This window comes from Hemicordylus capensis, chromosome 1, assembly GCF_027244095.1.
Source record: "Hemicordylus capensis ecotype Gifberg chromosome 1, rHemCap1.1.pri, whole genome shotgun sequence".
Taxonomy (NCBI): domain Eukaryota; kingdom Metazoa; phylum Chordata; class Lepidosauria; order Squamata; family Cordylidae; genus Hemicordylus; species Hemicordylus capensis.
In genome coordinates, this window is record NC_069657.1 from 83,049,881 (window position 1) to 83,121,969 (window position 72,089).

The 72,089-nt window shown below is 43.7% G+C and overlaps 1 protein-coding gene across 4 annotated transcripts; it reads left to right on the forward strand.

Annotated features, from left to right (window-relative positions):
- The first annotated feature begins 4,297 nt into the window (after positions 1–4,297).
- SPI1 (Spi-1 proto-oncogene) lies at positions 4,298–49,080 on the forward strand. 4 transcript variants are annotated; one of them, XM_053287992.1, is made up of 5 exons: positions 4,298–4,600; positions 27,152–27,248; positions 33,157–33,368; positions 47,367–47,520; positions 48,257–49,080. In XM_053287992.1, the coding sequence occupies exons 1-5, from the start codon at positions 4,556–4,558 to the stop codon at positions 48,571–48,573; spliced, it is 825 nt and encodes a 274-aa protein (XP_053143967.1). In that variant the 5' UTR covers positions 4,298–4,555; the 3' UTR covers positions 48,574–49,080. The 4 variants fall into 4 exon arrangements, with proteins under 4 accessions (XP_053143967.1, XP_053143984.1, XP_053143993.1 ...); XM_053288009.1 differs by having other exon boundaries at positions 33,160–33,368; XM_053288018.1 differs by having other exon boundaries at positions 33,184–33,368.
- Positions 49,081–72,089: the final 23,009 nt, after the last annotated feature.

Below are 72,089 nucleotides of genomic sequence, written 5' to 3' on the forward strand. Positions count from 1 at the left end.
TGCTGGTGGTATCTGCCTTGTTTCTTCTTAGATTGCGAGCCCTTTGGGGACAGGGGACCATCTTATTTATGTCTTATTTATTTTTCTATGTATACTGCTTTGAGAACTTTGGTTGGAAAGTGGTATAATATCAGTACTACAACTACTAGTACTAGTACTACTAGTAGTAGTAGTAGTTCATTGCAAGGCCCAGGCGCCAGTGGCGGCTCCCATTGACCCTGTGGCTCCCTGACTATTTGTTTATTAAGGTTATGCAAAGTTTCAGGCAAGACTTGTCAGGGTTCAGCTTTTCTTGAAGCCCCTCTCTCACTGGGTGCTGGGGAAAGTGTGGTACCACAGGCAGAGGCAGAAGTCACCATAATGGGAAATGGATCTCACACTTAAAGGTCGTCTCTCACTGAAGGTGCTCTTGCACTGAAAGATAGTGACAATCACTGCCTTAATGAGCTGCCATAAATAGCTGATGGTTGCATTTGGCTCGATGGGTCACAACTAACCTAGAGGAAGAAGAGTTTCATTATGATAAAGTATTTGCAGGCATTAAGTAAGAGGAAAATTTGGTTTTATTCTTCTCCAGCTGTGTTCCTAAAAGTCTGTGCTCAGCAAATTACAGTAAGGGTGTGGCTTCTTCTTGAGAGTTCCTGCCCAAGGCTTTCTGGTCCATTTCCCAACTGCTCCCAGGCCGGGAACCTGAGTCTACAACCACAAACAACTACAAATATTTATATACTTCTTTTCAACAAAAGCCTAAGCGATTTACATAGGAAAATGAAATCTTCCCACTTGGTTCCATGGCTCATGATACATCTTTCCTCATTTTCTAACAATATCTAGCAACAATAACTTATAAACATTTATAGCCCTCATTCTCTTATAGCCCAGATTCCAGATCTTTGTTTTTCAGGCAAGTGACATTTGTTATCTCTGAAGGCATCCTGTTTCCCCACTTCCTCCATTCAAAGGGGGGGGGGGGTAATAGAAGCTTTGTCTGTCCATTCCCTGGATCTCTTCCAACCCTTGGGGCTTATTTTTACAGGGAGATTCAGATGGAAGCTGCTGTGACATATCGAGGCACGTCAGATGACACGTGAGAAGTGCCAGGAGGGTTTGTGCAGGGAGAGCGGGCTTAGCCCGCTCTCCCCACACATAAGCAGCCTCCAAGCCTTGGGAAGCTGGATTGGCCACCCACACAACTGCCGTCTCCATCACGAAGCTGGTGGGACTGCGGGGATCGGGGGCCACCTGGCCCCCAGAATTTCCAGGATGTCCCACATGAGCGCACAGGGTATTCTGGAGAGATCCCTGATGCTGGGAGGCTGGCTGCAGCCTCCCAGTCGGGGGTCTACTCATGTGTCGCCGTGTATTGTGGCAGCACACAAACAAAAAACCGAGGCTAATGGAGCGCTCGATCTGTTTACCTCATTTAAGAGGAGGGGGAATTAGGTGGGCTAGCCACCTTGGAACCACCGGGCTAGCCCGCAAGCCCAGTGGTTCCCACAATCAGTAGAACGTGGGCTAGGTTCCCTTAGCCCACGTTCTACTGATCGTGGGAATAGCTTCATCATGTTCTACCAGGGGCGTAGCTAGGGGAGAGGGGGGCTCGTGTTCACCCCTCTCTCTGGTAGCCCCTTGGAGAAAGAGAGATAATTAAGAAGATAGGGAAGGGTGGAGCTGGGGGACCCTCAGGACCTCAGGGGCCTGGGTTCTTTGAACCCATCCACTCAATTATAGCTACTCCCCTGTGTTCTACCCCTTCTTTTTGTTTGTAAGAGTACAGATTTCTGTGATGGTGGCATAGCTCCATGTTTTCCTGGTGTAGTCACCTTGAGGATTTGGAATCCACTGCTTTTGCCATAGCTCCTGGTGACTACATTTTACTGTGTCTTTCCACAGGCTGGATCCACACTGGCAGTGGTGTAACTATAATATGGCAAGGGGAGAAAGTTGTCTGGAGGCCCACTGCCTTGAGGGAGGTCACAGAGGCAAGTCACATGACTGACTCCCCCAGCCACGCACCCGCCTGGGCTTCCTTCAGTTGTATTCATCCTCCGAAATTGATGTGAATGTTAAGACCTGGAGCTACCAGAACAGCATGTCTTTCTCTAGTACCATTAAATGACTTGCATCATCCACAATTTACAAAACCTTAAAAAAATAATTTAGGATGATTTTCTATTGTGGCACATAGAAGATGTAGTGTGTGTGTGTGTGTGTGTGTGTGTGTGTGTGTGTGTGTGTGTTTACTATGCTTTTTGTTACTACTATTCAGCCTTATTGAAGATTTCTTTACTTCATATGCTGAGCTTCAGTGAGGGGGTGGCATTTTAAACTCTTGTCTCTGGGCCCACTACAACCTTGCTACGCCCATGAACACTGGACAGTGTTTCTCTAGGGCTGGGAAGTTTCTTAACAGTTGTAGTACCGTACTCCCCTCTGCAATGTCCTGTTAATTCTGACTGTTGGATATGTGAAAATAGCACACTCCAGACCTCTTCTAATAGCATAACTATTTATTGCTTACAGCTCACTGGAAAAGCCCAGTGCATAAAACTGAGACTGGATAAAAACCAAGCACAACTTATCTGAGGACTGTCTCTAGTTATTAATCCATCTGGACATAGGAATTTTTAGGCTTGTGAAGAGGTCATACAGGTCTAAAAACTCATACAGGTTTCTGCTGCAAAAGTGAAACTCTTCTCACACTTTTGTCACACAATCTTTCTCATCCCAAGGCCATTTGGCTTTGGCTCTTAAAGAAGCAGCACACATACGGTAGGAACATAGGAAGCTGCCATATACTGAGTCAGAACACAACACAGATATCTGGGTGGAGCCTGAATTATGTGGTCAAGGTTCAACGGGCAACACAGCAGTCAAATCATTTTTGCTACAGAAGTCAAATTCTTCCCAAAACGTTGATAACAAAATGGCAGTTTCCTATGTTGTAAAGAAAAGTAGAATAAAACAAACATGGCCAACATCAAGCAATATCTTCTCAAATATTCTAGCAACAAAAATTATAACTTCACTACGGACTTAAACAATTTAATGGTCATTCTGATTTTCCAGGGAAGCCCAGAAATTGTAGTTCTGGGAGGGCTAGGATTTCTAATAGAAAATTCTCAGCATCTTGTCAAGCATCATATTTCAGATTTTGGCAGAGGTGACTCTTCCATGAGGGTGCGAGGTTGCCTCAGGTATAGGCACAAGTAGAGATGCAGAGGGAGCAAGCTCCAGCCCACTGCCACATTGAGTTCCACTGCATGGGTCTCCCCACATCTGCTGCCACCACCCCATTGAAACATGCTGTTCATTTTCTCCTCCTTGACCCAATGAAGCATGCCTCTTCTCCCCCCACCTGCCACTCTGAAGCAAGCTAGAAATTGGCTGCCACCATTGACTGGTTTGGAGGTATGGTTTGAGAGTACTTGTGTGCTGCTGCCAGTGCCTCAACAGTATGACCAGAAATTGTTCAGCATGTGCCCATGGTCCTTCATCTCAGGCAGCAAAATATCTTGAGCCACTCCTGGTTTGGGGGGAACACATCACAGTTGGCATAAAAACAACGTATGTAATATAAATAGGGTTGCAAACACATGGTTGCCCATTAAATGGCCTCTCCATTCAAGCACATCATTCTAGTGATAGCTAATTGATGTCTAGCTGTTCCTATGCTTTTCCTTCCCAAGGCCATAATATAATATAATATAATATAATATAATATAATATAATATAATATAATATAATATAATATAATATAATATAATGAAAATGAATAACTTATCCATTGAGTTTCTTTCTATTCTCTTACAAAAATTCAGACTACATTCTTGTATCACCCTGGAAGAACTCAGTCTGCCTGAGATGGAGCTTATGTTCCAAAATAACTCCTGTAGATGGCAGCCACAAATGTAGGCCTGCATGGCTTCTTTCTTCCACAGAGAAGTGGTAACATCACACGGCCCTCAGATGTTTTTGGACTACAACTCCCATAATCCCCAGCCACACTGGCCAGTAACCAGGGATTATGGGAATTGTAGGCCAACATCTGCAGGAGGGCCAAAGTTGAGCAGCCCTGCAGTAGACGAAAGCTCAGAATTCCCTTGAAGCCGAGAAATGTTGTCTATCTTCACCAATTTGCTCGTACTAGGCTATGCTGCGTATGCTGTTGGTTATGTAGCAAGCACCTGCCCATGGCTGATCAGACTGGCGACAGACTTCCTGTTAGCAACGCCACAACTCCTTGAAATGAGATTTATGCAAACTGGGTTTGAGGCTGTTCTGATGTCAGAGCAGGGTGAAACAGCTCAAGGGCTATCTGCGTTCTACAGATACTTGGTGAAATCAGGAACTTCAGAAACGTCTAAGGAAAGGCTCACCTTTAGAACTCTTGAGGGAAAGTATGAAAATGAATTAGAGACCTTCTTGTACTGGGGTGAATCACTGAGAAAGGTCTTCAAGGAATCCCAGGATTTCTTTTATTTTATTTTTCCTTTTGTTTGATGCCTTTTCAAAAGCTGGATAATTGAACTTAGTTCACATAGAAGTTGGCTGAATGTTGCAAGCTTGCAAAATGGAAGGATTTCCCCTCATCTCCCCTGTGAGTATGTGGGATTTATTCCAGATTTGGATCTTTGGTATTACCAACAGAATGCAAAGCAAAACATGATTTTTTGTTGTTGTTGAAGACTATCACACTCTTTATATGCATAATGCTTGAAAGTTGTGTGGTGATGATTGGTATATACAATCAGTGGCATGTTATTTAATGAATGGGAGGTTAGCATTTCCTCTCTGCTTCTTTGGTTTGTTTTTCATCTCTATCTGCTTTCACTGATATGGCAACACATTGTTTTATGGGTATAATAAGTTAGTAGCATTTTCAAAAAGCTGGCTTTGTGGTTGAAAAGGTTGGTTTTCTGTGATACTGTAAAAATGTTGTAATCTACAGCCAAAAATAGATTAATATATTAATACAATATAGCTATATGTAGGGCAGAAAATATGACTAAGAACAGCATGTTACGATGTATAAAAATGATTGCAATTTATTCTGATAAGGAACTAGATTTTGTTTGATTTTCTTGATGAATTCCAGATATTTGTTAAGTTAAACAAGTGACATTTGCTATCTCTGAAGTTGTCCAGTTTTATGACCTCCTTCATCTTAAATAGGGTGTGGGGGGGGTGGCAGGGGGTTGGGGGGGGACAGCAGCTTTTTCCTGCTCAGGTTGACTCCGGATAAAATCCTGTCCCCATTTTTCCCCCTTGAGACATAAGGGTCTTTATCCAGAGGTTTTTTCCCTATCACCATTCCAGAGTTAGTGATCCTGTCTCTTTAAAAAGTTTTATTCTATTTACTGCACTTACTAATTTTGTTAGAATTCATGATTTTCTAAGGCTTATCTCATATAAATGTTGTTTAGAAACTTGAGTCTGGTATATTTGGATATGTAGGTTTGAGACTTGAAGAAAGCAATCAAGAAAAACTAGGCAGGCCTAAAGCTCATTTTTATCAATGAAATCAATTCAGTGGGATTTAATTCCTTGAAATATATAGGTGTAGCTATAATTGAGCGGATGGATTCAAAGAACCCGAGCTCTCCCACTCCTCCTTATTTTCTTCATTATCTCCCTCACTCCAAGGGGCCGCCGGAGAGAGAGGTGAACACGGACCCCCTCTCTCCTAGCTACGCCCCTGGCTCTTGTCTTTTCACTTGATAGATGGCTGTATGGTGGTTGGTTGCGACTGGAATTGCAGAAAAAACTGCACTGTGTTTTGGTTTTCTGCCTTAAGATGTAGTTATTAAGAACTACAAATATTTGCATACTTCAAAAAAAGACAATGAGGTTGTTCACACAAGCCACCCTACCTGGGCAGGGATGCTCGTGTGAATAGCCAGGATCGAGGCCAATCCTGGAGTTGCCTCCCGCTGGATAGCCCAGGATTTTTATGCGGCCTTTTACCTGGGTCAAAGGGCACAAGCACACCCTTTTACCCAAGCCCCCAGTCATGTGTCTCCTCGGGCAAACTGCTTAGCTGCAGCCCGAGCAGACACAGAGCTGGGTGCCTAGAGCACCTGGCTTGAAGGGAGATCCCTCAATGGACCGTGCTCCTTGTGTGGTCCATTTAGGGATATCTGGAGGCCGGGCTTCATTTCCCCAGCCTCCAGAACTCTGCGCTGCCGGGAGCAGCATGGATCGTTTGAGTGCGAGATCCACACATTCCACACATGGATTGTAATCGTCTGGGGGAAAGGTAAGCTCAATCTTGCCTTCCCCACATGCCCTCCCCACCCACCAAAAGTGATCGTGAGAATGAACTTAATATGAACTACCATCCATTATCTAAATGACTTTGATGGGAGCAGATGCTACCTATTAGTATATATAGGTGCAATTTGTGTGTGGTACATAGTATTCCATGTATACTTGCCCAGCAGGTATTCTTCCTCCAAGTATTTTAATAAGTGATGCTAGGGCTCACTCATACATGCGTGCCCGTACCTGGGAGTATGCCCTATTCAACTCAGTTGATCTTACTCAAGTAAATATGAGTAGGATCAGACGGCACAAATGCTTTTTTAATCTATCATTAAAAGAGTGGCATTTGCAAATAAAATATACATTGCCAGTGTAGGTATCTCATTACTTTTACAAATGCAGGAAACATAAAACATAATTTAACCATCACTTATATAAATGGCCTTTGAAACTAAACAGGATAACACAGTTTCCAAATTATTCTGCAGTTTCCCCTGTCATTTTTCTAGAATTCTCAACTAGCAGTAAGGTAATCACCCAATCATAATATTATACCTTTCTTGCCAACCTCTTCAAACTGGATTGTCCTATTGAGGGTGTTTTCACACATCTCTGTGCACTTCTGAGTAAATTTTGCTTTGTTATGGGGTGGCTATATAAATAAAGTTGCTTTTTTATTTTGTCAGTATACATAAACATAGAGTAGTGCATGTTGGCCAAGACAGGTTTATGTATTCTTTTCAGCCTCCCTATAAAAATCAAGCAGGACTGTTCAAGCCTCTTTTTAAAAGGGTCACCATAACTTATTTTGGATGGATACATCAAGACCCTAAATATTTGTTGAATCCTGTTCACAGATTGCATTCTAGAAATATTATTTGGATCACCAGTTCCTATGTAATGTCTCTGCATGAATGTCTTTAAGGCAGGGGTGAGCAATATCGGCCCTCCAGATGTTGTTGGACTATAACTCCCATCATCCCTGGCCATAAAATTGTGGCTGGGGATGATGGAAGTTGTAGTCCAATAGCATCTGGAGGGCCGATATTGCCCACCCCTGCTTAGAGGGATCTCTTGAAAAGGTAAGACTCTGAGCTTTCTTCTGATCGGATTCAGCTCTGTTTGGGTGCTAGTTGAATTGGTTGAAAATTCATAACTCAGTCCTTTGCATGTGGAAAAGCAGAATTTATCAGAGAGTGCAGGAGGAAATTCTGTACATTGGACAGATTTTGTCTCCGCATCTCAAAAAGAATACCAGAGAACTAAAAAAGGAAATTAGAGACCTATAGCATTTCATTTCTATTTTAAAAAATAATTTTTTAACCAAGCAAGGGACATGGTTGAGGTTTATAAAATTGTGTAGATAGAGAAATTGTTTACTTTGTAGCATTAGAACTCAAGACCATCCAATGAAATTGATTGGCAATAGTATGTTCTCATGTCTGGGTCTCCTTTACCAGTTTGTAAAAGCAGTTTTTAAAACCCTAATTTCAAGGGTTTTTTAATATGAAAAATCACCATGTTCCCACACACTCTAATGTGTTTTCATAAGCTTGGATGACCAAGCTACTTTGGAGTGAACAACCTCTCCCTGGGATACCTTGGTAAATGTATTGGATCTATCATTTTATCATAAGACAAAAGATATATGTTACCAAATGCTACATCATCTGAATTCAGGGCCAACTCACATGATCATGTTGATCAAGCAAACAATTGATAGTTTGGTTGTATAAAATGGTTCTCACAGATCATCTTGTATACATAAGTCTTCTCTAACTAACAGCTGTCTAACAGATGAAATTTATCACATCCTGTTTTTCCTGGCATTGAGATATAGTGATTACCATATCTCTGATATAGAGATGTACATATGAGGTGGTATAAAAACAAACAAACAAACAAACAATTGAGAAAGCTTCAGTAGCTGAATTTTTCCTGTTATATTATTTTGTCTATTAAATATATAGTGCTATAGAGGTGTTAAAGGTACAGGAACCCTGACAGAAAAACAGCTGGCAACCCTAAGTAGAACCAAATGTATACAGTTATCAGTTGGATCCCTGAATAACTGCTATATTAAATGGCTGTATGAAGTAGCACCCTAAATTAATAATAGCTGATAACTTCTGCAGTACTTTTCTTTTTTAATCCAAGGCTTGGTCAATAATCAAGGCAAACAGGAGGCAGGGGCGTAACTATAATAGGGCAAGGGGAGACAGTTGTCTGCGGGCCCACTGCCTTGGGGGGCCCCCCACAGGCAAGTCAAATGACTGACTCCCCCAGCTTCGCACCCGCCCGGGCTTCCTTCAGTTGTTTTCATCCTCCGAAATTGATGTGAGTGTTAAGACCTGGAGCTACCAGAACAGCATGTCTTTCTCTAGTACCATGAAATGACTTGCATCATCCACAGTTTATAAAACTTTAAAAAAAAAAATTAGGATGATGTTCTATTGTGGCACATCGGAGACATACATATATGCTTTTTGTTACCACTATTCAGCCTCATTTAAGATTTCTTTACTTCATGAGCTGAGCTTCAGTGGGGGGCGGGGTTAAATCTTGTCTCTGGGCCCACTCCAACCTTGCTACGCCCCTGACAGGAGGTGCTAGTATCTTGTCGGCGCAAACTGTGTCTTGCTGAGTTGTCGCTTTTCCAGTCCCGACAAATGACAAGCCTTGAACCTTCTGCCACACAGCCCTAGTACAGAAGATTCCACAGCATCTGTAGGCAGCTTGCTTCAGCTTATGCAGTTCCCTGCTAATCTATATGACTGACAGAAACCTTTGTTAGTCTAGCACAGACTGTACTGTTGACGGTGGTTTCTCAGGGAAAGGAAGCTATCCTTTCCAGAGAGGCTTTCTGTATTCCTCCATTCAGGACTTGAGCCTCTGTCTCTCCTCAGTCCATCTGTGGAGACATGATTCCACATCTCAGCCTCCACACCTCAGCCTGAACCTACTCGGGTTGGCCTACCATTAGACTGGGTGAGGTGACCAGCTTCAGTCAGCATATTTGGGGGTACCATTAAAAGGCAGCAAGTTGTTAATGATTCAATTTCTTTATTATTCTTAGTCCACCTCTGTATAGGGCACAGACAGAGCTTTTCCCATATTGGCTCCATATTTTATGAAACAGTCTATCCAGAGAAACTTTCCAAGGCTACTTTTCTTTTGGCCTTTCACTGCAGAATTCAGCAAGGCGTTTTGCTAATGGGTAGTTGATTCCCCTCTGTTCTATAATTATTTATGTTAGTTACAATATATTATATCATATCATATCATATCATATCATATCATATCATATCATATCATATCATATCATATCATATCGTATTCTTCTGTTGTTGAATTTTTGCAGATTGTAATTACTGGATATCTGTTGCCATGAGCAACATCTTGGAAAGGCAGCACATATATAATGTAAACAAAACAAAATAAAGTCAGTATTTTGGCTGTGTGATTTAGCATTGAACCAGGAGCCCAGAAGTCTGCCTTGTGGGCATGCCCTGAGAAAACATTTGGTGTTGCTCATATACCCAACAACAAAAGGCATAACGTATAAGACTTGTCAAAGGAGAAAATAAGCAAGATGAAGATGGGATACACATGCAACAAATAAATATATAGGTTTATTGAGTCCAGAAGTTAGTAAGGTTGATATGGTCTGAAGAGGGATGTTTGACATGTTCTTCCTACCCTTTCTAAAAACCATACAGTTATTTTGTAATTCTTTCCAAGGAAATGAGGTTAGGCCTGTCCGTTAAACCAGCCTCAGCTGCGCATCACGGGGAGTCATGTTGGGTGTTTCTGAATCATCTGCCAGACAATATTTATACCATAATTAAAAATAACTGGATTTGAATGTGGTGCATTTATGAAAGACTCTGTATCCACTCTTTCATACGCAACACAAATCATATGTTGTGGATAACCCCTTTGCCCCTGAGAGCAATTATCTTGAAAAATCTTCTGATTGTGCCCCAAAATGATCTTCCAAACTGTATTTCTTCTTGACATGCAAGAACTACCTCACAGATCAATGCCCCATTCACTGTAATGGATGATAACTTCATTTTCCTACTTGTAAAATATTGATTGCCAACTTTATACTATCATGAATATCACTATATCCAGATAAGAAATAAAACAGGTATTAGGGTCCATGGAAAAACTAAAGCAAGGATGTTCTGTATAAAATTATTTAAAATTATTTGTGCTGTATGTTATACAGTTAATTCTACATTTTTAGGCTTCATATGATGCGATTAGGAGGGGATCTCCTGAAAGACAGGAGCATCAGCAGGAGGACAGCAAGAGCTGCAGACTTAAGTTCTATCCTCTGATACAGTATATGAACTGGGCAGTGTGTTTACTCAGAGAGACGTTTCACTGCCCAATAAGACATATTCCAATAAGACATATTCCCTAGGAATGTGTGTGGGGATTGCAGCCTAAGGATCATTCAGCAATTATGGCATTTATAGATAATATTTCAGATTGCTTTGAGCCTTCTGTTTTTGCTTTCCAAAGCATGCAACTTTTTAGGGATTTTCTTGTATATTCTGATTCTTTTCATAAGATTGCCAAAAGCACATCTGGTCATGTCAAATGTCTTGGATGCTCATCTTGTGAACAATTGTTGCAGTAAAAGGCTTTTACAAACCCACAGGAAGAAAAGTGGCCCACCTTGACAATGAAATGTTACACAAAGTAAAATTTGAAGTACATTTCAGGATTTCAGTCAACCATCTGAGAATTGTGAAGGGAAGTCAAATTAGTTTCTATAAGACAAGCAAAAGTTTTCAGAGGGTTTCTACATATCACAGAGGGTTTCTACATATCACACCTTAAATCAGTGTGCTAAATGTCATAGCAGATATTTGTTGTTGTTGTTATTTGTCACTGTAACCTACTTTTATATGTGGAAAAACAAGCAGACCCCTCCACAGTAGAATTACTGAACATACAACATCGAAGTCCAAGAAAGGAGCAACATTTTGAAGCAAAAACAAAAACAAAAAACCACTGAAATTTCAGTCAGCCACCCCACTTCAATAGGAAAAATCCAATTCTTCCAATGGGAGGAATTTCAGATATATATTCAGAAGACCCTGCATCTTTATGATCCAACAGTTTGGAATCAGATTACTATTGCTTATGTTGGGAAAGGGCTGCTGAGCTATAAGTTGTTAAGAGCATGAGAAGGATCCTGCCAGATCTGAACAAAAGTTCATTTAGTCTAGCATCCTGTCTCCCAACAATGGCCAGCCAGCTGCACCTAGGAAGTTGTTGCACTGTTGTGTTCTTTTTGTAATCTAAACTATTTCTTAGATCATGTGACCATTCGAAAGTATTTAAAGGATGGTAACTTCCATGCTTCTTTAACTATTGCTAATGGGAGGAGAACTGGTCTTCTGGAGAGGAGAGCTGGTCTTGCAGTAGCGTGAATTGTCCCTTTTGCTAAGAAGGGCCCACTCTGGTTTTTATCGGGGTAGGTGACTACATGTGTGAGCGCTGTCTGCTGCAAGAAATTCTCATTAGGGGATGGAGCCATGCCTCAGTGACAGAGCATCTACTTGCATGCAGAAGGTTCCAGGTTCATTCCCTACATCTCTAGATAGGGCTGAGTGATACTGCCACCTGAAACCTTGGAGAAGTTTCTGCCAATCAGTGTGGACAATACTGAGCTAGATGGGCCAATGTTCTGATGCAGTAGTGGCTGGTGAGGGCAGTGCCGAGGGGTGTGTGTGTGTTGATTTATTTTTAAAGGTACCTCTCGCCACCCTGCTCCAACCCAGTGCTGCCCTCACCAGCTGCTAGTGCTCTGACCTGGTATACAGCAGGTTCCTAAGGGTGCCTCTCAGATGAAGTCTCTCTTGGCACTGCCAGGTAAGGAAACTTAGGGAAGGTTGCAGGATTTTTAACCTAGTACATTGGCTCAAATACACTTTGTGATTTATTTATTTTAAATATAATAAATTTATAATAAATATATATCACAAAAGCAGTTGTGATAGATTTTGTGAATGAATCAGTTGTGGTGCATTGTGGTTCTTTTTAAAATAGATCTAGATGGAATCAATCACACATACCTCTCCCCCTTTCCAGCATACACCTTTTATAAATTATAAATTGCCCTTAATAAGGACAACTGAGATAGCTATTGTATTTTGTTTACATGTCTTAAACTCCATAATTTTAGGTCTCGACCATGGAATTTTCAGGAGACCAATAGAAGTTATGGCACTAGATTATTTTGTTCATCGCACCAGGATATGGATTTGTGATCCGCCCCCCCCCCCAACACTCAAGGTTAAAGGAAATGCTAAAATGGGCTATCAAATTAGTTACCTCTTGAAGAGTTTGTTTCTTGTATGAATTTCAAGAACATTTTCCTTCTATTTCAAGAACATTTTCCGTGTTTATTGTTCTGTTTTGTGTGATAATCATATTGCATCAACTCTCCTAATCATACTGCATCTTTTATATATTATTCTGTTTCATTGTGCAGTATATTACAAGATGTACATAACAGGGTTTTTGTGTACAGTAGATCCATCACATAGTGAAGGCTCCCCCCGATCCCTACCTTCTGTTTAGAGCATTCCCCATGACTGGGATTAGCCCTTCCCCAAAAGTGTGAAATTGTCTAAATACAGTTCTGTTCATTTTTATTGTATGTGCAGCCCTTTTACTTCTTGTCTGAGGGGAAAAAAACATTCAGATAAATGGATGTCTGAAGAAATGATGGTCCACTCCAGAGCAAGCTGGTGGAAGATGGCAGGGAAGGGGAACGTAGTGGAGGGCTTGCCTGGCGTGTTTTCTGATGACTTGGGTTTGTTTACGACATGAAGTGATCAAACTGTCTCATGTACCACGAACAGTGCAGCCATGAGGAGCTTGTGGCACTTGTGTCAGGAGCTGGAGGGCCCATGGTATGGAGGCAAGCTCCACTCCACTTCTGCAGGCAGGCCTTCTCAGAGGTTTAGAGAGGCACAGGCTACTTCCAGCTTTTGAGGCCCACTTTCACATTTTGGTCCAATAGGGATGAGCAGAAAAACAAGTTGCAAAACTTATCAAATGCCAAAAAATTATCATGAGTCAAACCTTTTGAGCTTAAACCTTTTGAGCTTGAGGCCCAAACCAAATGGCCCTCATGCCCCACCCCCAGCCAATTGGCCCTGTCAGCATGCCTCTCCAGTATTGTGTTGCCCCCTGAGCTCCCCTGCTCAGTAGGTTGTAAACAAAGCCCCTACAAGGCACTAGGAGCATCAGACTTTGGATATAGCTTGAAGCATGCTTGCCAAAAAGATTGGCCACCACTGGTTTGAAAGATACTGATTACTAGGATTCCGAGCGAGTCCCCTCTTAAATGAGCAAAGAGGTACCTTTTTAAAGTGGTGATTCCCTTTATTTAGCAGGGGGAGAGTAACTGGCCCTATCCATCCTCAGCACAGGGAGCCATTTTATTCATTCATTCATTTATTCATTCACATGTTCTTCCTACCCTTTTCATTTATTCATTCATATCTATGTAAACCAATTCGGTAACCCTTTTCATTTATTCATTCATATCTATGTAAACCACTTCGGTAACTTTTGTTGAAAAGTGGTATATAAATATTTGCCGTATTTGTATTTCTATTCCAGATGTTAGGGATGTGTAGCCTCCTGATGGTCCCTGTGGTCCACCAGCTGGTGCAAATACAGTACCAGCATAGCCAATGTAGCCTCATGGCTTCTTTTTTGTGCTTATCATGGGGCTTTATTAGGAGAAAAGATACTTGGCTTTCCCCAGCACCCTTTTTGCATTCCTAGTTCTGACGTGAGAAGCCTCCATCTGGATGAGCCCATAATCCACAATGACTGGCCACAAGACCATAGAAAGGAAGCAGCAGGCGACTTTCAGATCCCTTTCTTGGTTGCATTTCTTTGATTCTTTCTGTCATGCACAAGCTCTTTTCTCTTCTTGGCAATATAGACAGAAATGTGTTTGTTTGTTTTTAAAGTTATGTAATTTATTAAGATTTTTCATAATACGATAACTAAAATTAAAACAAAATCTTCAAAATTTGGAAAACAATTTTACTATCTTTGTAATTGGTACAAAACTACTGAGAAGAAACAAGGCTTCTAATAATTAAATTCTATCCCTTTTACTATGATCTTGGGCCTTTGAGAAATTATTTAATATTCAGTCTTTTATTTCAAGCCAGATGAAAGTAGGAAGAAAGAGAACACAATTGAAGAAGATAAAAAGGAGACAAGAGGTGAGAAGGAGGAGATGGGTGGGGAGGGGGACGTTGCATCAGCTGTGCAAAGGCTCAGAGGCTGTCCACACAAGCAGCCCTACCCAGGCCTAGGAAGGACTGCTCATGAGAAGTGCTGGGATCATGGCTGATCCCAGCGCTACCTCACTGGGTAGCCCAGGAATTTCCCCTGGGCTTTTACTCTAGGCCTAACCATAACCCAGGTCCCCAGTCATGTGTCTGCTCGGGCTATACACAGCCCGAGCAGACACAGAGCCGAGCGCCTGGAGCGCCTGGCTTGAAGGGAAATCCCTCAGTGCACGGTACCCCACCCCCATGGTGCATTTAGGGATATCTGGAAGCCAGGCTGGATTTTCTTGACCTCCAGAAATCTGCGCTGCCCAGAGGTGCACGGATTATGTGGGCGTGTGAGTAATCCAGTGTATACAAGGATCTGGATAATCTGGGAGGAAAATAAGTTCGATCTTGTCTTCCTCCAACACCCTCCCCAACAGGCTGCAATGGTTGTGAAAATGATCTTTCAGATTACCAGACCACAATAATGATCGTTTTTGAGCAATATATTCTTATAGTCAAAGTGCTTCAGAAAAGTATCTCGTATGCCTTTAAATTTATGCAAGTTATTCCTTTACTAGTAGGCAAGGCGGATAATTGACTGGGCAAAATAATTTTGCTTCTATTACACTTCCAGGAAAGTTCAATAAATTAAATATATGTAATAGAATTCTTTTACTAATGTGCTTGCAAAAGGGAAGTAAAAGAACATTTTGAAATTTGTAGGATTTCAGCTTCAAACATTATTCATTTTATTGAATAATGATCATATGTGGTCAATTTTAGTAATAGTGAATGTGAATCTGGGAAAGATCATCTGCTTTTCATGGGCATGATGTCATTTTGGAATTATTAATCTGACTATTGAGCGTTAAAAATCTGTCAAGAACAATATTCATTATTTATTTATTGATTTGATTTCTAAACCGCCCTTCCAAAAATGGCTCAGGGCAGTTTACATTAAAATAAAACTAAAATCAATTAACTGTTAAAATTGAAAACTGTAAAAACAACATAAAACCATTATTAAAACAAAACAGTTTTTAAAACCCTGGAAAACCAGGCCAAACCTTTACAGTTTAAAAACAGTTTAAAAAGCCCTGGAAGGCCAGGCCAAACAGATAGGTTTTAAGGGCTCTCCTGAAGGTCAATAATGAACTCATATTACGGATTTCTGCCGGGAGTGCATTCCACAGCCCAGGAGCAGCTACAGAGAAGGCCCACCTCTGAGTTGGCACGAGACGTACTGGTGGTAACTGAAGACAAACTTCCTTAGATGACCTTAACATGCAGTGGGGATTGTGCAGAATAATTAAATATGATTGAACTATGATTATTACATTCAGATTTTTTTCTAAAAAATATTTAAACTTTCTCCCAAGCATATTCCTGTGTAAAAGGTAGTGTATTCAGTTCATTTAAGTGGCAGAATTGTTCATGCAAAATTTGATATCTGTAGGTCACCAGGAAATATGACTTAATTTCATACAATCAAACAAACAAATACCGGTATTTCAAAATATATAATAAATGTTTATGTCACTAGCTCTTGAGAAACCAGTTTTAGGACTTCTGCTACTCATCTACAATATCAGATGGAAAATGGGAAATAAAAAAATTAGCAGCAGTCTAAAGGGAAAATTCCAGTGTGATGTCCTAAGACTCTATTTGCATTGTCACACTACAAGTTATTTAATATTTTGTAGTAGGCTAGTGATAGTCAGGCTTGAGGGAAGACTAGACCTCAATTAGAGTGATTGTTTGGAAGGTGGACTTCTCTGAAAAGGAAGAAAGCCTGGGAGAATCAAATCCCTGTGGCCCAATCCAGAGTGAGGGGCAGGGTTTACTGGACAACAGCCTATAGAGGAATAGGAGAGATGCGTGTTCAGTTCCTCCCTGGAGGTCTCTGAGTGAGGTCTAATCAGCAGCTACTGTAGGGAAAGGGGAGACTAACAGCCTTGAGCTGGGAATCAGCTGGAAGTACCTTACCTGGAAATAGGTAGGAAGGATAGGACCAGTTTAACTAGACACTTCAGGGAATTTATTTTTGTTTATGTCCTTGGATCTGAGTGCACAGGTCTTGCAGTTCCTGGGGAAGGGTTTTACTTGAATGGAAGCAGTGATTGTTGGTGCCTCTATAGTTTCTCTTACCAACCAATTATTAATAAATACTTGGTGTTGTTAGAGTGTCGCTCCTTACTGGATCCTGCCCTAGTTACACACTCTTTAAGGCCTAAGGCTGCTCAAGCCTTTCTTGGATGGAGGGATTTTCCACTTTCCTCTTCCAGCATATACCTTCTGAAGGGTGAATCTGCTCATATTAAAAATGGTTATTGGCAGCCTACCCAGGACTCCTCACAGCTAGAGGAAGGATTTTGTATTCCATCCCACTTTTTGATCGTTACAGCTACACTCTGATTGTAAATTGAAAATTGTAAAAATTGTAAAGCACCTAGAAGAACAGGCCCTGCTGTGAGTGAGCCAGCATGGCTTCCGCAAAGGTAAATCTTGCCTCACCAACCTTTTGGACTTCTTTGAGAGTGTCAACGAGTGTGTGGATCAAGGTGATCCAGTTGACATAGTCTACCTGGACTTCCAAAAAGCTTTTGACAAAGTTCCTCATCAAAGACTCCTGAGGAAACGTAGCGGTCATGGGATAAGGGGACAAGTACATGTGTGGATTGCTAACTTGTTGAAAGACAGGAAACAGAGGGTAGGTATAAATGGAGAGTTTTCACAATGGCGGGAAGTAAGAAGTGGGGTCTCCCAGGGATCTGTATTGGGACCGGTGCTTTTTAATTTATTCATAAATGATCTAGAAGCAGGGGTAAGCAGCGATGTGGCCAAAATTGCAGATGATACCAAACTCTTCCGGGTAGTGAAATCCAAAACGGATTGTGAGCAGCTCCAAAAGGATCTCTCCAAACTGGGGGAGTGGGCGACAAAATGGCAAATGCTGTTCAGTGTTAGCAAGTGTAAAGTGATGCACACTGGGACGAAAAACCCCAACTTCAAGTATATGCTGATGGGATCCGAGCTGTCGGTGATGGGCCAGGAGAGGGATCTTGGGGTTGTGGTGGACAGCTTGTTGAAAGTGTTGACTCAATGTGCGGCAGCTGTTAAAAAGGCCAATTCCATGCTAGGGATCATTAGGAAGGGGATTGAAAATAAAATGGCTAATATTATAATGCCCTTATACAAAACTACGGTGCGACCACACTTGGAGTACTGCGTACAATTCTGGTCACCACATCTTAAAAAGGACATTGTTGAACTGGAGAAGGTACAGAAGAGGGCAACCAAGATGATCAGGGGCCTAGAGCACCTTTCTTATGAGGCAAGACTACAACACCTGGGGCTTTTTAGTTTAGAAAAAAAGACGACTGCGGGGAGACATGATAGAGGTCTATAAAAGCATGCATGGTGTGGAGAAAGTGGAGAGAGAGAAATTCTTTTCCCTCTCATACAACACTAGAACCAGGGGTCACTCCATGAAATTGATTGCCAGGAGGTCTAGGACCAACACACGGAAGTACTTTTTCACACAACGCGTGATCCACTTGTGGAACTCTCTGCCACAGGATGTGTTGACAGCCAACAACCTGGATGGCTTTAAGAGGGGTTTGGATGATTTCATGGAGGAGAGGTCTATCAATGGCTACTAGTCAGAGGGCTGTGGGCCACCTCCAGCCTCAAAGGCAGGATGCCTCTGAGTGCCAGTTGCAGGGGAGTAATGGCAGGAGAAAGGGCACGCCCTCAACTCCTGTCTGTGGCTTCCAGCGGCATCTGGTGGGCCACTGTGCGAAACAGGATGCTGGACTAGATGGGCTTTGGGCCTGATCCAGCAGGGCTGTTCTTATGTTCTTATGATAGCATCTGATTTTATTATAGGCTGCACTCTGCTAGCAAGGGAAGGGCTGTTGCTCAGTGGTAGAGCATGTGTTTTGCATGCAAATAGTCCTAGATTCAGTCCCTAGCACTTTGAGGCTGAGCAGGAAAAGCCCAGGTCGGAAACTCTGGAGAACCATTGCCAGTACATATAGATAGTACAGAGCTATAGGGATTATTTCTGGTTTTGTTTGTTTGTTTGTTTTGAAATGTGGAAGGCTTACTGCAAATACTTATGCCCTACTAGGGGCTTCAGCCCATGTGCTTGATCAATGTATTAATTGCCAAGTCTTCCACTTAAAGTTTTAAAGACTTCACCGACTCAGCTCAGTATCTTTCCACGTTAATGTTGTTTAACATTTCTTTCAATCCATCGATGAAATGTAGAACAATATCAAGAGCAGGTTATTGAGATACTTGCCTTTAGTTCAGGCCTGCACAAGTTGCGACCCAACAAGCAGAACAGAATCCATCAGCCATGTATTTTGGCCTGCATGCACTTCACAGCCTCCTGGCTTTTGCAGTCTCAGTCAGGCAACATACAGGAGGTTTCCTGAGCCCCTGGTGGGCTGTCATACATAGCAGGGGGATTCTGTTCCACTTGTTAGATTAGAAGTTGTACTTGTGAACCAACAACAGCAGTGCCTACCACTGAAGTTGGAATCAACCACAGAGCTGTGAATAGAAATTCCACTTTTGGTCTACAAGCAGCTTCTGTTTTCAAATATAGAATGCCCTTGAATAATTTTTTCCACTCCCTTTTCCAGTAATGATGTAGTTGCTTCAGACTTGAATAGTCTGAAATTTCTCTTTAGGTTCTAAGAACCTGTATCATTTTAAAGTCTTTGGCATTTCATGCTTTTGATTCAGTGGAAGAAACAATGGGAGCAATTGGTTTACAACCCAGTTCTGTGTCTGCTCACTCAGAAATAAGTTCACTGAGTTCAGTTGGACTTATCCTCCAAGTAAGTATGCACAAGACTCTAGTTTCAGTTTCTGATCAAAGCTATCAGTCTCTCTAACTAGTTCACTTCCATGTTTTTTAACATTCTCAGTTGAGATGGACACTATCATTTTCTTGCTCTCACCTCCATCTTTTTCTGCCAACAAACTAAAGAACCATAAACATATAACTGATCTGGTCCAATTTCAAAATCCTACCCCACTGGTTGCAAATATTAGTATACACAGAGCCCTTTCTCACGATCCCATTAGAGGGCTTGAGGACGGGTGGCAGGGAAGACTGCCGGAGTTTATCTTCCCCACAGATGATCCTGCTGCTGCCTCTGGCAGTGCAGATCGCACACCCAGATGTTCTGCTGCTGCCTCTGGCAGCACAGAGATGCATGGGTTGGGCGAGTTGTCCTGGCTCCCGGAAATCCCTCAATAAACCACACGAGTGCACAGTGCATTGTGGGGATTCCCTCGGTGCCAGTCGGGAGCCCCACAGTGTCTTAGCACCAGCTGGACATCCCTAGCCCTGGTTAGGCTGTACGTGAGAACAGCCTCACAATATGTACGCTTCTTTTTAAAGAAGCTCTCAGGCACAGTTTGCATTGGATTTAAGAACTGCCAAGAAATGCACACCCTCTCACCCTTGCAATACATGGTCTGGCATGCATCGAATCTCATCAGCAGCAATAAACCAAAATCTGGAAATGGCAGAATTATTTCTTGGGCTCTTCCGTCTCCCAACCCTGAAAACAAAATCACTTGGCATGAGTACAGAAACAAATAAAAACCAACAAGTGCAAACCTGAAACCAAGTTTATCCACTAGTCTGACAGAAGGCCATTCTAATCCTGAGCCTGGCAGCATGCCTGGGCTTTCTCTTCCTACAGTTCCCATCACTGCTCAGTCTACAGTCTCTTCTTCAATAGGCAGTAATGGGGCAACATTGAATGAGAATGGCTTAGTGGAAAGAATTAACAGATTAGTGAAAGAAAGTTTACAACTGGCTGTTATGCAACAACAACCCTGGAAGGAGGCAATCCATGAAATTCTATTTTCTCATCAAACTACTCCTCCTTCTACTATGGGAAAATCATGTTTTGAGCTACTGAGAGGATGCAAAGTTGCCACCAAACTTACCCAGTGGCAACAACTGATAGGGTTTCCCGTGCCACCTCACGCTGAGGATACAGATATTCATGATTGGGTGAGGGAGAAACAACAAAAATATGAATTTCATGTGGATCAGAAACAGGGTGTGAAACAGCGAACATTTCAGGTGGGGAAGTATGGCTGCTTTTTAAAGTGAGGGAGGGATGTTCCTGGCATTCTGGACTAAAACAAATAATTGAAATCCAAGGAGATTCTGTCATATTGAATGATGGAAAGAAATGGAACAGTTCAGAACTTTGCAAGCTATGAGAAAAGCGGGAAGGGAGTCTGATCTCAGGAGAGGAAGTGGAGAAGAGAGTTATTTCCCTCTCAGTGAGCCCAACACAGAGAAGGTGCTGATCAGACTCACTTCTGTGATATCCCATGGCATTCCATAGTGGTGGCAAACCGGGCAACTGCCCAGAGCCCCACAGTTTACCACCACCACCACCCCAAAAAATCTTATACATTTCTTAATGAGTGAAGGGTTAATAACAACATGGACTTTAATGACCCCTAATGAAAAGTTTTTAGATTTTATTTATTTCCATTTATTATGTGTCCATAAAAGAAAGTAGGATTCCCCCCTCCCCCAAGTTCTGAAATAGAAAAAATATCTCACTGTAGTCTTGCAGGAAATATTGGTTCTTAATGATCTTTTCTCTGGTATCTGGCAAGAGAAAATGTATTCCCATGGCCACATCCAGGACTGTCCCTTGGGAGTGTGAGGCCTAGGGCAAATTGGAGTGGATGGAACCCCTTAACATTTGTATTCAATTAAATATATCTCCTGACTCTCCAGCCTCACTCCCCCACCCCGGACTGGTGGTCACTGACACTTTCCTTTCCTCACTGTCACCACTCTTCCTTCTAGCCAGCTGGTCCAAGCTCAGTTCTGGCCCCTGGGAGATGCCAATTCCTGGTCAACCTCATTGTGCCTATGAGCACATACAAAGCACCCCTTTCCTGCCAGGAGGCTCCGATGCCACCAGCAGCAGCGCTGCATGGAGGTGCCCCAACAGACACTAAGTTGACTTTGCCTGCCTGCCTGCCTGAGTCTGCTGCTCTCAGACTGTCCTTCAGTAGGAAAAGCACTACCCAAGTCAAAAACAGCCCCAATGGTATGGTGCTCGGCGGTCAGCCCAGGAGCTAGGCACACTGCTGCCTCCTCTTTCTCCTTGCCAGCCCTGTCCAAATATTGGTCATGGTGTGCACTGTCATCCCTGCCCCAATGAAGTGGAGGAACCCCCTCCCGGGGAAGGGGGGGAAAGCATGCATGGGGGAGGGTGCAGCTGGTGGGCAAGGAAGGAAACTTCTGGGTAGCCTGGCCCAGAAGTGAGTTGCTTCTGTGGGGCTGGCTAAGGCACGCCATTTAGGGCAATGGCCCTGATTCACCCTATCTAAGGGATGGCACTTGCCACGTTGGTTTGGAATTAACAAACATGGGAATTAACTAGTTAGTTAAACATCAACAGCTGGAAAATTAACTAGTTTTAAAAACTAGTTTCTGTGCATTTGAAGAAGTCAGCAGGGCAGCCATTTGGCTGCAGGAGAAAGAACAAGCACAAGCAAGCAGAGACATTGATCACAGAGTGGGAGTCATTGCTGCTCTTACAAACAAGTTTATAAGAGATTTATGCCCTGTGAGATTTTGTTATAAAATTCTTTCAGCATTGTGGACATTTTTAGATTAGTGCTCGGTCTTTCTTTCTTTCTTTCTTTATTTATTTATTTATTTATTTATTTATTTATTATATTTGTACACCACCACCAACTTCTATCTCTAGGCAGTTTACAGCAACATAAAACAAATTAAAACAGAAATTAAAACCTTAAAACAATTGAAAACCAACATAATTAGAAGTTCATATTAGAATGCATGCATCATCGTACTTCTTCATTGAAATAAATGTGTTTTTCAAATGTATATTAAAAGTGCCTTCTTTAACATACATTTTAAGAAGATTCTTTTGAGTTCCGTCTTTCTCATCTCCAGTGAAAACTGATATTTAACCCTGATTACGAGTCATGATTTTTTACACATGGACTTCCTACTTGCAAGTAGTCCCATTGGTTACGCTGGATGCCTCCCAACATTTCCAGGCCACAGAACCTACAATTATTTAACATTTCACTTAAGCAGGGGCGTAACTACCATTAGGCAAGGGGAGGCAGTCGTCTTGGGGCCCCACTGCCTCAAGGGGCCCCCCAGGGGCACATCACATGACTCCCCACCCGCCCATGTTGCACCCCCTATGAATTATGTTGAGTCTCTTGGAGATCGGCAGGAGCAGAGAGTAAAAAAACTAGATTCAATGTGAACTAGATATTCACCGTATTCATAATGGGGATGTGAGTGTGAGTGCACTATATATTGTGAAGTGTGTTTGTATGTGTATCTCAGCAAGGGGCCCATTTTAAAATCTTGTCTCTGGGCCCCCTCCAACCTTGCTATGCCCTTGCACTTAAGGGGAGTGCAGCATGGATGCCCACATCCCAAGCATGGCACCCTGTATGACTGCTTGACTCACTGAGAATGCGAAGAATTATTCTTGGCTAAGAAATATGAACATTTCAAACCCCACAAACATCTCAGTCCTCAGCATTTCAGCTGAAAGGACACCCTGTGACTCAAGGCAATCATCACAATTCTGGGAACTGGTCAAGTGCTTTCTACAGGCCAGTTTCCCACAGTCATCACATATTTTGCTTATTGTCAACTGTCCTTGGGCATACACTTCTTGAGCACACACAACACCAATGTTTTCTGTCCATCCAAGCTAAACTCAGATGACAGTGGTTCCCTTTGCGAATGTGGTTGCATTTCTGGGGGTATATTTGGCTTGTTATGTCTCTTTAGTGCCTACATAGGGCAAGTCCTTGCTCAGGAGAGCCTCTGCCAGCTATACACTGATTGTTTCACATGCTGCCCATGATGTCTGTATTGGGCCAGTAATGGTGTCGTACCCCACCAGGGCGCTATCCAGATTGCACTCTGTTCAGCAGCAAAATGCTTCGGTTTGGCAGGATCGTTTTGAAAATGTAAATAGCTTGTGCAACTCTCCGACAAGGGGAAAATACAGCTATTTATTTGCAACACACATGCAATGTTGTAGAACTAAAACAGAAAGATAAAATCTGAAAGAAGGCATCGGAAATGAACGGCACCTTTCTGACAGCGCAGGGACTGCGATGTCGAAACACAGGCAGTACAGAAGCACCCTTAACAGACAGTAGTGACACTGTTGTAAGTGTGTAATCTGGAAAGCACCCAGGAGAAGTGAGAAAAGACCAGAAACATACTGTAGATGGTTGATCCACACAACCTTACTGAAGTTGACATGTGATTGCTATTGTTGTGATCCCTTTGGCTTTGTTCTGCCAGCTAAAATCCCTGCTTCTGCAAGGTCATATGCGTCAAGGATTTACTTGTCCTAAACACTCGGTCTGACATTGTGGGAGGGGTTGGTTCCATCTGCTCTAACTTGGAAGCACAGAATTATGCAGTGCCTCATCCTGTTTTTCTGACACTATCATCTTTCAAGATCAATTGAGCTTATAAGGGGTAACAAAACTGAAGTTTCCAAAGAGAAACAGGGTTGTCTCCTATCCCAAATGACTTAACTTGGGAATGGAATAGAAACTATCTCACTACAGGGACTCCATTCATTTCTGGGGCAGTTTTTCTCCATGTCAATATACTTGACATGGGAATGGGTAGAAACCACCCCACTATAGGGATTCCATGTGTAGATAACTGCATAAAAGATGGAGAAAGCAGTGAGGCTGCTTACAGCTGGAAGCCTTTCCCAAAAAGGGTTGTGCAGGCTAAAGCCAAGGGTGTTGTCCAAGATGGCACATATTCATCAGAAAATATCCACACTGCTGCACATGGTGAGCTCTGGATATCAGAGTTGTCCCAGCAGCCCTTCTAGCTCCTTCTGGGTAGTAGAAAACCTCCAACAAATAAATCCTGGCAATCCACCATCAGTGTGCAAGACTTTGCATAGGCATGCAACATTCACTTCCTTCTGAAATGGAGGCAAGACCTTGTGGATCATCACAACAGAAGCACAACCCAAACAAATCCTGCTATGCATTGCTGTACCAGCCCACTCCTCACCATCTATGGAAGGAGTTTGCACACATGCCCTAAGAGGGCCCCTTGCCAGCTGTCATTCAGGATTCCATTAGTGTGGGGAGCTTTTTCAATCTTTGGAGATTGTGTGCTTATTAATGTTTCCTTCCAGTGTGGAAATGTTCTTCTGTTTGTCTCTATATTTATATCTGTTTAACTAAGGTGGCAAATCCCATCTGGGCTACTGCCCTCCTTCCCTCCCCTCCCCTTTTCATAACAATGCTTTACTGTTTTGTGAGCCCTTATCTCATTCATTCATTCACAAAAAATTTTTTGCTCTTTAGTAACATACAGTAATATAAACCAACACAGCACATAATAATATGCTTTATACTAACAATAAATCATTGACTTGGGGAAGAACTAAAAAGAAAACAAAGGATAATGTTTTCTATCCAATGTGTGTATTTTTACACAAAGGTTTTCTTCTTCTTCTTCTTCTTCTTCTTCTTCTTCTTCTTCTTCTTCTTCTTCTTCTTCTTCTTCTTCTTCTTCTTCTTCTTCTTCGAAGGTAGGGGGGAAATCCAAACATAATTCATATTACATCCATGATGATAGATAGTAACTTCCATGTAGTAACATCCATACAGATATATTCATTCATTCATTCGATTTCTATACCACCCTTCCAAAAATGGCTAAGGGCAGTTTACACAGAGAAATAATAAATAAATAAGATGGATCCTTGTCCCCAAAGGGCTCACAATATAAAAGGAAACACAAGATAGACACCAGCAACAGTCACTGGAAGTACTGTGCTGGGGATGGATAGGGCCAGTTACTCTCCCCCTGCTAAATAAAGAGAATCACCACGTTAAAAGGTGCCTCTTTGCCAAGTTAGCAGGGGTATATAGTAACTAAATATAGTGTTGTATTTAACAAACACTAAGGTTGTTCACACGACCCTGTACAGCAGGTTGGGGAGGGCTGGGGGGGGAGGCAGGGTCACTCTTACTTCCCCCCCAGATGGTCCTTTCCTTTCACTGGGCTGCGCTGCTCACATGCCTACACAAGCTGTGCTACCAGGAGCAACACGGCCATCTGGAGGCTGAGCTAACACAGCCCGGCCTCCCAAATCCCACAATGCACCGCACATGGAGCATGAGGCATTGGGGGTTTTCTCTGCTGCTGGGTGCTCTAGCTGCCTGGCTCTGTGGCTGCTCAGGTTGCAGGCAGCCCAAACAGCCACACAACCAGGGACTCAGGAAAAGCCCAGGCTTAAAAATTGGGCTACCCGGTGGGGCAGCCCTAACCAAGTAGGGCTGTACAAGCCTGGGTAGGGGTGCTCATGTGCATGCCCCCACTGTCTTTACCAGTCTTAAATTATTTCTAACAAAGCAAATAGTTGCACATTGTTCTTTATTTTGTCATTCCAAAAATAAAATGAAGATATTTAGTTTATGAATACATCTATCATAGTTCTGTCTCTCTTCATGAACTCTCACCAAATTTGTTAATTTAACTAAATGTCACAACTCAGAGAGATTTCAACTAAATAATCCAATATAGTAAGAGGAAGCTCTACAACCTCCTTGTCCTGATACTGGCCACACCTCTTCCGATGATCCCCCCCCCTCGCATAATCTAAGGATTTTAATAATCTAATCTTTTCTGATATGATAAAAATAATACTTGGGGGTTTTGTTTGTTTGTTTTCCATTTAAATTGTTTTCAGAGATGAATATAAAATAGCAGTTTTATTATGGTGATAATATTCCAAACTTTTTAGTAATTAGTTACATTTCAATATTTTATTTCTAATTTTTAGCAAAAGCTAATTTAGCAGCTACTAATACATTGCGTGCCAAAACATAAGTTTTCATTGACACTTCATCCCAGCAATAGCACTTTTGCGTCATTAAATAATATAATTCCAATTATTTTGTATATATTGCTGACACCTCTTCCCAAAAGCAAGGGTTTGTAGTTTGTTTGTTTTTTAACAGGTCCACCAAATACAGGTCCCATTCTCCTTCTGTGGGACACACATTGAAAATGGGCGCTGCCTTCAATGGACATGGCCAGCATCAGGGCACAGATGTGCCACCTATTGACATCTCCCAGCCAGTGTGGGCTTCATTCATTGGCTCAGAGTGAGGGAGAGAAGGGAAGTGAACAAACTGTCTGGGAGAGGCCAACATGTGGCAGGTCCATGTCCTGATACTGGCCACACCTCCTGCGATGGTATTAGAAGCATTTTGTTCACTGATTGGGGGCCTGGGGGTTGAGGGGATGTCCAAGGAGGGGTGAGGGGACTCTCAGGTGGCCCCTAGACACCACTGCCCAGGGGACATTTGTCCACTCCCTGTTCAATGGTGTCTACGCCCCTGAACCATAGTGTTCTGGTATTCTCATTCCTGTTCTTTTTGACTGAGAAAGTACAAAATGTTGATCTTTGAGTGCTCATGTCTAACAATTTCTCATCTTTCAGCAGCCCTCTGAAGATCTGATCTCCTATGAATCAGACCCCTACAGACAGTCCCATGACAGTTACCAGTATCTCAACAGTGATGCAGACAGTCATGGAGGTAAATGAAATATAAAGCATCTTTTGGTTCATGTGTTTTCTCCTTATTTGGAGGCGAAAGATATGTTCTTACTCCATTTTTCAGCAATAATGCTTCATGGCCAAATGCTTCATGCCAGCATTCCTGAATTCAAACAATGTTGCAGCATCTGGATTCAGTTAAACTTTGCTTTCAGGCAGTAGTTAGTATAAGTTGCTACATCACCATCTCAAGGACACAAGAGTGAAGTAGGCTAAAAGACAAGCTAAGTGTTTGCATCACTCTGAACCTTGTGAAGGAATTAAAATGGCAGCTCCAGCATTCTGGCTGAAAGGAGGGAACAGAATTTAAAGGTGTCATGAAAGCACTGAATGTACCATGATGATGGGCCCTCCTGGCATTTACCATGTACTGATGCTGGCCCTGCCTGAAATTGTGAGATCAACATTCTGAGGCTACACTGTAGGTTTTAACAGGAAGGGAAGGGTGTTATTTTTTTCCTGCTGCTGTTGTGGCTAAAATGGCTGCATTGGGCAATAGCTGAGGTGAGTCAGCCAACACCATAGGACTCTTCCACTGAAAGGCTACCTATGACAAGGAAAACAACAACACATAAAGTCAGTACACTTTTTCTGACAGTCTGCAGTGCCAAAGTGCTTGTCATTGTTTGTTCTCTTACAGTACTTGCTTCACCTTAGACACGGCAATGGACTACTTTGGACAATATGTCCACCAGCCCTTCCTAATCACGTATGGAATAAATACTCTTTTAATGTCCCTCAATACAAGGATAAAATGCTACTTTCAAGTAGTATTTAGTCTGCTCATTAAGCAGTGGTTCATCCAAACTGCCCCTTTAGTGAGTGGGTAACAGCAGGGATGGTATACCAGATGGGGTACAGTCTGGTACAGTCGATAGCCAACTATCTAATACTCAGACCTGGATTGGCAAATATAAATATTTTTTGTAGTGAGGGGTGGGGGAGAGAATTAAGTAGAAACGCAAAGAAATTATATAAGCAACTTTAAAAAGAGATTAGAAATGTTGCAGTCAAGCTCCACTTCAGGAGCTTGGATCACATTCCTTTATGCTTTAAATACTTGGATATTTCTCAACTCAAATCCTGATTGGCTTTACCTAGTCTAGGATGCCCCATCTCTGAGACTGACTGAGGGAGAATTCCCTGGTATTCTGTTCAGGCCTTTGATTCCTGAGGCTGCTTTGGTCACACATCAGGCTGGTTCTGAGGATCATTACTAGGATAAGAGAGGCCTCCTTCCCTAGTTTGGGAGCTGCACGTGCTCTCAATTTCTGAGCGTCAGTGAGTGTAAAACAAGGAGCTTTTCCAAACTGCAGTTGAATGCAGCTTTGCCGCACTTAGGCTGGAGAGGGAGTTCATACAAGGAAATCATTTATAGCGACATCAGAATGGCAACAAAAGTGCCGTCCATACAGCCAATGGCATTATTCAGCTTTGTTTCTGAAGATTCACAGTTACTGCACATTATATGTGTCCTAGAAAAGTAGCATTTTGCTACCATGCTCAAAACAGCTTAACTTCAGGACACCCTGCTGCAGTAAAGCCGCCAGTCTGGAAAGGCACAAGGTCAGAGGCGGGGAGCTTGCTCACGTGCTAAGCCACAGCTGAATAGGAGGGTTTCTCCTCTTACTTTGTTTCAAAGCTGGGGATAGAATCTGGGTAGGGTGTGCTCATTGTGCTAAGCTGAGGTTTAGCACAGAAGCAAGATCACTGACTCTGACCTTGTTTTACACTCACTGATGCAAAGAAATCGGGAGTGTGCACAGTTCTTGCAATAGGGTTGGAGGTAGTAATGATTGTCAGAACAGCCCTATCTTCTCTTTTAGCAGGCAGCTGCCATTACCACCCCCAAAACCATCTTGGCTTATTAGTCAGAGCATTAGATCTGATTAGTCAGAGCATTCTTAATCATCCTCAATGCCAACTTCTTCCACTTTATGTTTTCTGATTGATGCCTCATCCAGGGGCATAGCTAGGGGAGAGGGGGCCTGTGTTCATCCCTCTCTCTGGCGGCCCCCTCGGAGTGAGGGAGATAATGAAGAAAATAGGGAGGGGTGATGCCGGGGGCTCTCAGGAGCTGGGGGGGCGGGTTCTTTGAACCCATCCACTCAGTTATTTTTATTTATTTATTTATTTATTTATTTGTTTGTTTGTTTGTTTAACACACTTCTATACTGCCCAAAATTCACGTGCCTGGGCGGTTATAGCTACTAATTTTAGCCCTGGCCTCATCTGTATATAGCTTCCCACTTCTAACAACTATATGCCAATACACACAGTTATGGTTGTCATGGGGATACTGCTGACAACAGCCTTTCCGCAATGGGTGAGCTGCATTTCTGACACACTGTTTGCAATTACTCACCATGTTACTGGCCTCCACTGTATTGTGGCTGCACTTTTTATTTCAGACAGAATGTTTTAAAATATTTCCTTATGAATATTTGGGTTCTTGGATTCAGGGTTTTTGAAAGGTTTAGGTTGCATCGGTCAGCTAACATTTCTATATTACGGAGTAATATAATCTGTGTAAACTGACTGCTAATGGCTCAGTCCATCAGCTACTATTCACAGAATCAAGTTTCTACTGATGGTGTAGGAAAATGGACCTTAACCCAATCCCAGCACAGCAGCAATAGCTGCCATTGACATGGGTATCGTGATTAGGGGTGTGCACAGACCCTGCACCACTGCTGCGTGGATTGAGTCTGGACCAGAGGGGCTTTCAAGGAGCAGTGGTAGAACCCGAGCTTCATTTTCTCTTTAATGACAAGAGAAATTTTGCACATGCACAGCCACTTCTGCTGCAAATGCAAAGTTTCTCTTTTCGCAGAAGAGAATGGAAGTCTAGCTCTAAATTACAGGGCGCTTGTTATTCTATTCCTGCTGACTCAGGAAAACCTCCTCTGTCTGCAAAAAAGTAATGTGTTAATTGGTTCTTCCCTAGCTGTCTGGACTAAAATGGATATATGTAGATTGTCACCCTGATCTTGCAGTCTCCTTGATCTCGCAATCAGGAAGCTTCAGTGTAAGTCTGATGAAATCTAGGCAAAAATATACAGCAAAACCTGATTTCTGTAAAGGCAGGAAACTGTGAAGTCTTCTCATATACAGGATGATTTGCTGTAGAGTAGAAGGGAATAATAAAATGAAGTCCATGACTTGGTTCTGTATCCCAATAGGTGAATATTCCCTGTGTGATCAAGGAGAGGGAAGTGAGCCTTGTCCTCCCTGTAACCTTTCACTACATTAAAGAAAAACACTCTCCATGTCTCTACAACAAATAATTCTCTCACATCCCCTTTCATTTCACGTGGCAGTTTTCAGAATGACTCAAGCTTTAAAAAGCCACCTAGCTCTCACTGACATTCCTTTTGAGCAAAAAGTCTTCACACTTTCTCATACCATCTAATTCTTAGAGGTGGAAGTTGGAGAAAATGAAAAGAAATCCAGTGAAAACTTGGAAATTACAGAGAATGTATAGGAAAATAGATACCTTAGTTTCATCATGGTGAAAGATGAGCAATACAGTACATACACAAGGTCCCAAGATCGTCCCAGGGCATCTTCAGCTGAAAAGATCATGATTGTACCCATAGCATCCCCTTCAGGGGCTAATGCTTTGTCTTCCTTGTGCCTTTTTTAGACTGTGATTTCTTTTAGGACAGGGAAACATTTTCTTATTTCTTTTACTGTGTAAACTACTTTGAGATTTTTTGTTGTTGTTGATAAGCAGTATATAGCCAAGGCTCAGTGGTAGATCATCTGCTCTGTATGCGAAAGGTCCACGGTTCGATCCCTGGCATCTCCAGGTCGGGCAGGCAAAGACTCCTGCCTGAAACTTGGGGGGCCATTGCCAGTCAGTGTGGAGAACCTTGAGCTACATGGACCAATAGACTGGCCCAGCATAAGGTAGCCTGCTGTGTTCTTATACAGCCACTCATGTTGTAGCTGTATATTCCCCCCTCTATGGTTAATAGCAGCTCAAGGGGTGATTTTTGCTAGGACCGCAGTGCAGGATTAGCCCCTCAACCTTGCTGCAGCTCCATTACAAACTGGGTCCCCCTAATTAGCAGAAATAAAAAGCCAACAGTGACACATTCACATTTCTCTGATACCATGTTTAATTTGGCCTGTGATTGCTGGCCCAGGACTGGCTGTTTGGAATATGACTCAGACAAGACCATAGATCTTTTCCTTCATAATGTACTGATAACAGTATGTCTTATGGAACTGAACTACTCCCCTTGATCACAGACAGTTATTACTTGCCATGGGTACTTCTGCGGAATTAAGACTCTGGCATAAATAATCAATTGCTTGTAAGTTCTGAAAACATGACAGCTGTGGCAGCACTAGCATCAGGGATGCCAAGCATTATGAATTAATGTCTTTACTGCCAAGAAGAGCTTCTGCTTGCTGTACAAATGAAACTTCTGTGAAGTTTAGTGTTCATAGGCTTTATCCTGTGGGCAATGATGATCACCCTGGTTAGGCAGGTGTCTTTCCAGCTGGCTGCTATTATGTGGTACTTGAAGTATTTCAATGCTCCCATTGTATGGTGACTGTCAAAATTTGTTTCTAGATAGTGTGCCACTCCAAAGGAAAGTTAACTGATGTGCAGCTGTGCTACAAGAAAATAACTTTTACTACTGCTATGGCATGTCTGTGTATGGAGCTATTATCTGCAGTGCTACTGCCTGTTACTGGCCTTCAGGACTAGAAACTTGCATTTTTCCCATAATGAAAATGGAGATTCTCTAAAACCCACATCCTGCCCCAGATATTAGAATCCATATCAAATTCCATGGGTCAGTTCATACAATCAGTCAGGAGGAGGAGGTTTGTGTGCTCCTGATGTTATTTATTTATTTGTTTGTTTGTTTATTTATTTATTTATTTAGTGCATTTATATACCATGCAATACAAAAGATCCCTGGGCAGTTCAAAATATAAATACCATTAAAACGTTAGCATAATTAAAACAATTTAAAATACAATAAAAACTATCACAACTGGAACTTTAAAACTATAAACTAAAAGCCTGACCAAACAGGTATGTTTTTAGTTCCTTCTTAAAAACATTCAGAGACGGGGAAACTCTAATTTCATTAGGAAGTGAGTTCCAGAGTCCTGGGGCAACTCTTGAAAAGGCCTGGTTTCGAGTTGCCACTAACCGAGCTGGTGGCAACCTCAACCAGACCTCCCCTGATGATCTTGAGAGGCAGTGGGGTTGATGAAAAAGGCAACATTCTCTTAAATACCTTGGACCCAAGCCATTAATGGCTTTATAGGTAATGACCAGCACTTTGTATTTCACCCGAAAACCTGTAGGCAGCCAGTGTAGTTCTTTCAAAATGGGTGTAATATGATCTCTCCGGGCAGTCTCGGAAACCAACCTGGTTGCTGCATGCTGTACTAACTGCAGTTTCTGAACTACATATAAAGGTAACCCAACGTAGAGTGCATTGCAGTAGTCAAGCCTGGATGTTACCAGCATATGCACCAGTGTTTTAAGGTCATTTATCTCTGGAAATGGATGTAGCTAGTGAATCAGCTGAAGCTGATAGAAAGCACTCCTGGCCACTGCCTGAACCTAAGAAAGCAGGGAAAGATTTGGGTCCAGAAGTACTCCCAGACTACGTAGCTGCTCTATCCAGGGGAGTGTGTCCCTGTCCAGAACAGGCAGATCTAAACCACTTCCTAAGATCACATGCCTCCTTCTCTGTCCTCCCAGCTTTCGGTGGCACTTTGATTGTGAGAACTGGCCTCCTATGTTCTTCATGCAAACAAATCTGATATGGAATGAAAATGAACCAGACAGACATCTAGCTAGCTTCTTACCATTATGTGAACGGAAAAGATTGATTTTCATTCTTCTATATTAGCAGGTGAATTGCTTTTATGTCCGTCAGACCACTACTGGGAATATCACCCGCCCCACTTGCACACCGAATTTGAGAACTTTGGGGACAATCACTTTGCAGAGCTTCAGAGTGTACAGCCACCTCAGCTGCAGCAGCTCTACCGGCACATGGAGATTGAACAGATGCATGTTCTAGATTCTGGGATCCCTGCCGCACATCTTGGTCTCAACCAGGTACAATCAGCATCCGAGTCTGCAACTCTGTAGACATTCTTTCAGATTTCTAAAAAAGACTTCAAGTTTTGTATGACAGGCAAAAAAGAGGTCCTGGAGAGTAATGTGACAGAAAATAAGATAATTGGATATGCAGTAGAAAAGGTTGCTGTTTAATATAAACTTAACACAGACATAGATTATCAGAAAGAACACTTTAAATTGTTACATGCAGTTGTGTCACTTTCCCCATCTTTAAAACAAACAAACAAAACAAAACAAATACAGCCACAGGAAGGCTGTAAGTTTGAGAAGATGGGCAAGAGGGGTAGACTGCTTAACCTCTTGTCATCTTGTCATCACTCTAGTCAAAATTGCACACATGCCTAAGTTTCTCTTTCCCAAATAGTTGAGTAATGCCACATCTTTTTTCTACACCCTTGGGTGGCCTATGTAAGGAAGTCACACTTCTTTGTCTGGATGCTGATTCACAGAGCAGTTACAAAGTTTCTTGCACGTTGCAGAAAACAGCCACTCAGAAGGAGAAAGGCACCAGTATTTTGGACTTTACGTTGCCTTGAACTTTTTGAATGGTAGAGGTGAATAAATGGCCCCTTGTTGGTGGCCCGTTGGTGGCCCTTTGTTGACTGGGCAAAATCATTTTACATATATTATAGAAATGAAATGAAACGAAATGCTCATAAAATGATTATGCTCAAAAAATGATTACGCTCAAGAAATGAAATCTATGTCGCAGAGCTTTTTTAATTAATGTGCTTTAAAGTAAAAGGGAAGTGAAAGATCAGTTTGAAATTTGTAGGATTTCAACGTCAAACATTATTCATTTTATTGAATATGAATACAACAAAAATTTATATACTGCTTTTCAACAAAAGTTCCCAAAGTGATTTACATAGATTAAAACAGCAACAACAAAAAACACATTTAATTTGCATGGTCAATGACAGGCCTCAGCTACTTGCCATACATAGTACATTTGAATCTAAGGATGATCTTCTCTTGGGCAGATGTCATTTTTGAATAGTTGATATGATTATTGAGTATTTAAAATATTGAGGACTATAACAGTTAAAATATTATCATTATAGTTAGCATTTCTGCAACACACACAGCTTTCACACAGCATATTCCAATGTAAAAAGTTGGGATGTACAGAACGTTTCAAACTCAGAACGTTCTGACTCAAAACTAATTTCAGTGGCAGGTTTGTGTATGCAAAATCTGGTATCTGTAGGTAATCAGGACTTTGTTTTGCACAAGCAAACTCTCCACACTATCTAATAGACTAGTCTCTGAGGCCTGTCGTTGACTGGGCAAATTAAATGTATGTAGTAGGGTTTTGGGGTTTTTTTTATTAATGTGCTTCCAAAAGGGAAGTAAAAGAACAGTTTGAAATGTATAAGATTTCAAGTGCAAACATTATTCATTCTATAGATGACCATATATGGTAAATTTGAATCACAGTAAATTTGAGTCTGAGAAAGATCTTCTGCTTCTCTTGGGCATGATGTCAATTTGGAATTATTGATCTGATTACTGAGTGTTAAACTCTGTTGAGAACAATCACTATTAAAATATGATTATATTCAAAATTCCTTCTTAAAAATACAAAAAATAATTAAACCTTTCCCTGAGCATATTCCAGTATAAAAGGTAGTGCATTCAGATTTTAAACACTCAATAATCATATCAACAATTCAAAAGTGACATCTGTCCAAGAGAAGATTTTTCTCAGATTCAAATGTACTATGTATGGCAAGTAGCTGAGGCCTGTCATTGACCAGGCAAATTAAATGTGTTTATTGTTGTTATTTTAATATTTGTAAATCGCTTTGGGAACTTTTGCTGAAAAGCAATATAAAATTTTTTGTCGTATTCTTATTCAATAAAATGAATAATATTTGAAGTTGAAATCCTACAAATTTCAAATTTTTCTTTTACTTCCCTTTTACTTGCATGCATATTGATAAAATCCCCTCATTTTTAAAAATATTTCATTTCATGAACTTGACTATAAGTGGCAGGATTCTTAAGTGGCAGGATTCTTCATGCAAAATTTGGTATCTCAAGGTAATTGGGAAGTATGATATTCAGAATTTCTTCAAAAAACTACCCTAAAAATTATTTACATTTTCACCAAGCATATTCCAGTGTAAAAAGTAGTGCATTCAGCTAATTTCAGTGGCAGGATTGTGTATGCAAAATTTGGTATCTGTACATCATCGATGTGACTTTATTTCTCACAAATGAACATGCAAACATACAAAGAAAAATTCTTCAAAATATATAATCCAAATATACTTCACAAATTCTGAAACTACATGTTACACGCAGCTTGGGAGTACCACTGAAAACCACCTTAGGTAGAATCTACACATGATATTACACATAACATGGGGCCACTGCTGAAAACAACATTCCTGTTGTGAGTTCCCCACTCTCATTCCCCATTCTCATGTAGCATTAGGATCACTCACCCCATGCCATGATGCCATCATGTTGCAAATTCCGTTGCCCCACCAGCAACCATTGGTGCAGGGTGATGGTGCGGAATATCATAATGTGATTATGTCACAATGCTGGTTAAATGATCTTAAATGCTGTGGAGAAAAGAGAGAGAGGGGGAGAGAGGACTCAACATGTGATGTTTTGCTTTAGGCCAGAACCCATATGTGGGGTTAACTGCTTTAGGCCAGAACCCATATGTGGTTCTGGCCTAAAGCAGTTTTTAATGGTAGCCGTATGCAACATTCTATCTATCTATCTATCTATCTATCTATCTATCTATCTATCTATCTATCTATCTATCTTCAAATTTGTAGACTGCGTCAAACTTCTGTCTCTGGGTGGTTTACAACAACTTAAAAGAGATAAAACATGGAAACCTTAAAACAATTTAAACCACAGCCCAGTTAAAAAGTTTTGGTGAAAAAAGAAGTCTTCTTTAGAGCCTTTTAAAAAGTTGTCAGAGATGGGGAGGCTCTTATTTCAGCAGGGAGCACATTCTAGAGTCTCGGGGCAGCAACAGAGAAGGCCCGTGTACTATTTCAGAACTGCATCACCATAGTTTTCATGTGGTAGTTGTTTGAAATCGCCCGTACAAGAAAATCTAATATGTTAAAAATGCACCATAATAAACAGAAAGTTTGAAAAGCAGTCCTCTGCTTGATGTGATATGTACAGGATAAGTGATTAGTTTTACACAGAAGGACATTTAAAAACCTATAATCCATCCACCATCTCTCTCTCTCTCTCTCTCTCTCTCTCTCTCTCTCTCTCTCTCTCTCACACACACACACACACACACACACACACACACACTTAGCTGGCTTCATCAAATGTAGACTTTACAGTCTCAATTCAGGAATGTCGCAATGGCCAATCAGACACACCCTATCATTAGAACAAGGAGCTGTGGTGTTTTGTTTTTGTTGAGGAGCTCCAGTGATCAGAAAAGTACTCTGTTGAATTCAAGACAGAGGGACGACGACGACGACGACGACGACTACTACTACTAACAGTACATCTCCATAACTAACAGTACATCACTAACAAGATTAACAGTACATATCCATAGCTCCATAACACAATGGTATTTTTTTGTTTCTAAATAGTATATTGTAAAGAAGGTTAGATGGCTTAGCCTCTGTAACATTCTTGCAGAGGTTAACAGCATCAACGATGTCAGTTATAGAACAGCCTTTTAAACCGATGGCATAATAAGGTCTTTTACATGACCTTGGCTGGGAGGGCAAGAGGTCTGGTAGGAAGGCGGGAGCTCACTTGCCTTCCCCCGCATATGAGCGGCAACTGTCTCTGCCCTTGCCATGCTGCACACCCACATGAGTAGTAGTGCCGCGAAGGCTGTAACTGGGAGCAGAAGGACTTTCTCCCTTCCGCATCCCAGGGTGTGACGCACCACAAGTGTGGCGGCTGCTCACATTAGAGCATCTGCCATGCTCAGCGCAGCCGCTCCTTCCCCCTGGCTCACTGCTGGAAATGATGGCAGGCTGAGGGGACGCCTATTAAACCAGAGGTGATTGCCCAGATGATCGCCTGCTGAAGTTAAGCAAACTGCAGGTTCATTTAACCTTAGCTAAATGCCAGGGTTAAAGGTCAGATTAGGCGGGCAGGCAGTGCTGGGATTGGGCATGATCCCGGTGCTGCACACGAGTGGTCTAGCCCAGGCTAGGCTGCTCATGAGAACAGCCTTAATATATATATTAAGTCAGAAGTCTAAGATGGAGATGCTTGCATCCAGAAGCCTGGATGCCCTGATTGCTTTATGGTAATTGTCACAGGTAGGCAAGCTAGTGCCCAGTTTTCTGGCTTTGTAATCTCTGTTTGAGGACCAGCAACATGCATTTCATGAATGAAAGAAAATTCAGGAAATTAATCCCATTCTAAAGGGAAGCCAGTTCCCCGTGAAGTTGTAGCATGTTCTGTCACTCAGTAAAATGTTATAGCAAATGCAGTGTTGTAGCAAATACATGTAAGGAATAAAGAGCCAGAGCAAAACGTTAAATGTAAGGAAATAACCAGGTGGTTGATGACATTATAAATGTCTGGAAGACTACTTTGTGCATGTGGACAGGATAAGCTGTTAAATAAGACACTAGATTACAAGAACTATCGTTATTAATGTATTCAGCACCATCAGTGTACATGGTGATTTGCAGCATAAACAAAAATAACTGACAGGTCACTGTCCCAAGGAGCTTGCAATCTATACTTTGATAGCGGAAAGAGATCTCTAGGAGGGGAAGGATGAGAGAGGCAAGGGTAAGAAAGGATGAGTGTGAACAAATAAAGCCAGAAATGCAGTTAATAATCCAATCCCTTGCATGAGAACCAGTTTGTATGTGGATTTTTGTGTGTAAATTTCACAAAATGTAGCAGAGCTCTTTTGGCACACATATGTTTTTCACATGATCCTTGTGTATTTTAGGGGAACATACACCCTCACATGTATTCTGATTGAAGAAATGCATTTTCATTGCACCCAAAAGCATTCACATGAATCTAGATCAGTAATTTTACTAGAGAGATGTTCATGTATCCCAATATACCATAAGAAAACGTGACACAACTGGAACCATCATACTATTGTGCAAATTTGAAATCCACAATGTTTTTGTTGTATTCTATCTAGTAATCTTTTGTACTTGGTTGTTTGGACGTTTGTCCCAGTGGGGATCCTGTAGAGAATATGAGGGAAGAGTCAGAAAAGGAAAGGGGGGGGAGGATAGGGAGAAAATGGAGTTATTGCTGAATACATCTTTAGTTAAATCTACATAAGATTTCTTTGTGTGTATGAAGGAAGCAGCAGCTGGAGACTGTGCCCACAAAGCCAATTTTGCTCACTGTCCTGCACCGAAGGTCACTTGCAACAGGTGCAAAAAAGGGGGAACACTTTGCTAAGGTTTGCAAGTCTGCTGTCCACTGCATTATTGATTCAGTGATTCATTTGATTCATTTTAAGTGTGATAGAATCAGAGCCTGCTCCTCCACATTGTCAAATTAAACTTAATAGCCATGAAGAGCAGATGCTGGCTGATTCTGGTTCTTCGTAGGCTATAATTTCACAACTACTTTAAGAAACTCCTTATTACATTACATCAGATCTGCACTTGCAGCTTTCAAACATCCACCCATGGTTTTATGGAGGTTCCCCTATTGCCATAAATGAATACTTCACTGTTGTCCTGGACTACAAAGGATATCCTACAGAAAGGAAAGTGTGCTTGTCACAAAAAGGAATCTCAATATTGTGCTGGAGTCATCAGAAAGATCTACAGATAGTGTAGACCCAAATAGCAATAAAACCCGTATTACAGATGATGGAGCATCCATATGCTGATATGATTGCTGATTTCTTGGATGATGTTGCTGATACTCCTGGCACTGCCATGCATTTCAAAAATAAAATTCAGATGAAGGCAAATGCAATACCTGTACAACACAAAGTGAGGAATCTACCCATAGCATTGCACCAACCATTTAGAGAGAAGCTCTTAAGACTACAGCATGCTGATATCATTGAACCTGTTGATTCATCAGAATGGATCTCTCTCATTGTTCTTGTGTGGAAATCAAACAGTGCACTTCGAATGTGTGTAGATTTAAGATATATGAACTCCAACATGGTAGTATATTGTAATCCATTACCCATTGATATTGGGTAATGGATGACAATATACTACCATGTTGGAGTTCATTACCCAATATCAATGAAATGCTGCTTACTCTGAAAGAGGCCACAACTTTGGACTTGTCTTCAACCTATTATCAAATTCCTCTACTCAGAAGTTCTCTTAGATACACAGCCTTCATTACCCCATAGGGTCTTTTTCAATACAAAGACTGCCCTTGGGATTAGCCTCGGCTGCTTCAGTATTTCAGATAACGATGAATGCAATTTTGGGACTATGGATGGCATCACCTACTTTCAGGGTGACATTTTAATATAAAATAAAATGGTTGCTATACAGCAAACCATTGAGGAGCATGATGGTAAACTGACAGAAGTATTACAAAAACTCCGACGGCACTGACTTACTGTCTCTGCAGAGAAATGTCAGTTTTGAACACACTCTGTGACATACTTGGGACATAAAATATCTCAGAATGGCATACATCCCAAAACATATTTGGTGAACTGTAGATTCTTTATCTCGACTTCCACTTCCAGGCCCAGATGAGATCCCAGAAGATGAGGATGAAAGAGTAGTAATTGCTCAAATAGCTTCATGCACTCATGAAATGACCATGTCTTCTGAATGGAAAGCAGCCCTCAGTGCTGATCAAGTGCTTACTGAACTTAAACCTTACATAACTAATGGATGGCCATGCAAAGACAAGGTACACATCTGCAACCATAAATGCACGTAGCGAGTGAGCTGTCCCTTTCTAATGAGGTGGTGCTGTGGACTGATCATTTGGTAGTGCCAACCTCCTTACAAGCAAAAGTGATCAAAATGCCCACAAAGGTCATCTGAGCATGAGCTTTACTAAAAGGCAAATCAGAGTAAGTTTTTGGTGGCCAGGTATGGACAAACATATTGGAAAATGTAATTCGGCACTGTATGGCTTGTGCTATATGTGACAAATTGCAGAATTTTACCATCCCCTTGACTCCAGTAAATTATCCCAAATGGTCCCTGGGAAGAACATGCTCTGGATATAATGGATCCTTTTGGTAACCAACCCCCCCCAAACAAAGATTTGTTATAGTGATCGTGGATTAATATTCCAGGTAGCCAGAAGTTTTATTTGCTGATAACATTACCCCAAACAAGGTGATTTAGTTAATGGCTGAAGTTTTTGCAAGGGAAGGACTTCCTAAAGAACTGGTTACTGACAATGGGATGCAGCTTATCTCCTTTGAAATGGAACAATACTTGCATAACCATGGGATAAAACACAAAGCTATTTCCCTGTACCATCCTCTAGGGAATGGCTTCATGGAAAGAATGGACAGATTAATGAAATAAAGTGTACAACTGTCTACTATGCAACAGCAATCCTGGAAGGAGGCAATCCATGAAACCCTATTTGATTATCAAACTACTCCTCATTCTACTACAGGAAAATCACCGTTTGAAGTACTGAGAGGATGCAAAGTTCCACCAAAATGTACTCAATGGCAACAATTCCCTGCCATTTCACCCTGAGGATGCAGGGATTTATGAACAGATAAGGGAGAAGCAACAAAAATACAAACTGTATGTAGATCAGAAACGGGGTACGAAACAGCGAACATTTCAGGTGGGGGAGTACAGCTGCCTTATAAATTGAGAAAGGTATGTTTCCAATTTCTGGACCAAAACAAATAATCAAAATCCAAGGAGATACTTTCTCATTGGATGATGGAAAGAAATGGAGTAGTTTGAGTCTTTCCAGCATACATATTACGAGACAAGAGGGAAGGGAGTCTGATCTCAAGAGAGGAACCGAAGAGGAATTTGATTTTGCCTCTAGTTTTGACCTACAGGCTGATGAAAGTGATAGACAATCCTCAGTACCAGAAGAACAAACAGCTCCTGTGCCAGAAAACCCAAGAATTAGGAGAAATGTGTGTGAAAGGAGACCACCTAAAAGACTTCAAGACTTCCTCACTAAATTTTAAATAAATCCAATTTTTGGTTATTATAAAAGGGTAGGGTGTGGTGCATTCTATACAATAACCTTTTGTATTTCGCTGTTTGGACATTTGTCCCAGTGGAGATCCTGTAGAGAGTGTGAGGGAGAAGTCAGAAAGGAAAAGGGAGGTAAAGGAAAAGGAGAAAATGGAGTTGTTGCTGAATAAACCTTTAGTTAAATCTTCATAAGATTTCTTTGTGTGTATGAGGGACGCAGCTATAAAGCAGCTATAAATTCCCTTGAAATCAGTTCTCAGTAGATGACAATATAAGGAAAAAAGACAACCTGGCTGCAAGAGGACCAATCAGTGAGGGCAGCGCTGGGGGGCAGGCGGTGAAAGACACCTTCAAAAAATTAATTAGCAGGTGCTTACCAGCATTTAGGCAGCACCTGCAAGCTGCCTCAAGCAGTGGCGCCCCATCTGCAATCCAACGCGGGGCAATGATGCTCTGCCTGGCATCCCAGTGGGGGTGTGGTGTGGTCCTGGTCTCTGCCCCCCGGCACTGCCCTAACCGGCCGCTACAGGGACCAATCCTTCCCATGTGAACATTGTCCTTCCTCCTGGTCAGACAACGTTGGCATGATAAAGAAACACTGTGTTGACCATGCAGTTTGCATTAAACTCTACCACAATGGTGTGGGAAGAAGCCATGGGGAAGTAGGTCTCACCATGATGTGATAATGTATGCATCTGCCCTGTGAGGAAGGAAACAAGAGGAAGGAAAATAGTGAAATGAAATGGCCCAATAATTAAGATGAAAGCAGAAAGTAGAAAATACAATGTGGCTTTGAAACACCATCCCTCTAAATTTTTATAATATTTGTCTCGTAAAAGCCTTCGTAGGAACATTGCAGTTTGCGTTGTAATACTTTCAGGACATTATAATTTCACATACATAGAATTTTACACAAAATCACAAAATAGCACATATGAAAACCATATAGATCCCAACCAAAACATCAGTGAGAAAATGAGAACTTAGTAATAAAGACTATGTGGCAGGGATGGCCAACCTGAAGCTTGCCAGCTGTTAAACAACGCCCATCACCTCCAGCCACATGGGAATTGTAGTTTCAGGTTGGCCACCCATGCTGTATGGAGTCGCCATATTCAAAGGCTGTATGCCACTACAGTTGCTAGGGAGGACAACATGAGAAAGCTTTCATGCCTGGTTTGCAGAAACAGAATGCTGATAGACTTTTGGTCTGATCAGCATTTTGATGTTCTTAATTCATCCCCTGGGAGTGGAATCTCGTTTTTGTAGAGAGGGGTGATGCTGATGGGTCTGAGCAATGATAACTGGTCAGAATCTATGGACCCCCTTCTTCCCTGTCTCCTTCTGGCAACATACACTCCTGGCATTATCTCAGCTTTGCTGACTTAGTAATAGTAGATTATAACAGTGACTGACATCCAGGCTAGCAAAGCGATGGGAGAAGTGCCAGTACTTCTGAAGAGTTCCAGACTAATGCTGCACCAGCACTTGCATGGAGAGGGTGAATTTCAATGATCACCCCTGCATCCAGAAGCGCTCTGTTCCACCCAAAAAATATGTCGCTGAGGTCTGTGCAGTCCTCAAAAACATATTTTCACATGGCCCAGAAAGCTTCTGGGAAAGGGGAGTCATCGGATTTCGCACCCCCCTCACATGAGTGGCAGAGCTGAGTTAGTTGAACTCTTCAGAAACACCAGTGCTTCTCCCATACCACTGGTGCTTTGGTTATCAGACAGTGTGTTTTGCATATTCATGCCATGTTTCTTCTCTCGGAGTCATCACTCCTACCCTTTCTTTCCAAACTTTTACTCAACCCACAAATGATTATTAGGGAAGTGCAAAACTTCAGGGAGATATTGCGCTAGGCTTAATGATGCTTTTTTGATTTCCCTCAAAACAACTCAGATGTTCTGCCTGAGGAAGAACTTCCAATGCACTGAATGTCACTTCAGGAGAAATATGGTGTCAATCCAGAGATTTACAAAACTCCCTTCCCCCTTTGAGAAGTTTTGCTAACCTTAGCTAAACTCTGTTGGCTTTGCTCAACATTTCCCAGATATTTCATATGAAAAAGAGATTATCTTTTGAGCTTTATTTTAGGTATACTTCTGGTGGCAAACTAGATTCTTGTCTCTCCATTTTTTCTTGTCTCTCAGGTTGCAGTTTTGTTTAACTGTCAAAGACTTAGTGTGATTCTATGGCTGAAGTCAGTAGCTTTACACAAAGATTTGGCAGGAAATGTACACATACTGTTACCCAATCTCAACTCTTCCTACCATACTCATCTCCAGTCAATCTGCCAAGTCATTAACCGCCCGTCACTGTACTCTTGAAGCAACTCAATTGCACATTCTTTATTGAAGCATTTCAGAATAGCATCAACAGAAAAAAAATCAGATGTCCAATGCCTGATCTACTGGGCAGCATGAGTCACAGTCTAAGTGCCATTTTTTGTCTTGCAATTTGTCCCTTTTTGTGCCTCTTTGTCCCAGAACTATTTGTCACATATTTCCTGTATAGATGAGCAAAAACTAGAACCATGCATTTGCTTTTACAAAAAAACAGATCAGAAGATATGAATGAGTACTCCCCTCTTTTCCCAGTAGGAAGGCAGTTTGGAGTACAGCTACTCAGACTTGGCTTCTTTTGGAAAAGAGAGCACTAGAGATATGTGGTGTTTTAGTAAGATTTACTTTATTTACAAATATACCAGTGTTCTTCACTGTAAGGCCTGGGAGCCAATGGTGCCCCCTCAACCCTAAGTGCTCCCTGGCTAATTGTTAGTTGGGCCTCTGTGAACCTTCAGCCAGAGTTGAGTGCTCTGCACTGCCATCCTGGTGCCATGCAAAGATGACCATTCTTACTGTGCAGTACTGCGCTTTGCCCAGCGCCTGGACGCTTTCCCGATTACACCCTGCAACAGTGTCACTATGTGGCCATTAAGTGTTCTTTCGAACAGGCTGTGTTTCAACCTTGCAGTCCCTGTGCTGTCAACAAGGTGCCATTCACATTTCTGATGCCTTCTTTCGGGTTTTATCTTTGCATTATAGTACTGCAGCGTTGTAAAAAAAAAAAAAGCTGTATTTTCCCATTGTAGGAGGTTCACACAAGCTAGAAAAGACGGCTCCCCCTGCTGGTGGCTTTGCACAACATCCTTTATTTACGGCTTCAAGACGATCCTGCCAATCCAAAGTAAACTGCCAGTGAACAGTGTGTCATCTGGAAAGTGCCCTTGTGATGGGGGAGTGTTCCTTGAAGGGAAACAGAGCCCTCTTGAGTCCCTGTACCATCTTGGAATGCGTGCATGGAGTGCTGCAAAGTGTAGTCCTTCCCAGTGCTCTTAAGAGAGGGCTCTCTCTCCCTCTTAAAGCACTCCGCTCTCCAGCACCGAGAAAAGTGTAGTACTGTGTGGAGGTCAGCAGTGCCTTGGGAAGTGGCTCTCACCTTGAAGGCTTTGAAAAATAGCGAAGATCACTGAAGAGGAGGCAAGTAGGGTGTGCAGTCCTGCAAGGCAGCAGATCCACTGAGAAAAGACCACATACCCCAAAATACTCCCTCAGCTCAGCTAACTCATTCTGCCAAAAACCACAAGTGCTGTTTCTTCACATACATGCCCGCATGCACACACTCACATTACATAAGCCTTTCCCCTTCGCTGCAGGGCTGACATCCTCTAAGCGCTTGACATTCAAGAGAGAGCTCCAGATATCTCCCAACCTTCAGCTGCCCTAAGGAAACATCACCCAAGCATCTTGGAGTATTAACCAGTAATCTCCCAAACAAAAGGAATGGCTGGCTACAGGCCACAGCAATGTGAACCAAGAGCAATGCATTATACTGCATACATTAATGCTTTAAAATAGTTGGGTTTGTGTTTTTTTAAGGGAGTGGAGACAGGGTTTCTTCAAATTGCACACTGCCATTCCAGTTTGCAAGTAAATTTAGAGGAGAGCTGGTCTTGTGGCAACAAGCATGACTTGTCCCCTTAGCTAAGCAGGGTCTGCCCTGGTTGCATCTGAATGGGAGACGTGACCTGTGAGCATTGTAAGATATTCCCCTCAAGGGATGGAGCCGCTCTGGGAAGAGCAGAAGGTTTAAAGTTCCCACCCTGGCATCTCCAAGATAGGGCTGAGAGAGATTTCTGCCTGCAACCTGCTGCCGCCAATCTGTGAAGACAATACTGAGCTAGATGGACCAATGGTCTGACTCAGTATATGGCAGCTTCCTATATTCCTTTGTTCCTACCTGGGTTTTCACAGCCCTACCAGGGTAGGGCTGCTCATGTGAAGCTCCAGGATTGTGGCTGATCTTGGTACTGCCCCACCAGGAAGCCCAAGGTTTCCCCCTGGGCTTTTCCCCAGGTAGAAGGGCATGAGCTCACCCTTCTCCCTAGTTCCCTCGTTGTGTGTCTGCTCGGGCTGCAGGCAACTCATGCACACACAGAGCTGGGTGACAAGAGCACCCAGTTGAGGAGGTATCCCTCAATGCACCACAGTCCTTATGTGGTGCAGAGTGATATCTGAAGGCCAGGCTGTGTTTCCCCCATTTCTTCAGATCTCTGAATATTTCCTGGCAGTGCCTCTTGTGTGAGTGTGCAAGCGGCACTGCCAGTAAGGTAATGAGGATCATCTGGGGGAGATGGTGGGCTCAATCCTGCCTTCCCTCCCCACGTAAAGGTCTTGTGAATGAGCGTCTTAAGTGATTCATGACGAGACATCAAAACCTGTATAAATATATATACAGAGTATTAGAAGGAACTCAAAACATTGGGTAGTATCCAAAGATTTTCTTGCTTCAACAGAAGTAATTGTTTGATGGAAGGGCATTTCTTGATACAACCCAAGGGAACTTTGGATACAACTTTGGCACTACGTTTTAGAGTGTACCTGTTTTAGCTCTGATTTCCCACAGAACTAGTTTCAGCCAGAAAAGGAGCAAATATTTAAGGACTGATGGCTTCACCATGTACAATATTTGCCCCCCCACACACACACTTTTGTCTGAAATTAGCCACGAGGCAAACAACCCAACTTGCTGATTTGATACAAAATAGAGGGTCTGCAGAAAATAGCTAGATAGAGGATGAAGGAGAGATTCCAAGGGCAATGCAGGCTGCAAGAGACAGTGGTAGTGGCCACAGTAGTGTGAGGGAGACAAGCAGATAAAGAAAGCACACAGGTCAAGGATATTTGGTCTGTGGACCCCCCTGGCATTTCGGAGAACAACCTCAGAGGGTGTAAGTTTTTTAAAAAATTAGAATTTAAAATTTAAAAAGTTTGTAAACCCCCCAAACCAAACCAGAGGGGGGCGGGTTTGAGGGGGTGCCAGACTGAACTGGCCCAGTCCGTTTTGGGTCTGGTTTGGACTTGAACTGAACTGGATCAGCCAATTCCGTGCACAGCCATGCCGGGCTGAAGCCCAGGGCCTCCACACCCCCTGTAGGCCCCCAAATCCTCTTTAGAGACAGAGGGGGGAGTGGGTAAATAAATATGTGGGATGGGAAAATGTTAAGTTGCATGTTGAAATGTTCCTGCTAATGCATACTTGCATAAATGTACCTGTTTTATATTCTTACATTCTTGTGAGTTCAGTTGTTGTTTGTGCCCTCTAGAACCCATGTGTTAAAAATACTGTCATGGTGTGTGTGTAGGAGGAGGATGCTTAACATGCAGCAGGCGGGGCCCCTCCAGCGAAGTGGAGCCCCCAAAGGCTTTTTGAGGGTGGGGGGGCCTCCAAAGGCCTTTAGATCCAACCTCCAAAATTAGCTAAGTGCACCTCTGCTTGCAAGTTCACTTGCTGCTCTTTCCATTGATGTTTTTGACCTAAGACGCTTTTCACCTAAGAACCTTGTCTTGTACAGGTTACCTTTTTGCCTCGCATGTGCTTGCCGTATCCCGCTCATCAGCGCAGTTCTGATGAAGAAGATCTAGAGCGAAACAGCCCCCCATTAGAAGTATCGGATGGGGAGACTGAAGTCGGAGAGCCTGGTCCTGGCATGATGACTGGAGAAGCAGGTCAGCAAATAAAACCAAGTTGTGTTCAGCATGTTGTCCCACTCTGCTCTTCTGCCTCTGTTTCCTGTTCTGTCCCTGCCCATGACCATGCATCCCTCCTCCAGCCCTACCACTGTGGAAGCCTCCTATTCTCTGAAGCAACTCTTTTGCTATCCCTTATTCCTGGATCTTGTCTCAGAACTCCTGCACAGTATTGGCCTTCTCACGTCCTTCAAAGCCCTCCTCAGTGCCATATTGTCTGTGCAGACTCTGGCTTTCTGTAGAGCACCATGAACATTATTAGTGCTTTTATTAGTAGTATTAATAACTTAATTGGGAGGGATAGACAGAGGGTGTGTACAATTCACTGGACTTTTCTATGCTGCAGTCACCAGATGCATCAACATCTATTTGCTTTTCAGCAGCCTGTCATTTGCTTTACATTTGACCCCATCACTTTGGGTCTTGCTTCCCAAACCTCAGAGGGTAGATTCACTTGAACACTGAGCATTTTAAGTTTTCATGCTTATTTTAAAATGGTGATATCCAAAATATTTCCCTCTCATCAAAAGCAGACACAGTACTACTGGGATACAGGTCCACCCATTTTGTGTGTGGTTTTCATGGACACCTGTCAGTGATTGCGACAACAGCGATGAAAAGCTGCAATTCCCCTGCCATACCCAATAGCTGGGTAATATATTAACTCTTTCCCACTATGGGTCCTCATCACTGCTTTCTCTGTTTCTTCTCATAGGCAGTAAGAAGAAAATCCGACTGTACCAGTTTCTTCTGGACCTGCTTCGGAGTGGAGATATGAAGGATAGCATCTGGTGGGTGGATAAGGAAAAAGGCACTTTCCAGTTCTCTTCCAAACACAAAGAAGCACTGGCTCATCGCTGGGGCATCCAGAAAGGGAACCGCAAGAAAATGACCTACCAGAAGATGGCACGGGCATTGAGAAACTATGGCAAGACTGGAGAGGTCAAGAAAGTCAAGAAGAAGTTGACATACCAGTTTAGTGGGGAGGTGATGGGAAGGGGTGGCACTGATAGGAAGCACTATCCTCTTTGAGCGCAGAGCCTGGAATCCCCAAAAGGCCATATTATATAAGGACACATTGTTTGGACTTAGCAGCAGAGTTTCTGAACACATCTTATATTATGCTTTCAACATCCTTATCATTATCTTTTTGAAGCTTTCAATATCCAGTGCTTCTGGTACGAATTTCCTTCTTCAGCTTTGAAATTTCTCCTACAGATATTTTTTGCTTCCATCTGACAAGCTGGACAAAGCAGGGATTATTTTTAAAAAAGGAAATGTGTAGATATATTATTTTCAGAAAATATTTGATTGTGTTATAGTTAAAATATGCAACTGATGAAGTTTTGGGTGTCCTTCATAGGCAGTACAGTTTCACTTTCAAAGATTCTGCCTTACCTTAAGCTTTTAAACTAGCATTAATACAGGCTCTGCAATACCTCTCCATGGCTACGGAGTAGTTTGCAGATCCTGGAAATATACATTACTGTGCAAATATTAACATGTATATATTTAATAAAATCTGTTCTCACAAAAGCATGTCCCTTGCATTAATGCATAACTTGTTCATAAGGGAGCCCCACAATAATTAAGCACATATCTAGCTCACAGATTTAAAATAGTTTATTAGTCATTCAAGTGTATACAAATAATCTGAACAAATTGTAATATATGATTATTAATAGACTTGGAAAGAAAGAAAGAAAGAAAGAAAGAAAGAAAGACTATTTCAGGACTGAGTGTCGTAGCCTTTCTTATATACTATATATGGCTGTTCAGTAGTGATCTTTGGATTGTCCTGTTGTTTTGATCACCACATCCCTCCCTTTTCTCTTAGGGAAAAAATGTTGTAGAAGAAAAGAAGCTGACATCTAGATTAACATTGTGCAGACTGCAGAGGAGAGGCAATTTCTGCCAATCTCCTCTTCTTCTGAAGCACATGGTGCCTCCCCAAAATACATACCTTAGAGTCACACAACTCCAAATAAATATTTGGGGATGCCAGATTTCGGGATTGTGTGACTCAGTGTAAGGTGGTTTCATGTGTTCATATATATATATACAAAGTGGGCCAATATTGTGGATACTGAGCTGGAATTTGGAAAAATAATGTCAAGACAGAATGAGGAGACCTTTTTAGTCACAGACATTTAGAGAATTCTGTATATACTGTTTAATTTTTACTCTTATTTTCATTCCAAAGCTAACACATTTTTCTCTTCCTCTTCTTAGCTCTTCAAAATGTTGTTTCTAAAAATGTTAACTCCCCATCTGTGACTGGTTGAGAGTTTCCACCTGTTTGACCATTTCTGGCCTCAGCTGTAAATACCTCAGTCTCTCTTTTTATGCTTTATCCAGCTGCATTTTTCAGCCTAAGCACATTTTTCATGTTTTATCCAGCTGCATTTTCTAAGATGGTCAACCATTCCATCAGACTCTATCTCCATGATCCACTCCTTGCGCACACACAAGAGCCCCAGTGCAAAGGTGGATTTTCCCTGTATTCAAAAGCTTTCCCTCTCCTTTTAATGGAGATTGTTGCAGGGAAGGGAGCCCTTCCACATCACAGAGCTTTGAAAGAGAATCAGAGTGCCCACAAAGCTTAGAACTGGAGGCTGTGAATGTCTCCTATTGTGGAATGAAGCTCCCCCACACCCAGATATCAAAAAACCTACCAGTTATAGCTGGCTACACCATTTATAAAATATGCAATCTGTTAAGTGTAGGGCACAATGATGATTAAGTGTTTGTGACTATATTCATTCAAAGATATTTCCAGAAATAATTTTAACATCCAACCATAAATATATAGATGGTGGACAGGGTAGTGTGGGAGCTCCCTCCAGACAAAAAAAAGCCTCATCTCAGACTTTCTAATTTAGAAAAAAATATGGCTGGTGGGAGGGATGGACATAACAGAGGTTTAAAACAATTATGAATTGTGGCTGACATAATGAGGAAATTTACTCAAAGTAGTCCTATTGAAATTAAAAGGGCAAGTAGTCCCTTTTAATGGGACTATGAGTCCTTTTCCTCAACATGTCAGCCAGTGTGAAGAAAGTGAAAGGAAAAGTAAAAAATTCTAGAACTCGCAGTCATCCAGTAAAGTCAGTTGCTGTTAGGTTTTGGACAAACAAAATACAGTATTTCTTCATAGAATGCATCATTAACATATGGAATTTGCTACTGCCGTAGGTAGTGATGCCCACTAACTGGTAGCCTTCTAAAAACTTAGACAAACTAAAGGAGGAATAAGTATTAATCATATTATTCATGATAGCTAAAGGCATCCCTGTGTTCAGAGGGATATGCCTCTGAATACCAGATACTGGGGGACACACAACAGGTGAAGGCCATAATTTTAATGTTCTGCTTATGAACTAATAGGGTTATTTGGCTAATTGCTTCTACAAACAGAATACTGGACGAGACAGCAATTTGGTCCGATTCTACAATGTGTTTCTATTATTTATGAAATAAATATCTATTCCTTGTAAAAAAAAACCTGCCATATTAAACATCAGAACAAATGTAAAATGACTACGTTGTTTCATTATTGAGCCAGGTCTAGGGGTTATAGTAGATTACATGCTGCATATGAGACAGCAATATTGAATGAAGTTCTTCTATAAAAGGCAAATCCCATGTTGAGTTGCAGAAGCAACACATGCAAGACACAGGAACTGCAGCGGAGAGGCTGCAGCCTAATGCTAAAGCAGGGCTTCCCTTCACCTTATTTTTGAGGTTATTTGAGTGATACCCAGAATGCAATCTGGGTATCAGATGGGTGAAGGCAAAAATGAAGGAGTTCTATTGTGCTGTAGGGCCTTTCTACACAATCAATGAACATGTGCTACAGGAGCATTTTTACTATTGCACAACACTCCCACAAACCCTGAGTGACAACAGCCAAATTTGTCTCAAGCAATGGCTTAATTGTGCCAAATGGAGCAGTGGGAAGGCTTTGCAATGTGCTTATTTTTTTATATGTTCTTACTGTTGTTTCTGATAAATTAAGTATTTGTAACATAAATATAACATATAACATTTAGGCTTTAGCCACTGAGCATTGATAGTTTGTCCCCTCAAAGGATCTTTAAGTTGCCTCACCACAAACCTTCTGGCTGCAGGGCCTGACTCTACAGATTTTTTTAAGAAATGAAAAAGAATTAAATGAAGGCCCCATTCACATGTAACATGAAACCACATTTAAATGGGGCAGAGGCTGGAATTCCTATATGTCTGAATGTGTGAAACTGTGGTTTTGCAGCAAAAGCAGCCTGCGGTTTTCCTTGCCAAACTTCAATTTCAGCCTTCAGTTTGTAGTGAGTTTCGCCACTCCAACCTGAGCTTTGGAGGCAGCAGCGTTACATCCGAATGCAGACGCCACCATAATTGTGGTTTCATGCGGTTTCTGGAACCGAAATCATAGAGAGTGAAGCACAGACCCACCCAGGAATGTGCTCGCTCCATGTCTGCCACACTTCTCAATGGCCGTGTCTCCGAGCACTTGCCCTGCCCCTCTGTCTCCAAACTACTCAAGCTGTTGCCTGGCAACAGGGACGCCACCACAATCCATCCCAAGCTTCTAAGCCTGTCAAAAAGAAAAGTCATGGGGGGGGGTGCACTCTCCCCACTGTGTCCCTTGCCCCCCCCACTCCTGACAATAAGGAGAGAAAGGGGATGGGATGGCAAGACAGGCACTATGTGCTTTGCTCTCTGAAAATGAATCTATGAAGCATGTTCACAAGCACATACAGTCATGGTGCCCCATAAACTGGGCAACCTGATTACATTGCTGGGAAGATAACATATGGCAGGGCATTGATACCCGGGCTTGGGTTTAAAAGGCAGCCCCACCCTGGAATTCTTGAATGGCTCAGCTCTATTTTTTGTACAATAAAGTTGGGGAAGGGGAGCAGCATTGCCTCGAATGACAGGGGCGATTCCTTCTCTGTGCTGATGATGGTTGCTGCTCCAGAGTGGCGCACTGTCTCATGAGAGTGGAATGCCATGGGGATACCCATTCACAACTACTGAGAAGAACCATCCAGGGGGACGGGGGGATCGGGCAGACTCACTAATCATGTGTGATGATAGCCTTTCTCCCATGGACTGCTCTCTCATGAGAGTGTTAGGCCATGAACACTTGCACGTGGGTCAGACAGAAGGTGCCACCCAGCCTGGTTGCTGAGCACAATCAAGCCACAGTGACGAGTACCCCACAAACCTCTCCCTGTCTTGGCAACTGCTGCGAATAAGCAGTCCAAGCAGTCCCTCTGCCAGTCTAGCTGCCCATCTTTATTTTTGCCCAGAATGGTGACCTCACTGTTCTGGGATCACTGATAATCAGGGCTCCCCTCTCCCGTGATTCCCTACTGTGACCAGTCTGCATACGCCACAATGCGGGTCTGAACTTCGAAATTTGAAAGAGAGTGAGGATCTATGCCCTGTCCCAGTGTTTCCCTAGTCTGCCCACCCAGGACCGCCTGAACACATTGAGTGGCAAATCTCCCTTTGGGTGCATGAAAGGGTTGCCTGTAGAGGTCACTGTGTAAAACCTTTGCTAACTTGGCAAAGAGGCACCTTTTAATGTGGTGATTCTCTTTATTTAGCAGGGAGAGAGTAACTGGCCCTATTCACCCCCAGCACAGTACCTCCAGTGACTGTTGCTGGTGTCTATCTTATGTTTCTTTTTAGATTGTGAGCCCTTTGGGGACAGGGATCTATCTTATTTATTTATTATTTCTCTGTGTAAACAGCCCTGAGCCATTTTTTGAAGTGTGGTATAGAAAAATGAATGAATGAATGAATGAATGAATGAATAATGAAATTTCTGTTATTAACCAGAGATAACAGGGGCCCCACACAAATGGGGAGCCCTTTATTTGGATGGCCTACTTCATGAGAGTGCAGTCTGATGGAGGACCAAAGTTCTTGGCGCCTCAGGTCCTCCCCAGTGAACTGGCACTCTCATGAGTGGGTTAATCCCCAGCCAGCAAGCTGACACAGGGGCAGAAGTGTGGTTTGGTATCCCTGGACTGCTTTGCCAGGGTCCGCCATCGCAAGAGCATCCTTGGTCACAGTGGACCTGACCCCAGGATCCTCCTCGTGTACATATTCCCTCCTAGGAAGTGAGCATGATCCCTTCCTGGAGTTACAGAAAAATAGTGCCCCTCAGTATACCCCCCCCCCATTGCCAGCAATTGTGCTTGTGCAAGACTGTTTTGGTGTGGGGCTCTTATGAGCGCGGCGATATAATCACTGTCAGAAGAAGGGCTTGCATGCCATTTAAAAGGATTTAAATGCACTTTCCCTGCTGAGGGTGGGTGGTCCATTCATTCCGAAAAGGCACAATCACACTCAACATGCCCACTTGAAGATCTTGGCCAATGGCTGCTGCCCGGCTGACGTCATGACACCTTGCCCAAAGTCTGGTGATGCTAGAGCTATGGAGCTGGCTGGGATACAGCCTTGGAGGACAAGGAAGAGGGAATGGCTCCCTTACCCTGAAACCAGAGGTTGCCTGGCTGCGGTTGGATGAACATCTGTGATGCAATTCATGGTTACAAAAATTAACCGCAGGTTCAGCAAACTCCAGTTTCACATAACATGTGAATGAGGCCGAAATCAAAACAATGTTCAAAACATGAAGTGAATAGTGTTATGTGTGTAGTGGGGTGGCCACACTACTGTTCACCGCTGAACAAAAAACCTGTCCAAATATTTTCCTCTTTGGGTTGCCAATAGACCAGAAAAGAAGACTGACCTACTCTGTGTCTTTAGCAGCAGCTTGATCTGCTGTTAAAGCACCTGGAGGAATCATCATCTGTTAATATTATGTTTATGTTTCTTTTTAGATTGTGAGCCATTTGGGGACAAGGATCCATCTTATTTATTTATTATTTCTCTGTGTAAACTGCTCTGAGCCATTTTTAGAAGGGCGGTATAGAAATCAAACAAACAAATACATAAATAAATAATATGTTCCCCTTTCTTCCTGCTCCTCCTCCTCCTCCTCCCACTCCTAGCCACTTGAAAAGGTAGGAGGTAAGGAATGGAATGGAATGAAAAGAAGTATGGATGACAGACTTCCTACTACTCTGTTCCCCACTCACTAGCAGAGCTGGCTCTTACCTGAGGGCAGAGCCCACTTGAAAACACCTGAAAATATTTGTCAACCATTTTGTCCTCTCTCTGTCTTCTTTAGCCATTTTAGGTCTCTGTCTGCCTTGCTGAGCCTATTCCCTGCCTTAGCTGTGTAGAGTGAGTCAGTTCTCTGTCTTAGCTGTGTAGGGTGGGCAACGGTAACAGAATTTTGTAAACACCAATAGGAACACATAGTGTTTTTCAAATATGAATATTAATAAGGCAGAAGCCAATTACAAGGCTTGCCCTTATTTTCATAAGGTGGGCAGTGCTTAAAATGCCCTGAGCACCATTCAGAAGGCATCACATCATGCTGATTGACAGCTCTGGCAGCCAATCAGAGTAGCCGGAGAGAGAAAGCCTTTTCCTTTATATTGCAAAAGAAGAAGGCAATCACCATTTTGGTAGAGCACAAGCAGAGTGATAGTTGCAACTAAATCAGCTACTTGCTTTATTCACTTTGAAATTGAAAAGTAAGAAAATTTATTTGTTTGTTTGTTTATGACTCTGAAAAATGAGTGGTGCATTTGTGCTGAATGCTTCTGCAGGCCGCTGTCCTGCTCCCCCCACCCAGCTAGCCAGTGAGAAAATGGCCTCTCAAGAAGCTGCCCCTCCCCCGCTTTTCTACGTGATAGTGGTGCCCCGCTTCTTCTCCGGCCTGCCTGCTTTCAAACCCTCCCCTGAATGGCTGTTGCACTGCACTCCCGGACCTCATTCCTCCCTAGAGAGGCAGCTTCTCATTCCTCCGAGGGGCGCTTCTCCAGGCAGTTCTCATGCCCAGCCTCATCCTGTTTCCTCCCCTGGCCAGTGGGCCCAGGTGAGCGATCCGAACTTTGGAGTGCTCACTTACTCCAAACCTGCTCCCTCAGGGTGGGAGCAGGTCGCTTCTCCGGGTGGCATGCACGCCAAGCCTTTTTCCTCACCTGGCCAGTGGGCCCAGGCAAATGCTCTGAATTTCAGAGCACTCGCCCGGGCCCACTGGCTGGGATGAGGGAGCAGGCAGCTTCTCAGGGTGGCATGTGCCCCCTTGCCTATTTCCTCCTCCAGCTGGAAGGCCCACTCAAGTTCTCTGAAATTTGGAGCGTTTGCCTGGGTCCACTGGCCAGGTTTGGAAACAGGCTGGAGGAAGGTTGAAGGTGAGAAAACAATTCAGAACACTCGGCTGAGCTCACCAGCTGGGGGAGGGAGCAGGGTGCTTCCCCGGATGGTGCGTGCACCCAGCCTGTTTCCTCAAGGTTGAAAACCCCTAACTTGCTCTTGGACTGTCCAGCCTCCTTTTATGTGCAGATTTTGGGAGAATATTTTGTGCTTCTCAAAAGCTGCCCTTTCACCTAAAAACACCTCACCCTTGAAAAGCCACTGCAGCCCTATTAGGGAATGCCCAGAGAAATCTTGCCGTCCACTTTTGGAAATAAAATGCTTGAGAAAGTGGAGTGTGGTCTGGTCCAGCAATGCAGTTTGTGTGGCCTCATTTATTGCTTATTGGTATATCCCCACTTTGTTCCACCATAAATTCCAAGGCAGAACACATGAGAGTTCCCAGGTTGCCTGCTATCCAGGAACTGACTAGACCCAGACCTGATTAGGCTCAGCAAGAGACTGTGCCCCACAAACAGCATAATCAGTCCTGGTTTCTTCAATGGATTTGCAAAGCCCAGGGTTTCTCACCCTTGGCTCCCCAGATGGCCTGAAGGCCATTGTGAGTCGGGATGATGGGTGTTGTAGTCCAACACATCTGCGGACCCAAGGCTAAGAACCCCTGGCACAGACTCATTCCATACCTGCATTCAACTGTCACAGTTGGGCAGGTTCTGATCAAAATTGAGAGGTATACACACTTCAGTAACTGGAATAGCTTTCAGATTTAACAGAGAGCAATTGGGCTTTTTGGTGTGATACTAAGCTGCCCTGTCAACTGTAAGTGAAAAAACCATGATCAGACTGATTTTTCCCTTCAGCTTCTCTAGCTCAGTTTGCTGCCAAAACATATACTAATCATTATTTTAAAAAAACCCACATCATCAGCATCAACAAAATTGTGGTGTGTTTTTTTACTTGGGGAAAACAGGAACAAAGAATTTAGTTCCATTACAACAGAAGGGTTGATTTGAAGCCAGTTGAAATGACTGGAAAAAAGCTGCCATTGAAACTGATGTGAGAACAAACATGTGAACTGCCCCTCCTGTGTATTTCCAAGCATACTCACAGCAGTGTGGGTTCCAGCCAAAGGAGGGTGGCCATCTCATCACTCTTGTGGCACAAGGATCCACATCATTAACCTGTGAGTGCTAATATGATTCAGGAGTTCATGTGCCAGTAGCTTCTTTAGTCCAACATCCTACCAGGACCATAGATTATTTTAAGAGCCAGCTTCAGAACAGTAGGTGCCATCCCCACACAGCAATGTGAAACTAAAGTCAAGATTCCTAGGCTATCAGGTACTGGGAATTTGTATTGGACACCTGACATGAGAAAAAAGGCCCCAGGTTTAAGTCTTGTGGCAGCCTAACAACTTTATTTGTGCATGCTTGACCCTTGCCCTTCATGGTTTATTAAGTCTAGAATGTTTAGATGTCCAGCAGGCTCTAAATGCCTCATTGAGAGAAGGAGTGGTCCCAGCTCCAAAAGAAGACATTATTAGACCACTCCTAAAGAAACCCAGTCTGGACTCAGAGCATGTAAACAACTATAGGCTTGTGGCCAATATTCCCGTCCTGGGCAAGGTGCTTGACCATGTAGTGGCTTACCAGGGCGCTTTCCAGATTACATGCTACGGCAGCAGTAAAATGTTTTGGCTTGGCAGGATCATACTGAAAATGTAAATAAAGGGTCCAGCCGTTTGTTGCACAAAGGCACCAGCAGGGGGAGCAGTCTTTTCTAGCTTGTGCAAACACCCTACAATGGGAAAATACAGAGTGTGTGTGTGTGTGTGTGTGTGTGTCACACATGCAACGCTGTAGCACTGTAACGCAAAGATAAAACCTGGAAGGCGGCATCGGAAATGTGGACAGCACCTTGTTGTCAGCGCGGTGTCACAACACAGGAAGTAAGGAAGCACACTTAGCAGATCTGTAGTGACACTTATGTAAGGTTTAATCTGGAAAGTGCCCAGGGCAGCAGAAAGAGAAAGACTTCAGAAGCCAAAGTGGTAGTCCAGTGGCTTGGGGCAGAGTGGGCCGGAAAACCCTGCTTTGCACTCAGGGGAGTAACGATAGGGGGGCAGGGGGGCACGTGCCCCGGGCGCCACCTTGGCGGGCCATGTGGGGGGCGCCAAAATGTGGCTCCCCCCGCCCCCCCTGGATCACCCGGCGAGTGGCGGCGGGCATGCGGCGATGTGGCGGTGGTGAGCGGCGGTGATGGGCTGCCTGTAGCGCGGCCCGAGCAGTGGCGGATCGCCCGCCGAGGAGTTCAGGCAGAGCGCCGCCGAGCCTGCCTTCTGGCCCGGTGTCGCTTCCCAACTGTGCAGGCACGCCTGCACAGTTCACAGAATGAACTGCGCAGGTGCGCCTGCACAGTTGGGAAGCGACGCCGGGCCAGAAGGCAGGCTCGGCGTCGCTCTGCTTGAACTCCTTGGCGGGTGATCCACCGCCGCTCAGGCCGCGCTACAGCCCATCGCTGCCAGCCAGCCACCGCCGCACTCGGTGGGCGACCCGCCGCCGCCCACACCACCGCCACATCGCCGCCGCCGCCGCACCGCACGCCTGCCGCACTCGGCGGGCGACCCGCTGCCACCGGCCACACCACCGCCACATCACCGCCGCTGCGCCGCACACAGCACTCGGCGGGTGACTTGGCGGGCGACCTGCCGCCGCCGAATCGCCGCCACCGTGATCTGCCGCCTGGGGGGCGCCGCCGCGCCCTCAAAGGTATGTGAGGGCCGCCGGGGGGACGCCATTTCAGGGCCGGCCAGAGCTTGCCCTGGGCGCCGTTTCCCCCCGATACGCCACTGTTTGCACTGCTGGACCGACCTTGCCTTTCCCTCTTCTTCTCTTCCAGCACAGCATCCATAACCAGCAAGCAACTGGGAGCCATGCAGGACACACCAGGGCATGAGGGCAGTAGCAGGAGAGAGTTTTCAGAAGCCAGAGTAAGTAGCACTCCAGTAGAGTATGAGGAGTGAAGTCATGACATTGCCCCACTTAACTATCTCTGTTTTTCTCTTTTCAGGCCATAAGAAGAAAAGGAATTAATGGAGGAGTGAGTGGCTATTGAGGGGAGGTGGAGACCACACTTTCCCTTCCAGCACTGGGTCAAAAGCAAGCAACAACCCTACAGAAGCCATGGAGGCTGCACATTTCCTCTCAGAGCAGCAGAAAAAGCACCTCTTCAGAAGCCAGGATAAGTAACAATGCAACATAATAAGGTGAGTGAAGTCCTTACATTGCACTGCTTGACTCTCCTTGTTTGGGTTTTTTTTCTTTTCAGGTCATAAGAAGATAAGCAATCAATGGAGGAGTGGGGTGGCTATTGAGGGGAGATGGGGGCCACACTTTTCTTCCCAGAGCAGGAGCAAGAGCAATGCTTCAGGAACCACAGTAAGAAACAGTGCAGTACAGTGGCAGAAAGCCTTGTACTACACTGCTGTAATGCCCCAACCCCACCACCGCCCACACTGGCTCCGCCTCCAGCACCTCCGCCACTGGCTGCGCCCATTACCTAACATGCCTAGAACCCACCTATTCCCAGGAGCCAGCAGCCACCACTGGTCACTGCCTTTTCATATGTCAGGGTGTGGGAGGAGGGGAGGAAGAATAAGAAGAGCACAACCACTACCAGGTAGGGGTAATCAGGATGAAGTGGGGATCAGTGGTGTATGGTGCACCCCGAGTGTCACAGGGTATGGTGGAGGAAAGTTGGTGTATATATCCCAGATTCAGTCTCTGGTATTTCCAAGGCCATTCCCCAAATGGAGATTTTACTTTGCTTCACCACGAGGAGGGCAGCTGTATGTTCACACATTGGGCCAATTCACATTGAAGTCTGTGAAAAATATCGGGGAGCACTCCATACACAATTCGGGTTTTTCCCTGCGCATTGGAGCTTAGCCCGCATTACCATCATGCTAAAAAGTTCCACTTTTTACAGTGGCTTTTTGGGATACTTCTATATATCTGACATACACCGATATTTCTTCTGAGATGTATGGAGGGATCATGCTGATAGAGCACCTTTCTTAAAGCCTTGCTTTTTTTTTTTTTTAAATTGCTCAGTGATCTTGCAGAACATCATTTATGCACCCGCACCATGCGGGTGCAGGTGCATAGAACTTTTAAGAAAAGCCTACTTATGTTCACCATAAAGTACCACTGAGAGTGATACACCCTACCCGGGCTTGAATGGTCCATGGCATGAACGGTGCATGGAAAAAAATTGGAAGGAACCGACAGGAACCCTATTAAAGCATCCCTATATAAACGGTCCCCAGGTTCCTTTTAATTACCTTTATTGCGCTTATATGTGGCTAATATATTAGCTCATGACTCACTCTACTTTACCCCACAATCCCACGGTTAAGCCTACCACCTGGGAAAGGACCTGGTAGGCCTGGAAAAGACACCTGTCTGGGACCCTGCAGAGCTGCTGCACAGCCAAGTGTAGGCTGTTTTTTAGCTTTCTATTAAGAACTTTTAATTTAAAACTTTTAAAATTCTGTAATTTTTAACTTGGTCTTAACTTGGTCTTTTAACTTGTTTAACTTTATTAATCTTTTACTTTACATTGTTTTGTTGATGTTGTGAGCAGCCTGGAGCAGTAGGGTACTGGAGGGGCGGGAGATAATTTTTTAAAATTATATAAATAAACAAAATAGGCAATACTGAACTAGCTGAGCCAATAATCTGACTCCGTATAAAACAGTTTTATAAATTCAACCAGTGGCCTAGAAACTCCTCTTACAGAGGGAGTTGAATGACATCTAGAATTCAGGGTGTGTCTGTAAAAGATCACAGGATGGAGTCTTGGATAATACGTATTGCCATCGCAATGCTGCCATCTGGTAGACAGTAGCATAGTAGCAACAGCCAGGAGGAAAATACATCCACTATCGATTTGCCCTTTGGATATGAGAACAAGATCTGAGTCAAAGAAATACTGTAGATACGTATTTTAAAACTGGACAGCTGAGCAGCGGATACCAGATAGTAAATATAATGGGTCCATCTGCCAGTCCCAGCCACATCTTCAATATGGAAAGAAGTTTAAACTGAGAGGAGCCTTGGCAAGACAGAAACCAAAATGGTATAACCCCAAAGCCAATTTTTATCCTTTATATGAAGGATAAATTCTGCAGCACAAGGCAGAGCTATGCAAGTGTTGCTAAATGTCCATCATGATATCAGGTGGAAGCACAAATAGGGGATTTGTATAGAACAGGTATGTTGGAAGGGATACAATGCAGCACTTGTTCATTCTGTGCTGGGAGACATACTGTTCTCCACACACCCATCATGGGGTCCATGAGAATGAAGGCAACAAGGCCATTCAGTATCAAGGAGTGGCATTTTCCTTTTCCCTAATGGAGTGAATGGCAATCACTCTCTTTTATGCAAGCATCATTGAAGTGGAGGGTATTGGATATTAGAGAACAGCAGCACACAACAGACGTTTTCTAATAACTCAACTATTTGTTGATAAAAGCTCTCTGGAAAAAAGTCCAGAGCATAAAGCTTATACCATCAAAAAACAAAAACCCAAGCACATCTAATCTGCGTGATCTGGGTAGCTACCTCTAGTTCCAGTCCATTTGAGGTCAGGACTTCTCAGGCCCTTAAGATCATATATGGAGCAGGGGCATGGGCCCCATTGGATTAATCAGAGCCCTGAAGCATATCAGCCACCTCCCTGCTCCATGACCTCTTCCAGAAAGGAAGTGCAGCAGTGGAGGCACCTGCACAGAGCATGGGAGAGACTTCTAGCCTCGCCTAGCTCTCTGCTGCTTCCACCTTCATAGGTACTGTATTGTAATAACAGAGACTTTAAAAACCTGCGTAATTATCCCTTGGAGGGGTCTGATTGAGTTTAATTGTCAAGAGGGGAGCTGTGGGCCTGGATCTTGTAAACACCTAGCAATGCCTCTGCTGTGGAGTGCCCCCTCTCTTCCACCACCCACTGCAGTCACTCCTGGTGTCAGCTGAGCCCCAAATCTACCCAGATCAGACTCATTTCTTTACACTTGGTTTTTCCTTTTTGGTCACATTGTGCGACCAGAAGAAAAACATTCCACAAGAATATTTATCTATAGCGTCCTTTATTGGCCTTAATATCAGGATTTACTTATTTATTATTGATTGATTGATTCATTCATTTTCTATACCACCCTTCCAGAAATGGCTCAGGGAGGTTTACACAGAGAAATAATAAATAAATAAGATGGATCCCTGTCCCCAAATGGCTCACAGTCTAAAAAGAAACACAAGATAGAGACACCATCACAGTCACTAGAGGTACTGTGCTGGGGGTGGATAGGACCAGTTACTCTCCCTGTGCTAAATAAAGAGAATCACTACGTTAAAAGGTGCCTCTTTGCCAAGTTAGCAGGGTTATTATGGTCTCGTGGCTCTCTTGGAAGCATCCCTGGTGTGTTTTCTTATGCTCCTGCTCTATTTTTGTTGAAGATGGCGTTCCAGTGCATTGACCTTTTGCACCAACTATCCTAATGACCACTAGGGGCATTGGGAGTAGAAGTACTTAGTGAGGGTCTCCTTACCTGTCCCTGTTTGCCTCTGCTCTATTACCCTTGCCTTGACTCCTCAGGTACTTCCTGTAGTGAATCAGTCCACTTCCTTCCCTTCTAGAGAGAAGGTGGAAACATCTCTCCCTCTCCCTACCTATTCATTATGTAGCCGATAGATAGGATAGGTCTTTCCTATCTCAAATGTACTTCATCAATAAATCAATTTAGTTTAGACAAACAGCTGCAACAACTAAACTCTGCACTCTGTAACTGGAGTGATAGTTTCCTAGGCGCTTTGCTAAATAATCACAAACCCCAACAGTTCTGATGCACTATATGATTTGCAGTATAATTTCATGAGTAGTCTCCATTAGGCAGTTCCAAACACATTCTCTCACTGAGCCATAGTCCCTCACCTCCAACATATGGGTTTAATAATCCTGACCTACATTGCAGGGTTGCAGTGAGGATTACAACAATATGAAAATGAGAACCCTCTTGTATTATTAGATGAGCAATTGCCCATCTTCAGCCTCTTGGCGGTGTTTTGAAGGGGGAATGCCCCTTGCTCCATCTAAAAGACTGTAGATCTCCCTCTCCCTACTTTGTATGGGCAGATGCTAATAGTTGCATGCTGGTCGGGAATGAAACAGACAGAGTTTTAAGCACTGAATGGAGATACAGTGATTGGGAGGAAGGGACTTTGTTTAGAAAATACAATAATTAAAGAAATCTATCATACATAAATCTGCAGGAAAAGCCTCCTTCTGATGTTTTCCCCACACCAAGCAACAGGTTCAGAGGGCAATACAGATTTTGAGGGGTCTGGAAATAAAGTCTTATGAAGCTATGGATATCCACAGATTCACCACATCCACCAATTCCCTGGATCGCTTTTTGGGGTTGCCAACTCAAGAAAACTACACCAGCTTCAGACATCTCTCTGGAAGACAAAGAAAGGCAGGCATGGAAGTTGGTCAATTTATCTGCTTCCATCAGCAAACATCACCCAGGGACATCCACAAGTTTCTGCTGGCCAACATCATCCACCGACCTCTGCCTGTCAACTTCCAAAAAGCTTCAGCTGCTTTAATCCACTGGTTGGCCTTTCTGACAGCATCTGGAAGGGGACCCTCCACCACCTTTTGAATGCATGCTAAAACATTCATCAGCATCCGCCTCCACCACATTCACAAACTCCCTTACACAGATTTGCATGCCAGGGCACCTGTGAGGAAACCAACAACAACATCCATTCACTCCCTTTCAGTTACTATTCACATGCTTCGGGCCCCTCACATTGTGCATGCTTCACAGGGGTAATTTGTGACAGAGCATAAAAGAGGCATATGGGTTCAGCACCAAAGGGTTAATGCATGTTGGAGATCCAGCTCCAGATGGCATCGACCTTTTGCGCCAGTAACCCTAATGACTACTAGGGGCATTGGGAGTAGAGATAGTTAGGGTCTCCTCTATTTATCTCTGCCTCTATGACCCCTCTATTGATAGAATGTACTCAGGAACATCCTGGGAGTGACTTCCTTCATCTTCCCAGAATACTTCTAGCTCGCTCGCTCTGAGCACCATGTTTCTATAGGTCTCTCTCTGACCAACATCTAGCCAGAAGTTAGATAAAAGTCTTTTCCTATCTTCATGTACTTCTGAATAAAGTAGATCAGTTTAACCTTACATGAATCTCCAAGCTGTTGCCCCTGAGACCCTGTTAACTTCTGTTGTAATGGGAGTGAGTGAGCTCCTGAAATATTCTGCTATATAAGTTATTAACCACCACCACCCAACTAATGCAAGAATCCTGCCTCCTGCAAGATGGCGCAAGAGGTGGGAAAGCCAGGGTATAAAGGGGACTACCATTTTCAGATCCCCCAGCACTTGCATGGAGGAGCAGGGAATGCAGCCCTTTGGAGAGCCTGCTCAGACCTTGGCAGTGAGTGGGCTTCCATGGCTGTGTATGTGGAGACAGCTGAGTTGTAACAGCTGCGACAGGCATGGTGCCAAAGCAGCGGAGGAAGACTTTCCACCGAGGGACAAGCAGCTGGCAGCAGAGATTTTAACAATACTATAAGAATGGCCTTGCTGGATCAGGCCAAAATGCCTATCTAGTCCAGCATCCTGTTTCACAACAGTGGCCTACCAGATGCCTCTGGGAAGCCCACAGGCAAGAGATGAGGGCATGACCTCTCTCTTGCTGTTGCTCCTCTGCAACTGGTATTTTGCTCCCTCTCTCTTGCTGTTGCTCCTCTGCAGCCTACGCTAGAGCCCAACCAACCACTGTCATGCCCCCGAATGGCTCTGGGGGGCCAAGTGATCAGTGCAGGGGAAGGGCCCTCTCTTGAGGCTCAGAGCATGGTGGTACAGGAGGGGGTGGAGGCATCCCTGGAGCCCTCAGGGACTGGAGGCTTTACATCAGTGACAATCCAGAGCCCACGTGAGAGGTGGGGTATTGAGGACTTTGGCTTAAAAGCATGGAGGCATGCCAGAGGCAGCAAGGAGGACCTGAAGGCAAGGTGAGAGGCCAGGGACTATGCCTCTAATTCTTCCCAGCTTGAGTCAGGAGATTCACCAAGGCCTGCCTTGCTCTTCCTTCGGTCTGGACAGTAAGCAGACCTGCAGAAAACTCTCTCTTTCTCTGTCTGTCAACTTCTGTCTCCTCCTGGGAGTTATTCGCACATGGCTTCATGCTGCAGGGTAAGTGTTGAGCGAAGCCACTTTTAATTACACTTGCGGTGTTGAGGGAAGCAGCCCCTCCCCTCTGCTCTCGGGTTTGCTTTTGATGCAAGTTCACATAGTGTTTTCTTTCTAGCCAATGGGAGCGGGGGGGGGGGTTACTAAACAGCTATATCTGCATTTGTAAAGAGAGTACCCTTCTTATCATGCTAGTGATTCTACAACAGTGCCTCTCCCTATTTGCTAGGTGTTTTCAGAAAAAGTAGCTTAAAACCAGCATTTTGAAAACCCAGAAATACCTCGAGATAAGCTAGAATTTGCAAGACAAAGCCCGACCTCTGTGTGGAGTGGGTCCAAGGATCTCAAAGGGATTTTGGGGTAAGTTTGGCTGGTGTGTGAACACACATACTCTCTCCCAAAGGAGATTCGGGGTAGAAGCCCTGTCGGTAAAGCCATCTGGAGGCTTTTCAGACAGAGGGTTTGCCACAGGTTTGCCGTGAGTTTGGAGCATAACAGATACTCGGTTGCAAAAAAAACTTTTACCCTGGACATTGGTCCAGCACAGGGGGAAAAACCTGAATCGTGTGTGGTGTGCGCTCTGAAATATCACACAGACTTGGGGGGTAAATCTGGCCAATATATGAACGCACACCCACTCTCTAAAACTTAAGTCACAGTAAAGTCGCCATCTGACAAAGCTACTGATTGTCTTGATTAGCTGCAGCTGCATTAGGGGCTTTACATCAGCAAAAGTTCCAGAGCTCACATGAGAGGCAGAGTGCTGAGGGTTTCAGTTAAAAGAATGCAGGCACGCTGGAGGCAATGAGGAGGACCAGAAGGCAAGGTGAGAGGCTGGAGACTAAGCATCTAGATCTTCCCAGCTGGAGTCACTTGGGAGATTCATTGAGGCCTGCCTTGCTCTTTCTTTGCCATTAACAGCAAGCAAACCTGCTGAAAAGTCTGCTGGCTTCAGTCTCCTCCTGATTAGCTGCAGGTGCAGCTGGGGACTTGCCATCAGGAAAGTTCCAGAGCCCAGATGAGAGGTGGGGTGCACATAGCAATAGCAATAGCACTTACATTTATATACCGCTTTATAGCCGGAGCTCTCTAAGCGGTTTACAATGATTTAGCATATTGCCCCCAACATTCTGGGTGTGCCATGCATCCTGGATTGCTAGCCAGCTCCAGGGCTTTTCTGCTTCCAACTAGCCCAGAAGCTGGGTGAGTGAGCCAGCGAGCGGGCAGGACAGTGTGGCAGCAGCAGGAGTGGCCAGCAGCAGGAGTGGCAAGCAAGTGGCTGGCTGGCTGGCTGGCAATGGGGGGAGCATAGGGGGAGATTAGAGGGGAGGGGGGTGAGCGGGAGGGACAGTGGGACACTGAGTGGTGGTACAGCATGGCAGGCATCAGCAGGAGTGTCTGGGTGGCAAGTGGCCACTCCCAAACTCTAGGCGGCTCCTGTTCTTAGAACACATCCACCTAATTATAGCTCCACCCCTGCAGCTACCTTATCAAAGCCTTACTTGCATCATAAATGATTCAATTTTAACTTGCTGTTTCTTTCAATACAGTTGTGGCTTGCACCAGTTTCCAGCGTCTCGCCTCTTTCTTCCTATCCACACAAACACTCCCCAGCTTCAATCCACAAATATCCACTAGCTTCTGAAGATGGCTTTCAAAGGGGAACTTCCACCATCTAGGAAGTTCCATCTAGGTCAGTATTGTCTACACCAGGGTTTCTTAACCTTGGGCGCCCAGATGTTGTTGGACTACAACTCCCATCACCCTCAGCCACAAAGGCCATGTCTGGGGATGATGGGAGTTGTAGTCCAACAACATCTGGGGGCCCAAGGTTAAGAAACCCTGGTCTACACAGACTGGCAGCGGATTTTTCAAGGTTGCTGGCAGGAGTCTCTCTTGGCGCTATCTTGGTGATGCCAGGGAGGGAACTTGGAACCTTCTGCCTGCAAGCATGTGGATACTCTTCCCAGAGCATCCCCATCCCCTAAGGGGAATATCTTACAGTACTTGCACCTGTAGTCTTCCATTCAAATGCATACCAGGACAGACCCTGCTTAGCAAAGGGGACAATTCATGCTTGCTATCACAAGACCAGCTCTTCTCCTTCAGGGAGGGAGCTGGAAGAAGCAAGAACAGGAGAGAGACACAAGAGTCTTACCAGAGCCTGTTCTCTTGCAAGATGGAATTTTGTACTGATGAGAGAGTAGAAGGATAAGCATGAGAAAACCAAGGCTACGAAGGGCTGGAAGTGATAATAGTGCTGTGAGATGGGATTTCATGCTTAGTCACCCTGCTAGCTAGCTGCCTGCCTGCCTGCCTGCCTCTTTGGAATGACCCATCTGTTTGCACCAGAAGCAAATAATCTTTCTAAAGTAAGCCTGGTGGCTATCAATAAGCAAGTTCTACTACAGGCCTATATGCAGAAATATAAAATATGTATATATTTTGCCGCCCTGCTATGCATCTCTGCACGGGTAGTGCGGGGAGCATTGAGGGGAGACTCACAGAGTTGCACCACACAAGCCTTTTCGTTGCTGGTTGTCTGGGGAGTGCCCAAGTGGAGGGATGGCAGGTCCCTTTTAAAAGGAAGGGGAATATGCTGCTGGAATATGTGCCTTTGCCATCTGGAGTGATGCCCATCAGGTGACTCTTCTGCTCCCCCCCTCCCACCTCCGTGTCCACGGGTCATTCATCTGCGCTCGCAGACTAGGGCTTCTGTAATCAAAACCCTTCCATTCCAACCACTCACTCAAGGTGAAGAATTGTGAAAGGTTTGGAGGAGAGAGAGAGAATAAGGAGCGAAATGAAGAAATGAATATTAAATGAGTCTAAAACAGAATTTTGATACAAAGGAAAGGTTGGAGTCAAGCCCCAAGCTAGGGAGAGCCTAGGCACATTTACTCATGCTTAGTAAGCCCCAATCAGTTAAATGAGATTTGTTCTCAGAAAAAGATACAAAGGATCATAATCTTAGGAAGTCACTTCCTAAAGCGCTTTCTTTTTATTTATTTTTTATTTATTTTTACATTTTATATCCCGCTCTTCCTCCAAAGAGCCCAGAGCGGTGTACTACATACTTGAGTTTCTCCTCACAACAACCCTGTGAAGTAGGTTAGGCTGAGAGAGAAGTGACTGGCCCAGAGTCACCCAGCTAGTATCCTGGCTGAATGGGGATTTGAACTCAGGTCTCCCCGGTCCTAGTCCAGCACTCTAACCACACCACCACGCTGGCTTTCTACATGTTGCTGTGCTGACCTGGAAGGAAGGAAGCTCCTTTGAAATCAGTGGAGATTACTTCTGAATCATTTGAGGGGAATGGCTAAATAAGCATGCTAGGGATCAGGATGCAGTAGAGGGCTACTCAACTCTGGCCTTCCAGCAGCTTTTGGAGCAGCTCCCAGCATCCCCAGCCACAGTTGCCAACAGTCAGGCATGTTGGGAGATGTCGGCCAACATCTGCAGGAGAGCCAAAGCTGAGTAGCCCTACAGCACTAGCAGTGAGAGTAGGGGAAATACCAGGAATCACAATCTTTCCTCTTTTTTTCTTTTAAAAACGTTAATCTTGTTGGAAGTGAAGGACTTTGCGCTGTCTCTTGTCTCAGTGACATAGGAGGACAGACTAGTGAGTCAGAGAGCTAGAGGGTCAAGACATTGGTCATCCCTTCTCTACTGCTCTGACCAGGGGCGTAGCAAGGTTGGAGTGGGCCCAGAGACGAGATTTTAAAATGGGGCTCCCCCACTCAAAGTCCAGGGCTTCCGCACACCCCAGGCCCCCAAGGATTTAAGTCTGATATTCCAAAATAAGTATGCTGCCTGGAAATACATTTCACTGAATACACACACACACACGTCACAATATATAGTGATATACATTGAGTACTATACATTTGTTTTACTTTTAATGCCTAGAACACACTAGAAAGATGAATGGTTAAAATGGCCCCCTTGCTGCAGATTAGCAAAGGAGACTTTCAACCATGCAGGGTGAGCCTATGTTTGTTTTCTCAGAATTCTGAACAAATTCAGTCAAGTTTGATTGCAGGAGGTTTTTCACAGGAGGCTTTTAAAGCCCTTTAACACACATCTCCTCTGGAACAGAGGTGCTGCATTCACATGTTGGTGAGATTTACCCTGAAGTCCCTGCAAGTTATTGGGGAGCAGTTCACACACAAGAAAAATAAAATAAAATAAAAGCACTACACATGCTTCACAGTTCTCACTCAGACCTTCTGGGTTGCAAAACAGCTTGAACATAAGTGCATTTATAAATGAATGAATGATTGAATAAAATAAATATAATACTGTTTCTTCCAGAAGTTTTGTAATTTTCTGCCATGAAACAAGCCACTTCTAGGACTTTTTAGATAGTTTTTTTAAAGCCAAGAAGTTTTCCAAGCTGTTTAAAAATAAATATTTCTCAGTCCCTCCCCCCCCCCATATCAAAGCCCTATGGCAAGCAGATGCCTATATATCCGGGCGGGGGGGGAGGTAACCACAAAAAGGAGTTCACACTCTACCTGGCAAATGCTGGACTGGGCTGGGCAGGGCAGCAAGGGGTCTGCTGCAGAGAACAGTGGTGGCCACTCTGGCTGCCTCCTCCTTCCTGGCTGGCTTGGGCCCTACTGGAGTTCAGGCTTCACAGAGGCCTACACAAGGCCTCCGTGGAAGCCCCGCCCACCCACCAATCAGCTGAGAGGCGGGAGAAAAGGAGCTCTTTGCAGCTTGTCTGCTGCCTCAATTGCCAGCCAGGAGAACAAGCTGGAGAGATGGCGAACAGGGCAAGTGGCTGAGGGGCCTTGGGGCTGGGCAGGGGGCAATGGGGAGTCACGTGAGGTGCCTCTGGGGGGCCCCTCCAGGCAGTGGGGCCCCCAGACAACTGTCTCCCCTTGCCCGATCGTTGTTACACGCCTGGCTCTGACACTAACCCTTTGGAATGTAGATTGCTTCTCTCAGGGACACTTCCTTCCTCTTTCCCTCTTTCTCTTCCTGTTCTTTCTACCTTGCAACATGCAAGCTCCTCTCCCTGCACCATGTGTGCAGAGATGCAGAATCCATCTGCATCCAGATAGATAGATAGATTAGAGATCCTAACTCCTCACTTTCCTATCTAGAATGGAGTTCTCTAATAAATGCCATATATATTGATTTGAAACTATGAACTGGCTCTAAGTTACTTTACTCTCAGCATACACGCATGCCTAACCAAATTCCGCTGTGTTGTGCCTCTGTGCACTCTGCTATAATGAAAAAGGGATTCTCTTACCAGAGAGAATTCCCAACAAATCTCACTAAATCAGAACACTATTTCAAGCAATACCTTGATTGCTCTCTCCGTGGATGATATTTTCCTGGAGAATGAATTATCCTTGGAGAATGTGTGATACATAAATGCTAATTAAAAGAGTTGCCAGCCATATTTCAGGAAAAAGCATGGAAAATTAGAAAGAGCTGCTGCTGCAGCATCACTGAGGACAGCTGCACAGGTCATGTCCAAGAACACAGAGTTCAGATTTTTACTCCTGGTCCTTTAAGCTGCCCATGTTTTAAGAATGTACCTACAATGACAATCAAGGACTACCTGTACATATGGGCCACCAACCTGGTTTTACAGTGGGACCCAAAATTTCTAGAACAGGCCATCAGTGAACTATCTTCCTCTTGATTTAATACTCACAATACTTTGGATTGAGAATCCCAAAGGGATGTGCAAACCAGCTCGATCTCAAGTTGGTTCAAGCTTGAACCAAACTGGGTCTGGGTCAGGGGTTCCAGACACAATTAAATTTTGTCCAAAAAAAGGTCAGCCTACTGCTATCGAAGGCTTCGGCGACCCAGGTCATGACCCAGTCATGCAAATAGGCCATGCTCAGGTGCGGCAGCCATCACTCACAAAATGGCCTATCACTCACAAACACAGCTGAAAAGACTCTGAAACAGGCCAGCTCGGCCACTGGAGACTTGGCAGGGAGACGGGTGTGGGGAGGGGAGCCTCCATAGACCTCTCCCACAGCTGCAGCTGCACCCCTCAAGGCCACCAATGCCCTAAGCAGCATAAGTTGACCTTTTTTTTGGAGAAAGTTTAATGGTAACTGGCAACCCCGAACTGGGCCTGAACCAGTTCAAATTTGAACCGAACTGGGGGGGGGGCGTTCAGGGGAGGGGGCAAAACCGAAAATGCCTAGTCCATTTTTAATCTGGTTTGGATTCAAAGCAAACCGGCTTTGTGCAAATACCTAAGGAAATGGACCTTCCATTTCCTTCTGTATGTCCTGCAGGTCCTGTCTCACCTTTCCTTTCCCCGAGTCCCTACTTCTTCTGTCCCTCATTCTCCTGGGACTCTTCTTGTCCCCATCCCTCCTTGGCATGGTCAGTTGCCTCTTTCCTCTCTGGCTCAACTGGCTTTCCTTCACACGCCCATGTTCCTTTGTGTCATCATCAAAGTCAGCAGCAGCCAATGGCAACAGCTGGGAGGTAGCACCACAATTCCCTTGGCCACCTCCCTTTTCAAAGAGTGTTTTTTATTTAACTAATTCATTGATTACAGTCAGCTTTTCAGTCACGATAGTTTCTCAGAGTGGCTTTGAGTTAAAAGCCATCCAAAGATACCACTAGGGTTGCCAACACTGACTGAAGCTGTTAGTTCCTGGAGGTTCTCCACCCCCCTCATATTTTCCACAAAATCAAGCCATAAAACCTCCATGATTGTTTTCTGGAGACTGATGCTCATTTCTGGAGACTCCAGGCCAGTCTTGGAGGACTGGCAACCTGTGAGTAGCAGGGTATGATAATGTTTATGATGCTGCTTTTGGAGAAAAATGGCTTTCAAAGCAATTTATATGGGGGGGGGGAATTAAGACCACTTGTTGTCCCCAAAGTGCTCACAATCAAAAGAGAAACACAAGGGAGACACTAGGAACAGCTCCTGGAGAAACGATGCTGGGCTAAATAAGGACAGTTGCTTTCCCTTGTCTGCTAAATAGAAGAGAGCCCCCACTTTCAAAGGTGCCTCTTTGCCCAGTTAACA

Coding starts and splice junctions, on each gene's coding strand:
- SPI1 (XM_053287992.1), top strand. CDS start 4,556: ATGTTGCAAGCTTGCAAAATGGAAGGATTTCCCCTCATCTCCCCT. Junction 33,369..47,366: donor CACATCTTGGTCTCAACCAG/GTACAATCAGCA, acceptor TGTCTTGTACAG/GTTACCTTTTTGCCTCGCAT. Junction 47,521..48,256: donor CATGATGACTGGAGAAGCAG/GTCAGCAAATAA, acceptor TTCTTCTCATAG/GCAGTAAGAAGAAAATCCGA.